This window comes from Eretmochelys imbricata, chromosome 2, assembly GCF_965152235.1.
Source record: "Eretmochelys imbricata isolate rEreImb1 chromosome 2, rEreImb1.hap1, whole genome shotgun sequence".
NCBI lineage: Eukaryota > Metazoa > Chordata > Testudines > Cheloniidae > Eretmochelys > Eretmochelys imbricata.
This window is the reverse complement of record NC_135573.1, coordinates 204139923-204202371: the sequence shown is the minus strand read 5'-3', so window position 1 is coordinate 204202371 and position 62449 is coordinate 204139923. Positions and strand designations below refer to the sequence as shown.

General features: G+C 42.9%; 2 protein-coding genes across 7 annotated transcripts; one reads left to right on the top strand and one right to left on the bottom strand.

Annotated features, from left to right (window-relative positions):
* Positions 1 to 13228: 13228 nt before the first annotated feature.
* On the bottom strand, positions 13229 to 20031 carry DPH3 (diphthamide biosynthesis 3). 2 transcript variants are annotated; one of them, XM_077811308.1, is made up of 3 exons: positions 19900 to 20031; positions 16186 to 16260; positions 13229 to 14823 (listed from the first exon to the last, which is right to left on the bottom strand). In XM_077811308.1, the coding sequence occupies exons 1-3, from the start codon at positions 20005 to 20007 to the stop codon at positions 14761 to 14763; spliced, it is 246 nt and encodes an 81-aa protein (XP_077667434.1). In that variant the 5' UTR covers positions 20008 to 20031; the 3' UTR covers positions 13229 to 14760. The 2 variants fall into 2 exon arrangements, with proteins under 2 accessions (XP_077667434.1, XP_077667435.1); XM_077811309.1 differs by lacking the exon at positions 16186 to 16260 and having other exon boundaries at positions 19900 to 20019.
* Positions 19923 to 61713, top strand: OXNAD1 (oxidoreductase NAD binding domain containing 1). 5 transcript variants are annotated; one of them, XM_077811304.1, is made up of 9 exons: positions 20602 to 20850; positions 22895 to 23062; positions 28843 to 29001; positions 30339 to 30402; positions 35010 to 35116; positions 40718 to 40859; positions 52425 to 52667; positions 60441 to 60549; positions 61306 to 61713. In XM_077811304.1, exons 3-9 carry the CDS (start codon positions 28871 to 28873, stop codon positions 61458 to 61460), a joined length of 951 nt encoding a protein of 316 aa, XP_077667430.1. In that variant the 5' UTR covers positions 20602 to 20850; positions 22895 to 23062; positions 28843 to 28870; the 3' UTR covers positions 61461 to 61713. The 5 variants fall into 5 exon arrangements, with proteins under 5 accessions (XP_077667432.1, XP_077667431.1, XP_077667430.1 ...); XM_077811306.1 differs by lacking the exons at positions 20602 to 20850; positions 22895 to 23062 and adding an exon at positions 19923 to 20068 and having other exon boundaries at positions 28843 to 28922; XM_077811305.1 differs by lacking the exons at positions 20602 to 20850; positions 22895 to 23062 and adding an exon at positions 20514 to 20547.
* The last annotated feature ends 736 nt before the right edge of the window (positions 61714 to 62449 follow it).

Here is a 62449-nt window from a genome sequence, read left to right as displayed (position 1 = left end):
CTGTCACTTGCACAAAACTCACAAGTGTTTGCAATACTGCATTAGGCCCTTTTGGTAGTCTTCACCGTATTCTTCCATTGCATTTGTTGTGCTAATGAGAGAGGGAGTAGGACCTGGCCAACTACCTCTGAATGTGATAGTCACTAATGACCATCAAACAACCGAATAGACCTTGCCCAAGCAGAGCAATGGTGTCGCAGCAACCTAGGTAAAATCAGTCCTCTCCAGATTATCTATGAAGGACAAGAAAATGGAAGATTCCCCAAAGGGAAAGAGGAGATCTGCGTGTTAGTGCACACCTTCAAAAACACAGAGGCTGAGAAGATCAAGGGTGGAGGAAAAAGGGGCATGGCTTTCTGGGCATGAGGGAACCTTTTGATTGGCACTCCAGCCAAAGTTGATGCAGGAGTCAGTGAGGAGACTCCATGATCTGGAGGAGAAGCCTGGGCTGGAGGAGTGAAGTCCAGGAGATGGGACTTGGAATTTTGAAAGGACACTGACCAGATCCCAAGGAACATTCAAAAGTGGTAAAAAAAAACCTAAGTCCTAGACTGGTTTACAGAGGATTTACTATTTTACCTACATCTGTATATCTTTTGTGCTGTCTATGAGTAAAGCATGCTTTGTTTTAGAAATCCATCTGCAACGATTGTGTCTGTTTGCTTCAAATATTACATGTTCCTGAAGGGTTAAACTATAACTAATGTACCCATGAGGGTGGAGCTCTGTGGGAGGGTATGCTTAAGCTACTGGAGTGTATTGGGATGGGTTCAATACTGGTCTTGGGGCTAGGGCAGCTGGAATATTGGGTCCCATGTACAAGAAGAGGTAGCCCGCAGAGTCTATGCCCAGGGAGTGAGCCTAGTGGCCAAAGAAAGGCCTGGAACCTACCCAGTCCCAGAAGAACTTAAAAGCACACATTCAGGGTATGGATCCAAATACAGCAGCCCGGTGTGTCCAGCAAAGGGGAGCCTGACCAGGTCTGTGACGGCACTGCAGCAACTAACCTCTAGAGAGCACATCCTGTGAAACACCCCAAAGGCCACCTCAGGGACTTTTACCTTGCTGAATGACCACACATCTTGGACACTTATAGTGCAGAAACATTTCCTAACATTATGATTATAGAGTAGGTGGATACAGATATTGCATGTAATATTGTTACCTCTTTGCCAAGCAGTAGATGTCAGGCCTTGCAGGTCAGCTTGCCTTTGGAGGAGAAATCAGAGGTGTGGTGTATGAGTACACAAACATACATCAGTCCTGGAACAGAGGTTCTCACAGACAGCCTGCAGGCAATACCTTCTTCCAGGGTTCTCAGCCCACACACCAATGCCCAATTTCCAGGAAGCAACTCTGCCTCAAGAATGGACTGTAGTTCGAGATTAAAGCCAAGAGAAAACACACTTGCTGCTTACCACATCTCCCCAAAAGAAACCCAGGCCCCAAAACCAACACAGCATTTTCTTTCAAGTTTAAAATTTCCTCACAAACTAAGAAAAAGTACTTGTAAGATTATGTGTAACAGCACCATCTAGTGACCTGTTATAACAATATGCATTTTCAAAAATATAATTTCTAACGTTTTTAAAAAGTGATCTATAATTTATATTAGTCACCAGAAAGCTGTATTGTGCCAGGCTTCTGGATGAGGTAGAAAGGTAATCAGGAACTTTGATGATACAGAACAGATGTGAGATGTCAGCATTGATATTCTGTTCTATTCTAGTGTGAACCTGGGTAGTGTACAGTACAACCTGAAGGCTGAATAATTGAATCTCTTTCTAAACAGCTGCAATATTTCTCTGCACGGACTTTGATGTGTACTCTCATGATGTTTACACAAAAGATAAGTTTTTGCTATACATACAAAGAGGAGAAGATAGACTTTCTACTCATTCTTAGGAAAAAAATACAAGGAATATTTTTAAGAGACTGTTTTTAGTAAGCTACGGTAACAGCATTTGGGTAACTGTTCAAAAGGGCCAGGCCTAAGACAAGCTACAGAGACAGCATGCAGACCATGCAGATGCAGTAAGAGCCCATTAATCCTTCTTTCTTCATTTAATCAGAAAGACAAACCTAAAGGGGATTTTCATTCTGCAGTCTTCAGGATGTGCAAGTGGTGATTTGTTCCAGTGAGCTAGAGAACCTCTCCTATTAAAGCTCCCTTTTCAGTTCCACAAGGCTAAGAGTGGAGGAGCCCAGAACTGTTCATTAATTGATATCCAAGAGCAATACAGATTTCTGCCACAGCTAAGAAACCCTGCTGTCTTAGTTTTGGGTTGGCTTGCATTGGACTGTTAGGTAATGAAAAAATGATGGGATTTCCAAGAGCAAGTTACCAAAAGGAACCTTTCACATCATGCTTCAGGCATATATGTGTTTCCTACAATGCTCCATTTGACATTTTCCTCTCCATATAGCATTGAACAATTGGCCAGGTGAATTGGGTGTGTTTGCGGGGTAGAAGCTGTCACTTTCTTCTGAAGCATCAGAAAAGGGGCCAATAGTCTAATGCATTACGGCAAGTTATTACAAGTAACGGTGACTCTAGTCAAAAGAACTCAGATATTTGGAGGTTATTGTCAGTCACAACAATTGTATGACTGCTAAACAAAATTGGTGTGATGTATCACTCTGTAATGACTCATTGCACTGACTATCAAGCAATAATACTGAGGGCCTTCAGAGAGCTCTAAATGTAGATGAGACATCAGTCAGAACAGTGTCACTGTGTTATAAAGCACAGACTTCTGTCTGCAAAAGTGACTTGTAATCTGAGCCCTTCTATCCCTCATGTCCAATCTGCTCTTTCAGCTAACACATGGGCATCCACATTCAATTTAGGAATAGCTGTTACAGGCAGGGAGCTCAGAATCCCCCAATTTGCTGCTGATGTCCTTTATTCTCTGATCCTGGGTAGTTCATCTGTTTGTAAACATCTAAGAGCAATGCTGAGGGATCAGCTAATTTTTCAGTTTTTAGGATTAATATTTCTTGGTGTGAAACTATGCCAGTTTCAAATACAGACTAAGAGCAACATTCTTCTCTTATTTTAATGGGTTTAAATCTGGAGTAATGTAATCAAAGTAGCTTGAATTACTCCAGATTTAGTTACCAAGGATTTATGCAGATATAACTGCAGAGCTTGGCCAAAAGCATCATTTATAAAGTACCGGTACTTTATATCAACTGTTCCTCAGAGAGCTTTACATGCCTAGAGCGCAGAATAGCCCCAGCCTATTAATTAATATTAATAAACTGCCTTTGCAATGCAATTTAGAAACCTGTTTACAATTCTGGCATGATAATTTCATGGTTCCTTGGGATGATTAATCCATCAAACCTGAGCCTCTTTCTCCAGAATACTTTATTTTTGCAGGTGCTCCTGATATAACTGCCTAAATAGTACAAGAACGAACTAGACAAAATGTGCAGACACTTTATTTGGCATGGAAAGAAATCAAGGACACAACCCTGCTACAGTTGCAAAAATCAAAAGAGTATGGGGAATTTGGCCTTTCTAAGTGGAAATTCTACATTTGGGTGGCCTTGCTGCAATCTGTGTGGGACTGGCAGTCATTGTCTCTGAATGAAAAGCTTGGTTTAACCTGGCATACTATCAAACCCTCCCTTTGTAAGAGCTTTCATTTGGCAAATGTACTGCCAGAATTTCTCTGGCTGAGAAAGTGCTATCAAATCCTGTTATGTATAATATCATGAAAGTGGGCCTCTTAGTTTAAAACATTGAGTCAGACTAGGTTCTTCGTGTTTTCTCCAACTGCTGATTTCTTTGAATTGTCCTTTAGCTAGGAAACTCCCAGATTTGAAAAATTAACAGGAAAACAAACAAAAAGGACTTAAAAGGATCAAGGAGTGTTTTATAGGGAAACATATTAAATTATTCCAACAAGGTAATCTTCTGTATCAACCAAAATGAAATGTCTGTGTGCACCTATTCGTACGGCAGTTCTTATTTTTAACTCTGAACAGATGGAATAACAGCTTTCAAGTCAAGGCTGAACATGAGGAAGTCACCCACATATAATTTCTAATGAAGGATAAAGGTATCATGCATAGACAATCAATACATAACACATCTATGCTCCTTCTGTATCTGGGTAGGTGTGCAGCACAGTACACTAAACTGCTCACTAGGCTTTACTAATTAAGGTGAAAATCCTGTGCCCAGTGCCTAGCACAAATAGCTGTGCTGGGGAGAGGAATCTTCCCCTCACAAACCAGAGTAGTTTCCTCAAGCCCTTTTGCAGCCCCCAGGGAAGGAACAACCCATATACCAGCATATCCTCCTGACCTGCCTCTGCCACAAGCTGTTCTCTCTTTGTTGCGGCAGGGTATGGAGCTGTGCACCAGTCCCCATCATGCAGGCCCCCTTGCATGGCAGAACCACATCAATTCTACTGCTAAGCAGTTTTCTGTTGTTGTGGAAGAGGGGTTTCATCTGTCCGAAGGAGTCTCTTCCTGCCCCATTACAGTGAATGGGAATCCTTACTTGTTCAAGGAAGGGCTGCAGGATCTGACCCTATGACTAGCTGCCTGCAAAGTTTGTCAACATTCAGTTGTGTATCGTGTTCTCAACAGAAAAGGTTAGCGCTGAGGCTGAGAAAGCACTTCCATGCCAACCTCATTTTAGGTGCTCTTCCCTGTGGGTCCCAAGAAGCAGCCTTTCCCTGAGTACCTATGCAAAGGGAGGGGAAACTGAGTTATAGTTATCCCCTTGTTCATGGTGCCCCTACACTCTATTACAGTAATTATTAATGACTCATTAACAATCAGACTCGCTATCCTTTTTTCAGGGCAGTCACTAGAATGTAAGCATAACACACTAATAAGCACTGAACAGGTCTGGTTTTCTCCTGTAAGGAGAGGGAGGTGGTACACAAGCCAATACATCACAGTAAGACCCCATTGTATAAGGCACATCACAGGCAGTATCCCCACTCCTTACAATAACAGGCCCACCAATCTCAACCAAAGAATCTGGCAACAGGGCAACCAAATAGCCCTCAGGAAAACCACTGTACCAAACAAAGCTTCTTGGGCAATGGCTTTGAAAGATCGTGGACATTTATGGAGCGTATAACAAGTAATGTAAATGATAATTCCCAACACAAAGAATATGGAAGAAAATGACTTAAAAGATCCAAACAAGTAAAGCCAAAGCAGTGGTGGGGGAAGGCGAGCATAAATTAGATAAGGACAAATCTGCCTCAATGCATCAGCCTTTTATGCAGTTTCCTCCCTCCCTCCCCTGATAACAATGTCAAACAACCCATACTTTTTTCAAAAGCCTGGCTTAGCTGTGCGTACACCATAGCCCAAGAGGCATTAACCCCACTGAGCTGTGCACTCTTGTTGTGAGCACGACAAACACCTCACACCTTAACCTGCAGTATTTCCAGAGCTGAGACAGGAGTCACAATGCGGAACATTGCCATGTCCTTCGAGCAGCCCTGCTGCAAGCCAGAGAATGAAACAATTCCCGGTTGCTGCTGGCAGCCACGCAGCAGTTGAACATATTTCTGGTCCCAGGAAACGAGCACTGACTGGTGGGATTGCATCGTTATGCAGTTATGGGATGACAAGCAGTAGTTGCAGAACTTTCGAATGGCCACTTTCCAGGAAATTTGTGCAGAGGTTTCCCCAGCGCTGAAGCACAGCAACACTAAAATGAGATTTACCCTGACAGCGGAGAAGCGAGTGGTGATAGCTCTGTAGAAACTTGCAACGCCAAACTGCTACTGGTCAGTGGGGAGTCAATTTGGAGTGGGTAAATCCACTGTGGGAGCTGTTATGATCCAAGTTTGCAGGGCCATTAATCGACTTCTACTAAGAAGGATGGTGACTCTGGGAAATATGCAGGACAGAGTGGATGGTTTTGCCGTGATGGGGTTCCCGAACTGTGGTGGGATGCTAGATGACAAACATATCCCTATTTTGGCACCAGACCACTTTGCCAAAGAGTACTTAAACCGAAAGGGATACTTTTCAATGGTGTTGGAAGTGCTGGTGGATCACAGTGGCTGTTTCACCAACATCAATGTGGGATAGTCAGGAAAGGTGCATGATACATGCATCTTTAGGAACACGGGTCTGTTCAGAAAACTGCAATCCAGAACTTTATTTCTAGATCGCAAAATAACCATTGATGACGTACAAATGCCAATAGTGATCCTGGGAGACCCAGCCTACTCCTTGCTCCCATGGCTCATGAAGCCGCACACAGGCCACCTGGACAGCAGTAAGGAACAGTTCAACAATAGACTAAGCAAGTGCAGAACGGTGGTGGAATGTGCCTTTGGATATTTAAAGGGTCGCTGCTGCAATTTGCTTACTATGTTAGACCTCAGAGAAAGCAATATCCCTATTGTTAGCGCTGCCTGCTGTGTGCTCCATAATATGTGAGGCAACGGAAGAGAAGTTTCTGCAGGGGTGGGGTGTGGAAGTGGATAGGCTGGCAGCTAATTTTGAGCAGCCAGATATCAAGGCAATAAGAAGAGCTCAGCAAGAGCTCTGCAACTCTGGGATGCTTTGAAAACCTGTTTCAGTAATGAGCCACAGTAATGTGCGCCGGTTATCTACATTGTGCCTTCCCATACCATTCCTTCCATTGCATCAGTTTCCCTGTACCTCCCCGTCCCCTCCCCCAAACCCCAATGCTTGGAATAAATAAAGAGTAATTAGTCTCAAAATACTGATTTTTATTGTCCATAGAATCACAGAAGATTAGGGTTAGAAGAGACCTCAGGAGGTCATCTAGACCAACACCAACTAAATCCGTGGTGGGCAAACTACGGCCCATGGGATGGATCCAGCCCATCACGGCTTTGGTTCTGGCCTGCGGGACTGCCACCCTTGTGGTGCCATGGGCCCCGCGCCACTCTGGGAAGTGGCCAACACCGCGTCCCTACGGCCCCTGGGGGAGGGAGGGAGGGAGAGGGCTCCATGTGCTGCCCTCACCTGTAGGCACCGCCCCCTGCAGCTCCCATTGGCCAGGAACGGGGAACCGCAGCCAATGGAAGCTTCAGGGGAGGTACCTGCAGGTGAGTACAGTGCATGGAGCCCTCTGCCCCCACTCTCCCAGGGGCCACAGGGACGTGGTGCCAGCCGCTTCCTGGAATGGCATGGAGACAGGGTAGGCAGGGAGCCTGCCATCTGGCACTGCTCCAGGTAAGCAGCGCCAGGCCAGAGCCTGCACCCCGAGCCCCTGCCCTGAGCCCCCTGCTGCACCCCGCATCCCTGCTGTACCCCGCATCCCTCCTGCACCCCAACCCCCTGCCCTGAGCCACCTGCTGCACCCCTCCTGCACCTCAACCCCCTGCCCTGAGCCTCCAACCCCCTGCCCTGTGCCCCATCCTGCACTCCGCACCCCTCCCTGCACCCCTGCTCTGAGCCCCCTCCCGCACTCAGCACCCCCCACTGAAGTGCAAGCCAGAACATAATCGGAATCTCTAGCTATTCAATAAATCGATTTGATTTTCCAGCCATGGTGAGTATGGCCCAGCAGCACAGGCAACAGGCCTTGTGCTGCAACTTGTGGGCAACCCGCATTGGGATCACAGGTGGGCAGGTGAACAGTGCCCCCTTCCCTTAGCAACATGGATGGTGCTTGGAGACCGGGGACCAGCGTTAAATCTCCCAAACTGCAGCCTTTGTCAGCAGCGGCCCTGGGGGGAGGGCACGGGAGGGGCATGAGAGAACACAGGAAACCCAATCCCCGATGCCCCCATCACTGCTTGTAGCAGTCACCCTTGGCTTGTAGATTCTGAGGTCAATGCCAATCCCTGCTACCCACACCACCGGCATGTTAGGGAAATTATGGTTGAGGGACCCGGAAATCACCATGCATTGGGGGATCACATGCTCTACTGTTTGCAGTATGAACACTTGTAATGAAAACTTCCACCATCCCGTCTCGGTGTCCCTATGTGGTATCAGTCTCCTGGGGGTAACAAAGGGGGCAAGGCAGCAGATGCTGCAAGCATCTGGGTACAGACCTGGTCCTTATGCTGCTGTGCTGTGTACCACAATGATGCCAGAAGAGTTAATACTGGAGTGGCATGGGAAAAAGTCCTACCGTGGTGGAAGAAATAAGGCAGCCCTCCCTAGAAACCTTCTGCAAAGGATTGCAGAGTACCTCCATAAAAATTTCCTGGAGATCTCCATGGAGGATTCCTGGAGCACATAAACATCCCTGTGCACATAAACAGTCTTTTCCACAGGGAACTCTCTGTGTAACTGGAGTGCACACTGGGAAGCAGATACCCACAGCACCTCACTTTTTCTTCATATTAAACATAAGATATGAGAGCATGTAACCCCTACGGTTTGATTGGCATTCACACTCACCAAGGATGCCTTCCCCACCATCACCGTCAGCCATGCTGTCCTGCAACCGGCTGGATCCCCTGCTCTCCTCCTGCTCCTCTTTCTTGTCCACAATGTCCTCCTCATTGTTACTTGAGGTGGACCGGGGGTCAGACTCCTGCAAGGTATCCATGCTGCGTTTGGGGGTAGTAATGGAGTTTCCGCCAAGAATCGCATGCAGCTCATTGTAGAAGAGGCACATCTGTGGTGTAGAACCAGAATGACTGTTCGCCTCCCTTGTCTTCTGGTAAGTCTGCTGCAGTTCTTTGATTTTCAAGCAGCACTGCTGCGTGTCCCTGGTGTAGCCCTTTTCCCCCATGCTCCGTTCGATCTTTTCATAGATGTCTACGTTTCTTCGGCTGGATCAGAGCCGTGCTTGCACACACTCTTCTCCTCACAGACCAGTAAGAACCACCACCTCCTGTGTATCCCAGGCTAGAGCGCGTTTGGGACATTGAAGCACTAGGATCAGCTGCATTGCTGAGCTCTCCATGCTGATCAAACAGGAAATGGGAATTCAAAATTTCACGGGGCTTTAAGAGGGGAGTGGATGTTTCCTGTGTACCTGGCTGCTGTGCAGCAGAGTTGAAAATGATCACCAGATCCGTCACAACAGAGCACTGAGAGACACTTCCTGGAAGCCAATTCAGTTGACATACACACTGCTGCGTCTATATTGCCTCTCTGTTGACCGATCAACATCAAATTAAGTGCTATGCCTCTCGTGGAGGTGGAGTAATTAAGCTGACATAACAGGTGAGTTAGGTAGGCAGAAAGGACCAGTGAATGTAGACACATACATTATGAGGTTGATGGAAGGCAGCTTCCATCAACCTAAGTTTGTAGTGTAGACCAGGCCTAAGATAGCCCTACCTCTACCCTAGAGCTTATTGTACCTATGCACTGAAAGTCCCCTAGCCTGACTGTAGCAGCCAAAAAGAGTATAGTAAGGGAGAGAGGCGATCAGTCGAAAGGATTAGATTATGAAGGGCTTTTATTTTATTACCACTATTAAGACCTTAACTTGTATCCTTTGCTACATAGCAGCCAGTGTGGATTGCAGACCCCATAATAAAAACCTTGTTTGTTCTAGTGCCTAGAAAAAAAGGAACAAATTCAATAGTTCTGTGCTAGCCTTGGCTCCATATTTCCTTATTTATGGGAGCTTTGTGTCTCTGTCTTACATTAAACTCAGATATTTAAATAATGTTAAATCTGATTATCAGGCCATGGAAGTTGTGCTCCATAATCCAAGCTGTCATTTAAATTTAAAAAAAAATATATTCTAGACATTTAAATGTGAGGATAACCTTCTTAAAGCAACCAATGCTGAAAATATTTGTTTGTCTGTGAACAGCCTGCAATAAGATCTCTGCCCCTCTCAAGTGGGTGTTAACTTTGAAATCTAATTATGTAAATTTCACGGTCAGCTGTTTAAGTATGAACTATTTCACTCCTGATCATACTAATCTGCAGTTAATGTGTTTATCCAACAAACCCAGAATGCCTCCTATATCTTCCCACATTCAAAAGGCCCCAGCTGTCCACCACTTTCCAAGAGTCATGGTCCCCAACAATTTCTATAAATACTATTTGTCAATACAAAATTCTCCAGTGTATTAAAAACGTAGGGGCAGAGTAACTAGATAATGTTGGGTTTGTATTATTCATTTTCATATTTCAGTCAACAAACACCTAAATTTTAAGCTTATTGGAATCTGCCAAAGAAAGTCCAATCTCCTGCAATGGAGTACTGCAGAATGCAGAGTTCTTGGTGTACAATTTACACAGGTTATCTGTGGAGTATAGAGCCTTCCCTATTATTAGCCTGAAGGGGAAAGTAATATGAGAAGTTATGACCCCACTCCCAGCTGGCTCTCTGTTGGTACAGGATTTCCCCATGCAGGATCAGGGCCTAAGACTGAAGATTTGTAGGAATCTTTTAAGGCATTATCATTTCAATTTTTTTTAACGTGTGAAATAGGATTTTGGTTTTTTTTAAATATATACTAGAAATGTATCTTTTGTGTAAACATTGTGAGGCTACCCACCAAAGTCCACGGTCAAAAATATTGCAACCGTTTAGCCTTATGGTGGACAAAATCAGTTAGGTGTGGAATGGAGGATGTGTCAAAAAATTGTTTGCAGACTTGCCAAAAAATAATAAGGGTGAATCCAAACAATAAACAACACTCTCCATAGCAAGGGGAGAGAAAAAAGGCATCATCATTACCAAGGTGGATTAGAAATTATGTAATACAGCATTGCCAACTCTTGCAATTTTATTGTGAGCCTCACAATATTTGGTGTTTTTCTTAAAGCCCCAGCTCTTGGATTCAGGTGAGTAGGTAAGAAACTCAGCTTTCATTTTTTAAAAAAAGTAAGTTTCTAGTCCCATTGGTTGCAAAGACAAGCTTGAAAATATAATCCTTGAAGGCTCCAACACCAAAAGACAAATACAAAGACCTCAATTGCTATTAAAATCATGATTTTGGGGGGCCTAACATGTAAATTTTGAATTCCTAGAATTAACAACATTGTTAATATAAATTAAAGACCGTCATGAAACTGACCTGGAGAAGAAAATGGAATAATTCTCTTTTTCAATATCCTGAAGTACATAAAACAAAAATAGAAAATATGGGGAAGAGTTATAGGAAAATTAATTAGTTTACAAAGGGCTGGTATCAATGATGAACTATATTTAGCGGTTATTCCCCTTATGCAATTAGTTTCCCTACAATTATCATCCAGTACGTAGGTCTGTATTCTTTTATTACCAGGAGTATAGACGCAAACTTTATCAATGTATTTAAAATGTCATTCACTACAATAGCCTCATAAACAGCAGATCTCTTTTTAAGTCAGGGTCCCAAGAGGGAGAAACTACTGCAGGCTGTTCAGACTCAAGCAGACATTGCAGCATTGGTTTGTACTCCCTTCACAAACTTAAATGGCTAGAATATTTTTTTAAAGGACAGTTTGTATTATGAAGCACAAGGGGTAGATTCTGGGGCAAATTCCACAGCCTGGTAAGGTTTAGCATTATTTTAGTTTCTCAGTTTAATTTAAAACAGACACACAAAATTCCCATAAATAAGGAAACTTGGAGCCAAGGCTGGCACAAAACACAGAGGTAATCTACCAATATCCTTCACATACCAGCTGGGCTATTGCTTCCAGCTCTGTATTTATCATCTCTCTGAAGAAGCATAATTTATCATTTCTTGGTTTACTCCCGGTAAAAATATAAAACCTTGTTACTTTCTTGGAACAACCATGGTGTCTAGAAGCCCTCTCTTCGATTACTTAATGATAATAGTATGTGAAGCAATAGGTATAATGATACAAGCAGTATCATTGACTGCACAGTCCTGTTTGTCACTTTTGACCCACTCCCATGACTACAGATTTAATGTAGCTGGAAAACAGGATTTTTCTCATAAATTTAGTACAAACAAAGGGCCTTTCTTATATTACACTAGTGGGCAGCCAGTCACCAGTAGGGTTACTGTGATTATTGGACCTAAAAATGTACCCTAAGCTCAACTGTGTGAAGTACATAAAAGTTCACAAAATGTAACAACCACCTAAGACTTTTTGCCTGCCTAGGAATTAACCATTGAAAACGGGTCAAGTTGTTTTCAATAAATGAATGTTATGGACAGGTGCAAGAAAACCAAATAGAAAAATTGAATTAGTCCAAATAAAAATGGCCTACTGATATAAGTCAAGGACTGTGGTGAGATATTTAGTAAACAAGCAAATGTGGGAACAAAGTTACCTATGCCAAGTGTGGTTTTACAGAAATAGATTTAATTGGTGTACAAAATAACGAGGATAAAATGTGTCATCCACTGTTACTCCCATTTTGGGGGGGAAAGGGGGTCGAGGGGAGATCTTAAAAAGAGACTATCCCCAGCTCATCTGCCAGCTTGCCAGCATTGCAACTCATCTCAGCTGCCTCAAGTCAGAAAGAGCAGATGAGGCTAAGGGACTTTCTTCTCAAGAGGAAAACCAGCTACCCTTATCCTTGTTTAAGGAACTTTGTTTTCATCTGAGAGTGCTGAAAGTCATTGCATCATCATGACATCCAGTCTTCATATCAGTGGGGAATCTCTAATGGCCCCTTCCCTTGTTGTATTGCTTTCTATCCCCCTTCTTTACTCTCTCATTCTCTGGGCTTTTCACTGAATCCTGAAATCAACTATAGTGCATTCATCCTTCCTTGTTAAGGAGAAAGGATCCAATCAGATGACATCCATGACCAGAGCTTGAACCAGGGTGTAAGCAGCAGATGTCATGTTGACTTGCCAGCTAAAGCATCCACTTGTGATTAACCAGCTGTCCAGTCTTCCAAAAATATCCACAAAAGACATGTTTCACCCATTTATTTTCTATCCTGTTTCTACACTACCTTGTCTCTCTCTGTTAACAACAGGATAAGTGAATGCCCTTCACACATCAGGAAGATTATTAATGATGTTTTTACTCTAAAAGGAAGGAGACTGATAGGGTCTGACTAAGTTTGTTTTGTATAATCACTCAACCACAGTTTCAATATAAAAGTTTGTTTTAATTCCTTATTCTCTTTTTTGTTTAATCAATAAACTGTCAACCTGAATGAATGCTTTTGCATGTCTGCCAGTAACCAAGTAAATCCAAGGTTTCTGTGAAAAATAACTCTGAGCCTATCACTGTTTAATGCTGGACAGTGAAAGAGTTTACGAAGATCTTTAACACCTTAGGCCTTTAAAATCAGTATCAATACAACAGGGCCCACTGTTCTAGGTGCTATACAATCATAATAAATGATGGTCCCTTACAATTAATGATACAGTTTTAAAAACTTTTATTTAAATAAACAAAATAAATATTTGTAAAAAATATACTTTAAATAAATCGAGACCACAGCAGTTTTTAAACGTAGGAATCCAGCACCACCTTGTGGCCATCCAGTGAAACAATTATTTGTTAGAATCATAGTATCATCCAGTTCAGATTCAGAACTTTTAGTTAATGGATACATTTTGGAACCATCTAGGTTTTGCAAAAACAAGGTTTTACTAACTCTCATAATTTTTTCCATGGTTTTGTTCAGATGTAGTTATTCCCCTCTAACACGTACAAACTCACTTATTGCAGGATTGGGTTAACACAGAAAAGCTAGAAATAGTGAAACTGACTTTTTTATATTCAGTGCCCAAGCTGAGCGATATGAGTAGTAAACAAACCATAGAAGTGTTATAAAGTATAAATTTGTAAAGCAGCCTAAGAATAAAGTGCTTTGGAGTGTGTTCTTTCAAGGTTCTCTCTGTCTTAAGAGCACCATTTGCAAACCTGTTCTCATGAAAAGACTCCTGCTGGGAAAGCACTTACTAGACCAGGGTCTACACTGGTAAAGCCTAATATAAATGTTGAGAAGTACAACAGAAACACAGCTTCACTATTCATACATTGACAAACAGCACTGAGAATAACTTGCAGCCTTATTGAGTATTTGATGTAGTAGGGTCAGATGAGTTCATCCAAGTTGTTCAGAAAAAATTGGATCAAATGCTACTCACAGGTACACCTATTCACCCCACTGGGAGTGAAGGTGCATTCATGGGAAGTTACCAGGACTGCATGAGTATTACCAAATGTGGCCCACCGTGTCTCTCTTCACACAATCTAAACAAGGGAATCAGAAGTTATCTAGTTTGTTTTAAGTAAGTTTAGCTTGGTAGCCATAACCACGATTGCTTAAGACTCTAGGACTAAAGATGTGTTTACTTTAATGCAGCAAGCAACAGATATGACAGGTTCAACAAATAAGTTGTACCTACTGAAGGCAGAAACTGCAGCTGTTTGTTTCTAACCAGAACACTTTCTATTGCCCAAACCAGAAAAATTCTTCTACCATTCTAACAGTCCAACTTTTTCCATGTGTGAACCATTTTGTAACATATATAATTAATAGAGCCAACCTTTTCTTAAGCCCCCAACGGTTGATGATCCACGTATTTCATTCTGTGCAGATACAAGGTCCAGAGACTGGAGAATAGCTACTCTTTAGCTAGGTTTAGCATACAAATTTCACAACCTTATATGCAATGGACTGGAAAAAGCTTTTGTTGATTTGCATCCTATCCTGGAGAGCTTCTCAAAGTCTTAAAACATTTTACAATAATTTAAGAATTATATGCTTTCAGGCACAAACCCACTTATGTTTTGGCTACTAGAGACAATTGATAGTAGCCAATCACTGCACTGATATTTGAGGAGCAAACATCTCCAGAAGTACAGAACTCTGCGAGTCTTTTCCACATTGACAGCCAAACATTGGGGTTTTTTTGTTCAAGAAGAGCAGAGTCCATATAGCATTCATCAGCATTTAACCAGTTCCTTGCTTGTAGGTGCTGAGACTACTTCACCACACACAAACTGTTCCTAAAAAAACAAAAATGAATAGTGTTATAACTAATTTCCACTGCCACTCCCACAAGCAGTATAATGTAAGATAATTTTGTTTTATGGCAAAACAGTTTTATTATAGGCACGGTTGAAACTGAAGCCTGAAATTAAACTTTCATATAAAAATATGCAAGAACTGATAACATACAAGTATGTTTAAATAGGCTTGTCACTTAGCTAACTAAAAAACATCATTGCAAATTTGGATTACGGAGGCGCTACAAATAAGGTTGTAACTAGCTTCCTATTATAAGAACCATTTTATCTACCCTCCTACCAAAAAGGAGTTTATTTTAAGGTATGTACTGACTGGGTAAGAGGGAATTGGGGAAAACAATTAACGTGAATTTTGGAAAAAAATTCTAATTCAATATTTATTTTCAAAGTTTGAAAAATAGTATCAACAACAACTAGCACATGTACATGGCATAGAAACTTCACATTTGATTTATGTGAGCTCCTTGACATGATCTAGTCAGCGGACAGGACTGTTTCTGCTAGTTTGAAATATCTATTCACTCTGGGTTTTTGAACATATGCATATATGATTAGATCTCAATGTTTATGAACTTCAAAGCTGTGCTGAAGGACGGCTGGGGCAGTGAAATGTGAAACACATAAGAAAACAAAATTTATTTATAATATATGACTTTATCCTTAGAGAGCCCCTTTAATTTATAAAAAAGCCCAAAAAAATGCATCTACAATTACTCTTTTTTCTCATGGAAGATCTCCCACCATTGCTGGCAGTGGTGGCAGCATAAATGTAAACTGGCTGTTGGCATTACCACTGTTATGCCACATAATTGACTGGAACAGATCTAGCCACATGAGGGAAAGACTGTCTGCAGCCATCTATACTAACTCTCATGCGGGTGGTACCACTGCAACCACACTGGTTGCTGAAATACAGGTAAGAAATTTCCTAGTGTAGGCAGGGCCTGAGTGCAACTTCTCAGGAGACAGTGACCTACCTGGATGAGCCATTTATAGCTACCAGTGGCAGCTGTATGCCTGCAGTCAGATGTCCTGGCTCAGAACATGTCCAGACGAAAACAGTGTGTCAACCAACGTGTTACAATTAACATGTTTTTAAACTAGTGTGGAGGTTTAACATCTTCACAAGTGTTTTACACAGTCACAGCTGACCATAGGGGAGCTTGGGGTCCTCTGGGACAAGCCAGCATGCTGTTAATGTGATAAACCTTGATTGGATTTAAAGATGTACCAGACACCTGTTTGCCTCGATGGTGTTGCCCGCTGCCACAAAGCCACTGAGGAAGACAGACACTTGCGTCCCCATGCTCCCGCTCACCCCTAGGCTGGCCCCATTCTCACCTGGTCATAGATCACCCTCACAATCAAGGAGCAGCTGGGGCAGGTGGCCACATCCTCCCCATTCTCCAAATCCTCCTGCAACAGATCCAGGGACACAGTCATTGCTCCGCAACTGTGCAGCACTGCTGGTGTAAGGTTGCATTCCTCCGCCTGAGCCAATGTGCTGCTTGGCTATTATAAGCTTGCTCATGTGAGCTAGAGTGCTCACTAATATTTGTTACCCTCACTCTGCCCTTACTGAGGATTAGCTGCCTTGCTAGTCACAGGGACTAAAGGGAGCAAATTGGAGGGGAGGGATGGGCAGAATCTGTGTGTGTGTGTGGGGGGGGGGGGAGAGAGAATACACAGGAGGATTAAACAGCTCGAGGAAGGAGAAGGGATGAGAGGCAAAATCAGGGACAGGGTTAAGAACCAAGGTGCCGCACTGCCAGATGGTGGCAGAGGAAAACTCTGAGATAGGGAGGGGGAGAGGTGAAAACATTACCCCAAATGAGAGCCATTTGCAGTGGTTACAAAACTACGGCAGGGGGCTGCTGCTCCCACACCCTCCACTTCAGCACCCACTTCCCAATCTATGTTCTTAAAAATTCAGCACCCAATGCCTAGACAAGGCAGCTTTTCCCATCTGATATGATGTATTGATCTGCTAAAGGAGTGAAATATTTTTACATGTACTCTCCTCCAAAAGTTATAATTGTCACACATGTTTAGTGTTTAAAAGAATCTCATATTAGTTTATATCTCTGCATACAGCCACACAGCAGTTCACAGATTATCCTAGCTGCTGTTCTGATTACCTCGGACTGCCTTTTTCTACATTTACAGTGCATTACAAGTTTCACTCCTTTAAATGATTTTCTTTTAAAATGTTATTTGTTACTCTTAGTACTTCATCATTTACCTTTGTTAACATTGTGCAGATGGATGTTACTTTATTTGCTATTAAAAATATAAACAAACACAGTATCAGTGAAAATACTGATAGTTGCTAGTAGCTTTAGCAATCACATCTCACAACATTTCTAGTATTGTGATATTCGTTTTTAATTCTAAATTTGTGTTTCTGGGTTTTTTTTATTACACAATTTTATTCTTTGGCATCATATGACTTCCAGACTGACTGATTTCCTGGGTTCAGTGTCAAAACTTCTTCAGTTTCCTTTGATCTGCCAATGGGGACTGTCTTTGTCAACTGTTATTTGCCTCCCTATTCAGCACCCTAGTGCTTTTTCCACGTCACCACTTGTGTATAGAACGTGGCTCCAAAATAATCACTAAAGGCCAAATTTTTAAAGGTTGAAAGCACCTAGATACCTTTGAGAATCCCCCTAGTAGCCTAAATACCTTTAAAAATCTGGTCCCAAGGGCACTGTTCTACCTTGTATGAAATCCTTTTCATAGGCAAATTTTTACTGTTATTTTTATATGCAATATACAATAAAATATACAACCCCAAAATGGATTCTTGTGGCTCTCAATCTAACAATCGTGTTATGCACCTGAAAGTCATGCAATTTAAAAGAAAAACATAAAAAAAATTCTTGCTATTTGCCTTTTTGTTTCTGTGCCTTCAGGGGCACTAGCTTCATACTTGTGCTGTTACCTCTCCCAAAGAATCCATATACAGTAAAAGCTGTTTTATCTGGCATGCTAGGGGGCTGGGGCGTGCCAGTAAGTGAAAAACACCAGTTAACTAAGAGGGAGGGAGTTTGGGTGCGGGGCTTGGGCGCAGGAGGGGGCTTAGGGTGCCGGATCTGGAGAGTGCTCACCTTGGGCGGCTCCCTCCAAGCGGTGACCTGTCCCAGCTGCTCCTAGGCGGAGGCACAGCAGCCAACTCTGCACACTGCCCCTGAGCGCTGGCTCCGCAATCCTATTGGCCGGGAACCATGGCCAATGGGAGCTGCATGGGCAACGCCTGCTGGCAGGGGCAGCACGCTGAGCTGCCTGCTGTGCCTCCGCCTAGGAGCAGCCAGGACAGATCGAGGCTTGTGGGGAGCTGCCCAAGATAAGTGCTCCCCGGATCTGGCACCCCGAGCCCCCTCCCCTCTCTCGTACCCAAACTCCCTACCAGAGCCCACACCCCCTCCCTCACTCTGAACCCCTTCTGGCCGTTCTTCTGCCCAGGAGCGGCAGGGACAAGTCGCCATTTCCGGGGAGCCACGCGGAGCCAGGTAAGGAGCCTGCTGACCCCGAGCTAACCAGACTATAAACCGAACTTTCTATGAAGATTAGAAATACCAGCTGATAAAACTTTCCGGTTGGTACAGGGCCGGATAACACAGCTTTTACTTTACCTAAAATGGATGTGCATTCCTATAACATTAAACATGGGTTTGGACCTCCAGGAATGTGACCCCCACCCGTTGTAACTGAAAATTTATTAAAACTCCCATCCTCTAAACACTATGGTGCACAATTTACTCTTCTATTACTTCACTTGTTGCATACATAGATGTTGATTTTTCTAGTAGATTATTTATACTTCTAATTGCATATTTCAATTTCACACCCTTTTATGTATGCTACATATTTTGTTATGATACATTTCAGTGATGTTCTTCATTCTGACATATTGACTGTTCTGTACTGCCAAAAATAAAGGATTCTTAAAAACTGAATGATCCCATTACTCTTTTTCATTGAATTGGGTGGGAGGGCAAACTGCTGATCTCATCTAGTTTGCTTTTTGGTGGAACTAAAGTGCCTTGTCTGACTCTACACTACGTTTTTACAAGGGGATAGGTAATACATGTTTGTTACCGTGGTGGAAAAATACACGTCTTCTTAGCACTGAGGACACAGATTACAATGCTGACTCAGGTGTTAATGAATCATTATTATTCATAGTTGACAACTCTAACACTCAGACGTTCTTGTCAACTGCTGGAAATGGCCCACCTTGATTATCGCTACAAAAAGTCCCTCCCCCCCACCCACTTTCCTGCTGGTAATAGCTCACCTTAAATGATCACTCTGGTTACAGTGCATATGGTAACACCCACTGTTCCTCATGTTCTCTCTGTATATAAATCTCCCCACTGTATTTTCCACTGAATGCATCCAATGAAGTGAGCTGTAGCTCATGAAAGCTTATGCTCAAATAAATTTGTTAGTCTCTAAGGTGCCACAAGTCCTCCTTTTCTTTTTGGGAACACAGACTAACACTATTTCTAAGTCATCAGAGGTATTTGTCTCTGAATGTCTGCAGCCCCACCCCATTTGTACAGGTGTCACAGATAACTAGTTAAAACTAGGGGGATAAAAATTGATGAGGAAAAGGCCTGAGAAACAAAATCAGAGGGCAGCCTGGTCATACGTTTGTGCCAAAATTACTGCAGACTCTCTGTGGCCTACCCTGCAGTGGAAAGAGGCTAAGGAGGACAGACAACACCTTCCTCCCGGGTTTTACGTACAAGAGCCCCGCGGCTAACTCTGCAGAACGCCTGCTCACGAGGCAGGAATAGCCTGACTTTACCCGGGCCACGCCGGCCGCAACCCGCCCTCTGCCCCCAGCAGCGCAACGCGCCGCCCCCGGCCAGCGAGCGAGCGCGGCAGCCGCGGGGCGCACCTGGCTCTCAGTAACGGCTACCGCGGGCAGGCCGAGCCGGCGGCCGTTGGTAACGTTTCCCCAGCACTGGGGCGAGGCCCGGCGCGGACCCCGCGCCCCGACCGGGAGAGGCCGGGCTCTGTGCACTGCCGCCCCGCGCTCCGTACCCGGGTGATGAGGAAGCGGTCCCCGCACGGGCACGGGTAGCTGTATGTCTCGGTCTCCTCATCGTACTCAAAGTCCTCGATCTCCACCTCATCGTGAAACACCGACATGGCCCCACGCCGCCGGCGCCTCTCAACTGCGCATGCGCCGTCCCTTTTCCCCGGCACTCAGGTCAAGTACGCCGCCAGTCCACTTCCGGGCTTGCTCGGCTGTGTGCGCCAATAGCCTGTCAAGCCGGAAGCGCACTGCGCGTGCGCCGGAAACCGTTTTCCGGCCGGCCATCGCTCATGCGCCATTCACGGTCGAGACGGCGGGGTGTTTCTGCCACAGCCCTCCGCCACATACGTCACAGCCAGCGGGGAGCCAATGGGGAGAGAGCAGGGCTTGCCTCAGAGCTAGCGGGGGGGGGGGGGGAAATGGGGCTGCCGCTCCCCTGTGAGCGCAGCTTCAGGGGCGAGAACAGTTATTCCCCCCCAAACCCCCCGCCCTGGGGCACAGCTTCTGATGGGGCAGGCGGTATTTCGCCTGCGCTTCGGACCACGGGTCCGTAGGCGCCAAGGCGAGCGGCGGGGCGTGGCCTTGATCACGTGACTATGGCACTGGCGTCGCGGCAGGCGGGCGCCCCATCACGTGATGCGGATGCGCCGCCGGTAGGGCAGCTGGGGTGCCGGGTGCACGTGCGCGGGCGGGCGGTTGCGGGAGGAAGGGGGAATGAGTGACTGAGTTGCCCGCGTGAGTGTGAGCGCCAAACAGTTACGCAGCGGCCGCGCGGAGAAACAAGTCCCCGACTCCGCCTCTTCTTCAGCCGGGGTGGTGGCTGAGGCTTGGCTGGGCCCCTCTTCTCTGTCTCCGCCCGGGGGGAGGCCCAGGCGGCCGGGACCTGCTGAGGCAACCAGTCACTGGCGCGGGCGGAGAAGCGGAGCAGGGCCTCGCTAGAGAGCGAGGGACGAGAGGTGCGTCGTGCCGCACTGAGCGCCCAGAGCGGCGGCGGCGGGGCCTGGCCTGGCGCGGCGCGGGAGCCAGGGACCCCCCAAATCCGGGCGCTGGGCCCGCGCGCGCCGAGCTGCGTGTGAACGGCGCCCCCCTGCCCGCGACGCTGCCCTGCCTGCGCGGCGTCGCTGAGCCGGGCCCGGGACTCAGCCAGCAGAGCGAGCAGGGAGGCCGGGGGGTACATTGGGCCCAGCTGTCAGCGGGAAGCTAAGGCGGCCGGGTAGGACCCGTGCACTTCCTGCGGGCAGTGCCCTGCTCAGGGGGAAGGGGCGGAGTTAGTTTGGCTTTAGCTTTGGTCGGATGTTTCCTGTGCCGCGGGTTCCACCAAGCGTGACAGAAATATAATACAGGCAAATAGCGATATCGGTTCCAAAAGTGACATTCGTAAGTAGGTGTGAGTGGCTGAAAGCAAATGTTCCCACGTGATGCTACAACCTAATCTAGCGATGTTGGTCCCGTATAATGGGTTGCACACATGTATACACATAGATAAAACCTATTGCTTGTATATGCTCATTAACAGTGACAGCAACCAGTTTTAGGATACCTCTAAAATAAAAGTTTGCAATTATGACTGTTCTATAGAAGCAACAATATGTTTTTAAGGCCCTCTTGTTATGCTATTAAGAAAGAGGAAAAGACGACTGGCAGCTTTTTGTAGGTACAGTAGAATCTCAGTTATGAACACCCTGGGAATGAAGGTTGTTCTGAAATAATTCTGAAATGTTCATAACTGAATAAAACATGGTTCTTTCAAACGTTTACAACTGAAAATTAACTTAATATGGCTTTGAAACTTTAGGGAAGAAAAATACTGCTTGTAACCGTCTTAATTTAAATGGAACAAGTACAGAAACCGTTTCCTTACCCTGTCAATTTTTTTAACCCCCCCCCTTTTTTTCAGAGTAGTTTACGTTTAACACAGTACTGTACAGTATTTGCTTTTGTGTGTGTGTCTGCTGCTGCCTGATTGCCTGCTTCTGGTTCCAAATGTGGTGGTTAACTGGTCAGTTCATAACTTCACCGTTCATAACTGAGGTTCTACTCTATATTGTTTTGTAACAGAACATTAGTGGAGTGAAATTTACAGTAGTGCACTCTGCAAACATATTTTACTGTCATCTTCTAAAATGGCTTGCTGTCCTTGAGAAACTTGATACTGTTTGGAAAAAATATATATACTTACCGTGGTCAAACAGAATTTTAGCCCTGGGTGAGTGGGCCAGGAGCAAAGCATCTCCTGAGTTACTTGCTCCGTTCTTAGAGAGGGAGCAAGCAGACTGGATCCACTGTAGTGCTGTCCTGAGTGGAAGGAGAGGAACAAGGAAGTAGCACCACATCTCTAATAGGATGGAGGGGGAAAGGGAGGAATAGAGTGATTGGAACTGCTGCTGCTTTTCTTGGAGGGAAGGGAGAGGAGTGGAAATGGGAATAAGGAATGGAACAGTTCAGATGAAGAGGTGCTGGGCAAATGAAAGCCCTCGTGCCCATCTAGGAGGGCAGTAGCTCCAAAATAACGTATTTTATAGAGTGCTTATTGTCAAAGCACTTCATAATCTTTTCTTTAAAGATGCACTGCAAAGGCATTCAGTTTGTCTGGTTTGTTTTAAACAGTTGTGGTTTGAATGTGTTTGTTTCCCTTCAGTAGTTTGATAAAGTTGAAGCTAAATCTTCTTTCCACCTTTACTTGACAGTGCTATGGTTCATTAATAGGTAGGGGTGGTTGTCCTTAATTCATTAATGGGAACAGAAAACGTCCAGAAGTAATTTCTAGGGTGGAATTTCTAGCGCAGAATTCATTCACTTAGGGAGAGGAACTCAAAACTCATTTATAGGAGAGTTTGGAATTTATTATAGGGTGATGTGTTGATTACATGGCAATGTAAATTATGTAGGGGTAGCTTTGAGGGAGCATGCTTGGCGGAACAGATTTTTTTCTACTAACTAGTAGGGCTTAGCCTTGGTCTGTGCTACCAACTTATGTTGGTATAACTATGTTGCTCGCAGGTATGGAAAATCCTCATTCCTGAGCCATGCAGTTATACCGACCTAACTCCAGGTGTAGACAGCACTATGTGAGCGGGAGAACATAGCTACTGCCTTTTGCGGAGGTGCCGTACCTATGCCAATGGGAGAAGCTTTCCTGTCGGTGTCACAAAGTGCTACAGAGGCGCTGTAAGTGTGGACAAGCCCTACAGTCATGTTTACACTACCACTTGTGCCGGCAAAACTAATGTTAGAGGTGTGAAATAGAACACCTCCTGAGCGACTTAAGTTTTGCTAGCATAAGTGATAGTGTGCATAGTGCTATGTTGGTGGGAGAGCTTTTCATTGTGGTTTTATTATGTTGACAGGAGAGCTCTCTCCTCTTGACGTAGAGTGGCTACACGAGTGATCAGTACAGCTATGCCTCTGCAAGCTCGCTGGTGTAGACACAGTCTTAGTCTTTAGCTGACTATCGTGTGTGTTAAGGGAATCTTTCAAGCCCTGAGTATTGCAGCTCTTACAGCAAAACTCAGTCTGTTTTTTTGTGTTCACTATAATGACTTACTATTCAGCTCATGTTTTGGCCTTGCCTTCCCCCATTTTTAAAGTCTTAGTTTAAAGATAAAAACCACTCCCCTCTTGAAGGAAATGGCACTGTCAAGCAGGGCTGGCCTTACCATGAGGTGAACTGAGGTGGCCGCCTGAGGTGCCAGACTCTGTGGGAGTGCCACTAGGACCCAGGGTGTAGAAAATTGTGTCTGCTGCTGGTGCATATGTACTCTCTCTGCTCTAGATGCACAGAGATGGTGGAGTGCTGTGCTGGAAGAAGGAGGGCACAAGAGACATAAGAGGCAGGCAGGAGAAAAGGTGAGAGGGAATAACAAAGCAGCAGGAGTTGCAGGGAAAGAGAAGGAGGAGCCTTTTATGTACCTTTCTAGCACCTCCAGGAGCTTGGACTGATTCACACCAGCTTCTCAGGGAGTTTCCTGTTTCCTGCTGCTTCCCTGAACCCACTTGAGGAGAACAGGCAGTCAACTGAAGTAGCAGGAACCAGTTAGGCCCTTAAGACGCTGATATCTTCCCTCACTCAGGCCCTGCTACCAGCCTGCTTATTTGTCCCCTTTAACTGAGTGTTGAGAGCCACTATAGCTGGCACAGAATAGCAGTCATGAGTGAAAGAAGAAAATGTCCCTCTGGGGCAGGATTCAGAAAAAGAAAGAAAGCAAAGGAAGCTTTTCTATCTAAGCAGGAAGGAACTCTCCAGAGATACATAGACACAAATGTTCACGGTGAGCCTTCTGGCCCCAGTGAGGATGTGAGTGGTGAGGAGATGCCTGATCTTCCAGTTAGAGCGCAGGTGACCTGGCAGCTACTGCAGCATCTGTATCTCCATCTCAAATGGATGTAACCATGCAGATTCCTGAAGAAAAGTGTAGATCAGAGAAGAGTGTGGTGGAGGCGCAAGAAACAGCTGCTGCTGAGTTTAGTTCCTTAAGTCTAAATGATCCAGGACTGTGGACCCACTTGAGCAGTAGCCTGAGGGACTTCCTTGTACTGCATGGGCCACAGCAAGTGAAAAACTTCATGTTCCCCAAAGACAATGAAAATAGAAGTTTCCATCCAACACGTTACTGGTGTGAAATCCCTAATGGTGACAGAGTGGAGAGGCCATGGCTTATATACTCAAAAACCCAGAATGCTGCATACTGTTTTTGTTGCAAACTCTTCCAGTCTAATGTTCCAGCCACATTGGGTTCTACAGGAACAAAGGACTGGAAAAATCTGGCTAGAAATCTGGCATGCCATGAGAAGGCAGCAAATCACCAGAGAGCATTCCATAGGTAGAAAGAGCTTGAGATGAGACTAAGGTTAAAGGCCACCATAGATGATCAGCATCAAGAGAAGATTGCATCAGTGTCTCTTTACTGGCAAAATGTTCTGAAAAGGCTCATTGTCATTGTGAGAGTGCTTGCTACCGAAAACCTAGCACTGAGTGGCACTTGAGATCAGCTGTATGTGCCAAACAATGGAAACTTCCTTAAAACTGTGGAGCTGATGGCTGAGTTTGATGCAGTACTCCAGGAGCAATTAAGCGGAGTCACCACCCAAGAAATGTACGCACACCACTACATTGGAAAAACAATTCAAAATGAGATCATACAGTTACTGGCAACAAAAGTCAAACAGAAGATTGTGGCAGATCTGAAGTCAGCAAGATATTACTCGGTTATTCTGGACTGCACACCTGACACGTGCCATATGGAACAAATTACTTTAATGGTGCGTTTTGTAACAACAACAGAATCTACTGAAAATGTCCTTGCAATGGTGACTGTCAGAGAACATTTTCTAGAATTTATTGACATTGATGATACTACAGGAGTTGGTATGACAAATGTGCTTCTTAAAAAGCTGGAAGATACAGGAATTGCGATAGCTGACATGAGAGGTCAGGGCTACGATAATGCTGCCAACATGAGAGGAAAGAGCAGAGGAGTGCAGACACGCATCTGAGAGTTAAACCCTCGAGCTTTTTTTGTCCCATGCAGTTCTCATTCATTGAACTTGGTGGTCAGTGATGCAGCATCAGCTTTTAATGAGGCTGCTGAATTTTTTAATGTAATTCAAAGCATCTATGTATTTTTCTCTGCATCAGCTCATTGATGGCAAATTTTGAAGCAACATTTGGGAACATTCTCTCTGACACTGAAACCACTGAGTGCCACACGATGGGAAAGTCGAGTGGAGGCGATAAAGCCTATCAAACACCAAATTGGGAAGATAGATGATGCCATAGTTACCATTATGGAGGATAATGCTATGACAGGAATTGTTCATGGGAGGACAGTGGCAGAGGGCAATGGAATCAACAGAAACATACGTAACTTCAAATTTCTGTGTGGCTTAGTGTTGTGGCATGACATACTGTTTGAAATAAACGTTGTAAGCAAGAGACTCCAAGGTGTTGACCTTGATATATCTGGAGCAATGGAACAACTGGACAAAACAAAGTCATCCTTACAGTCTTACTGGTCAGATGAGGGATTTCAAAATGTTCTGAAGAGTGCACAGAAGTTGGCAGAGGAACTTCACACTGAAGCTATTTTTCCACCAATTCAAGAATACAAGAGTCACCGAAGAAGAAGACATTTTGATTACGAGGCATGGGATAATCCCATAAGAGACCCCAAACAACAATTAAAAGTTGAATTCTTTAACCAGGTGCTAGATTGTGCAATACAGTCAGCTGAATGTTTCATGCAGCTCAAGGGACACAGCAGTATATTTGGGATGTTGTATTCCAAAACTCCTCACTATACCTGAAGAAGTCCTACACCAGCAATGCAGGGCACTAGTCAGTGTTAACACATAATGACATGCATGATATTGATGCGAGTGATTTAGGTGATACATTTCAGCAGGATCAACTCCAAAGGCTGTTCTGAAATATATGTGCACAAATAAGATGACTACCCTCTTTCCAAATGCTTTTGTTGCGCTGCGCATACTTCTAACACTTCCTGTAACAGCTGCCAGTGGAGAACACAGCTTCTCCAAGCTGAAGTTAATAAAAACACATCTATGCTCCACAATGACACAGGAGAGACTGGTTGGCCTTGCAACCATCTCAATAGAGCATGAGCTGGCCCAGACTGTGGACCTTCAGGAGGAAGCAGTTCAAATCTTTGCAACCAAGAAGGCACAGAAAGCACTACTTTGATTATTCAAACAGATAAAAATGCCAGTGTTTACTATGCAGACAAGAAAAGTTACGTTTGCTGTGCAGGCATTTGAAAATTAAGTGTGTTACTTAAAATTTTTGAACAAGGCATTTGAAGTTGTTAGTTCTCCTTTATTGGGACAGGTAGCAGAGGAGTACCATGAGAGGAGTAGAACAGGAAGAAGGCAGAATTGAGACCTTTCTAAATTTTGGCCCAAGTGAGGGGGCATGGAAGCATCAATTTGAGCTCCCCGCCTCAGGTGCCAAAATGTTGTGGGCCGGCCCTGCTGTCATTTAAAGGTGGAAAGAAGGTTAGCTTCAATGTTATCAAACTACTGAAGGGAAGCAAGCACATTCAAAACACAACTGTTTAAAACAAACCACCCAAACTGAATCCCTAAAAGTAAGTTGCAGTGGGATTCTGAAGTTAGGCCATTTACCAGCAGATGTTGTTATGGTTAGTAGAACTGGTTTTTAAGGATATTGGAGGATTAAACAAGAAGCATCTCTGAAAAAGGACAGTGATGTTACTTGTTTTATAATTTTGTCGATTATGTCAAAAAGCCTTAGATATTCTGATATCCGTTATTAACAGTTGGCTGTTGATTTTCTGAAATGTACTTAGCATCTTTGCTATTGTCGTGATGTCACATGATGTTACAGTTATCTGCCAGTAGCAGGGTTTGAAGTTAAGGGAAAAGCTACCTGCTGTCTATTCCAGTCTTTTCCTATGCTGACGTATTCCAGTCTTTTCCTATGCTTTTCTTTTTGCAAATACAGACTAACATGGCTGCTACTCTGAAACCTGACGTATTACTGTGGCTCTTTGGCAATGTACATTGGTAAATTCTGGCTGCTTCTCAGGCTCAGGTTGGCCCCTGTTCTAAATCATATACTGCAGGAAAAAGTTTTGATAAACCATTGTTCAGTCCTGGTGCCTTATGACAAGACACTTTTATAGAATCCTATATTAAAAAGTTGCAGTGAACTGTGCAGATAAACGCTACAAAGTTATCACTAATTGAGAAATGTTAAAAGTAGCAGCAGCAGCAAACACTTCTTAAATCTGAAATTGGGCATTTTAAATAAATAATAAATGCATTCTATTTCTGAGGGATCTACTTAAGAAAGCTCTGCCTTCGATTTTCACAAGAGTATAAACAGGAGACTTTATTCGGTAACCAGCCAATGCAGTTCTTAGTGAAAGCCTAGGAACATACAGTATAATCAGTCAGGCATACCGGATTGTTGCCATTTTAAAGAATTCACAGTGGAAAAAAAAAATCCTTTCTAAAATCAATACATAAATCCAGTGTATGTCAAAGTAAGATTTTTAAATGTGAATGAGAGATTAAGAATACTTGTAGAGCTGCAGGAGGCTGCAACATCAGTAAAATGCATCCTGAAAATGAGATCAAGAGTTATGGTAATCCAATCTCAAAAAAACCAGAGGCATGTACTAACAGAAAGACATATTGGTTCATTGGGGGCCTAATCCTGAAAGTGAAGCCAAGGGTGTTTCCTAGTTTGTTTTCTTGTACTATTCTTGATCACTTTGCTTTTGTCTGGTCGGTTGGTGCAGCTGCTTGTTCAGATAGTAGGTGGTTTTGAATCTTAAAAGCTATATTCTCACTGTATTATGTAACTGTCTGCACCTTCAGATGAAAATGTACTGCTCAGGCTTTTACAAACATGAGTCTTATTGAGGATATACAAATCACTATAGTGCAATATTATGCTTATTGTATCATCATGCTGTACATTCATCGTTTTTAAAGGTAATTTTTGAATCGTTAGGAAAGATCAGGGTGTGTGCAAGTGTCCTAGGCACTTGCTTTATAAGCTTTCCCTTGCTGTCCAACCAGTATGCCCTCAGTGATGACCTGGAGGGACGACTTGTAAGGGTGAGAAGATAGTTGTCTCCGTGCCTGTTCAATTCTTTGCTATCTTTTGATATTACAATTTTGGTTGTGATTTTTATGCTCTGGGCACCTGCCCCTTGGGAGCAAACTGTGACCAACCCATTCCACATGGACGGCTGACTAAAAAAAAAAAAAAAAAAATTAAATTAATTGATGGATATAAAATATATACTCAAAATTAACTATGTTTTATAGTTTAGGATAAAGGGGAGATGTTTACTGGATATTGGAGGTTTTGAACTGTTTTCAAACCTGATGCCTGTTGATTTAATCAAGTTGAATAATAAGAAACTGTTGAATAATTATTTTAAATTGAATTTTTTCAGGAGCTGGTGATTTTGACCAGGGAACACCATGGCCCACACTACCATTTTTGCTGCTTTTGCTGTTCCTCAGTTACTGAGAGGTACTGCTCGAATTTTCCCCACTCTTTCTGCATTGTTACGGTTGAAGTACTCTGCTTTGTTACACTGCACAATGAATGGGTAGGTTATCAGTCTACAAACACGACTAAATATTTTGTTTTTAAAGAGATTGTGATGATAAATGTCATGAGTGTCAGAGGCTGAAAAAACTTTAAAGAACTATAGAAATACTCTATCAATCACCTGGTTGTATTTTAAAGACATTAGTAAATAAGGCTGGCTGTCAAACAAGAATTCCATTCACAAAAAATGTTGAGGTGTTCAAACTGGGTTTTTGCAATCTTTCAACAATTTTTGTGAAAAAACATGAGAGGGAGACATGAATAACCTAGTGCTTAGGGCACTTACCTGGGTTGTGGGAAACCCTGGTTCAAGTCCTTGCTCTGCCTGACCCAGATGAGTGCCCTAACCACCAGGCTATAGAGTTAGTCTCTGTCTATCTCTGCTATTAGAGTTGTTCCATTTTGTATAACTAGGTAAATATTCATGGGCAAGAGGTTCTACAGCCCAGTGGTTCTCAACCAGGGGTACATGTACCCTGATGGTACTCAGAGGTCTTCCAGGGGGTACATCAACTCATCTAGATATTTGCGTAATTTTACAACAGGCTAAATTAAAAGCACTAGCGAAGTCAGTACAAACTAAAATTGCATACAGACAGTGACTTGTTTATACTTCTCTATTTACTATATGCTGCAATGAAGTATAATGTTTATATTTCAGTTGATTTTATAATTATATGCTCAAAATTAGAAAGTGAGCTATTTCAGTGGTAGTGTGCTGTGACACTTTTGTATTTTTAGGTCTGATTTTGTAAGCAAGTAGTTTTTTAAAGTGAGGTGAAACTTGGGGTACACAAGACAAATCAGACTCCTGAAAGGGGTACAGTAGTCTGGAAAGGTTGAGAGCCACTGGTGGTTAGGGCACTCACCTGGTATGCAGGAGATCCAAGTTCAAGTCTCTGCTCTTAATCAGGCAGAACATGGACTTGAACTTTGGCCTCCCAAATTACCAGTGAGTATTCACCAGGCTTGGTTGTTGTGGTGTGTGTGTGGATCTCTCTTTCTCTAGTTGTGACCAGAATTTTCACCCTGGACCAGAGAAACCTGTGTGATGAAAGTTTTGTCAAAACAAATGTTTCTGTGAAAAGTTTTGTTTTTGGAAAACGAGTATTTTCTGTTGAAAATTTCCCAACCAGCTATTAGCATTCTAAGATTAAATCTGAGGTGAGATTAGTGTCTGACTTCTTTTAATTTTTGTTTAAATTAACATAGTGTAGAATGGCAGATTGATTAAAGTGGTTACATTGTCAATAGAAATTTCTACCTTTTTAAGCGAAGCACTAATACTTTGCAGTTGCAATAATGACGTTAATCTTGATTTGCTTTTTGTTGAAGCACAATGAAATCCAAAAGGAAAACAGATCATCTGGAGAGAACGGCAAATAACTTTCGACAGGAGGTTAGTGTTCTGTTCTACAGAAGGGAAATATTTTTTTTTGTGTTATGAAGAGACTAGATAATCCTATTTGATGGTGATTAGGCTTCTTTTTTTTCTATATGAGATTTTGTGTCATTTGTCATTTTTCTTTTTTGCATTTATATTACGAAGACACTGTTATAAAAGGGCATGTTTTCTTTTGGATGGGTGAAACAAAATGATGTTAAAGAATCAGTGTCTGTCATTCCTTTTTGACATGTTTAATCAGGAATTAGTCGTCCCCTAGTTCAGTTTGGATTGTTTTAGTTAAGGAAATCTTAGGCACTTATTGTTTTGTAGTACCATCATTGATACATAGGCTTTTAAGGAACAATGCGATTTTCCCCTGTTTTTAATTTTATTTTCAAGTGTTTTAAAGGTTACCTGGAAAGGAAGAAAAATAGCTCTTGCCTTCTTATTTTATGATGTATAAAGAAAGGCTGAAAAATTCAGAGATCATTTGGTGAGGGAAGGATTTTTCTTTGCTTGTGTTAGGTTACAAATGTAAGGAATGTCAAGTCTTGTCCTTCATCAGAACCAAAGAACATCTTCAAAAGGTATCTGATACGTACAATAACTCCTCACTTAACGAAACATTAACTGGGACGTCATTATTAGGTCATTGGTCTATTAGAGAACATACTCCTTTTATGTCCTGCAGTGTTCCCTTAGAATGTTGTTTGGCTCCCGCTGCTCCGCCCACCCGGTGCTTCTGCTGGGGAGTGGGGAGAGAGCACGGGGGCTTGCCCCATTCCGCCTTCCCGGCGCTCCTGCTGGAGTCCACTTGCCCTGACTTCACTCCCTGCTGGAATGCCGGGCAGGCGGAGTGGGGCAAGACCCCATGTCCTGACCCTGCTATGCCCCTGCCTCAGCCAAGCTTCACAATCGTCATTGGTGAGTACAGTATTACATGGTTTGTTTAAAGTTATTTAAAATTTATACAGTATATGTACATAATGTCTTTTGTCTGGTGAAAAAAATTTCCCTGGAACCTAACCCTCCCTGTTTACATTAATTCTTATGGGCAAATTGGATTCGCTTAAAGTTGCATTTTTCAAGAACATAACTAGGATGTTAAGTGAGGAGTTACTGTATTGTGAACTTCCGTATACTTTGATTTAAGGGATGAAAGTGCTGTATCTTTAACATACAATTTTTTTCTTTTGTTTGTAATAAATTAGTTTAAATAAGTTAACAAAAGAGTTGTAAATATTCTGAATATAAATAACTTGCTTTCTCCATTAATAAGGTTTCACTACTAAAGTGATTCTACATCCTTTTTTGAATTTCAGTGTGTCTGGGAAGTGGAGGTGTGTTAAGGGATGGGCATTGGTTAGCTTGAAGAGGGTATGAAGAACTCTCAGGGCAAGTAAAGGAAGGATGGTTCAGTGCTGCTACCTCAACTTTCTGGAACATCTGGGAAATTTTTCTCTCATGCTGAATTTATTCTTAGTTGTTACATGTTGTCACTTGATTTCTGACCGGTTAGAAACTGGTCAGTTCAAATCTCCTGTTTAGCTGTATATCCTATGTAATTCGCTTCCCTCTCCACATTACCTTGCTTGGTTTTTGTAATCCTTTGGAAAGATTAGTGTAGGATATTTGTGTTGCAGTAATGTGGATGAGTACACTAACTATCACATACTCAAGGATGTAGCATAAGTAGCAAGTGCAAGAAAGAGGAGCTGAAACTTTGTCCTCCTTCAGTGAAATCCAGATTAAAAGACCCAGACATTCAATTTTTTTTTTCTTCTGCCAAATCTTGATCTGGGCCAGTTGGTTACTTTTATGGATGGTGAGAATCTTTTTTGAAGGTCCTTGATCACCCTACATCAAACTTAGTTTTCTGCACCAACTTACTACTGAATAATAATTAAAATTCCAGTGTTTTGTCAAAAAGGCCAAAGAACAACTGGAGGGGGTGGGGGTGTTGGGGAGGGAAGGGGAGAAGGGATGTCAAAAGTGTATGCACGTTTCCTGCACTAAGACCTTTACATAGGAGAAACATTTAAATAGCCTACCTGACACTTGTCTCGTTAACCAGTGTGACTGCATTTCCTGTTTAATATTGTCTATTAAAGTGGAAAAGAAAAGTACACTACTCTAATTTTGTTTTAAGTTGGCAAGTGTTCTGTTCTTTTACTGGACAGTAGACATGTTCAAATGTTGTTTTATGGAGAAATTCATTTCCTGTCATGTGTTTTAAATCAGAGCAAGACTGGTTAAAGTTTCATTTGTTAAATTATTTGATCTCGTACAGATGAGAAATGGCACAATCATGTGTTATAGGAAACATCAGACTGGGAGAGCTATTGTAGTAGATGGCATTAAACATTTTTAAAATGCTTTACAGCCTAGGACATAGACTGGCCTATTTACTAAACTAGTTATAGTAATTCTGTTTTGCTGAATTTTCAACAATAACTAAAAAGTCTGTGGGGGAAGGAGGATGGACAGGTATCATGCAAGTTAGCTGTTAATATTATAAAACAAGAATTGTATGTTTTGATACACATTGCTGACAGTCTGTTTGTATCCCTGTATTATTGAACATTAGTATGATTGATTGTTTTATCCTGTAGATCGGGGCGGGCAAACTTTTTGGCCTGAGGGCCACATCAGGTTTCTGAGATTGTATGGAGGGCTGGTTAGGGGAGGCTGTGCCTCCCCAGACAGTCAGGTGTGGGCCAGCCCCCGCCCCCATCCAACCCCCCTGTTCCCTGTCTTCTGATGGCCCACCTGGAACCCCTGCCCCATCCAACCCCCCCTCTCCTTCCTGACTGCTGCCCCCATTCAACCCCCCTTGTTCCCCGCCCTCTGACCACCCTGACCCCTATCCACACCCCCGACCACCACTCCAAACTCCCCTGCCCTCTGTCCAACCCTCCTGCCCCCTTACCAGTAAGGGTTCAGCATTCAGAAACATCTTAAGGCTGCCCTCCCTGGGACCCTTTCTACCACCCACTTTGTTTTCCAAGTTTTGCTCTCTGTTGTGAAAAGGTAATAGAAAAAGAGTCTAGCAGATCAGCTCATCTTCTCTAAGAGTTGGCTTGTGCAGTACCCCTCACAGGAGCTGGCAGGGTAGCCTTCTCTCTGCCTTGTAAACAGCTCTCACCTTTTGAGCTGTTCGGCTTCCTTTTAAGCTCCACCTTAATTTGGAGCATGCTCTGCAGCTGCGGCTGGGCTGGATCATCAGAGCACAGAATTGCTCTTTAACCCCTTCAGCACTTGTATGAGGTTTCCCATCACACAGAGAAAAAGTTTGGGAACCACTGGTGGTAGCCCCAAATTCACCAAAGATCACCTAACATCCAATTTAGCAAGCACAGTAATAGTCCCATGAAAACTGATGGAACAAGTACCTTGCTGAGTCAGGGCCATAGTGACTGTTTATAGTAGTTCCATTTTAGAGATTTTTGGATATCTGAAAAGAGTCTTTATTTTGAAGATTACGATTTCCACTGTCATTCAGTTCACACTATTTGTGGTGTGTGAATGTTGTACATTATAGATGTTCAGTAAAAATAGCCAGATGGGGATAATGTTGCACGTTTGTATCTAGATCAGGGATGGGCAAATTTTTTGGCCTGAGGGCCACATTGGGGTTCCGAAACTGTATGGAGGGCCGGGTAGGGAAGGCTGTGCCTCCCCCAGTAGCCTGGCCCCTGCCCCCTATCTGCCCCCTCCCACTTCCTACCCCCTAACTGCCCCCCTCAGAACACCCGACCCATCCAACCGCCCTTGTCCCCTGACCACCCCCTCCCGGGACTCCTGCCACTAACCGCCACTCTCGAAACCCATCCCCTATCCAACCCCCCCAGTCGCCTGTCTTACCCGACCCCTATCCACACCCCCACCCCCTGACAGGCCCCTCAGGACTCTCATGACTATCCAACCACCCCCTGCTCCTTATCCCCCGTCTGCCCCTTATGCAATCCCCCCACTCCCTACCACCTTACCATGCCATTCAGAGCATCAGGACTGGCATCCGTGCCGCCTGGCTGGAGCCAGCCACACTGCTGTGCAGTCTAGAGCACTGGGGCAGGCCGGCGGCTCTCGCAGCCGCACTTCACGGCAGGAGCTCGCAACCCCACCACCCGCAGTGCTGGCTGCACGGCAAGCTGAGGCTGCAGAGAAGGGGGAACAGTAGGGGAGGGGCTGGGGGCAAGCCTCCCTGGCCAGGAGCTCAAGGGCCGAGCAGGAGGGTCCTGTGGGCCGGATGTGGCTGGCTGCCCGCAGTTTGCCCACCTCTGATCTAGATTTATCTTTCTTTTGTTTTAAAAGGTAACCAATAATCTAGAATGTATATAGTTACATTATTTTAATCCAGATTAAACTGAATTTTATACACAGGTTTAGATTAACCCTGATTAAAATTACCAAAAAATCTTGGAGTTGTAGTATACATTTAATGAGGTGTGGTTTTCTGTGTGATTCAGTTATTATTTTGCCACTGTGGTGGATACTTCATAATGTTTTAAAATTATGAAATGCTATAGTTAATGACGCATAACTTCCACGGACGGTCTCGAGCACATTTGCTGAAAATGACACCACTGTAATATAATGATTCATTCTTATTTCTCTAGGTTATATCTCCAGCAAAAGTGTGTGGCATCACCAATGAATCTGAAACAGTTAAAAGACTTCGCTTGGCTGTCACAAATAAGGATTTTACTTTTAAAGCAGGACAGTGGTAAGACTTCTCCCTGATTTTGTGGAGGGAAAATTGCTTACAGAAAACCCAGGATGATGAAGTGATAAAAGGAAGATACTGGGATAATGCATCTCCATTATATTTATATAACATACTATTTTAGTCATAAATGATATATGAAACAGCTGATAAATTCAACCTCATAATTGTAAACTATGTTTTATTAAATACATCCATATTTCATACAAATAGAAAAAAAATAAAAATTAATATTTGCCAGTTTTCATTTTCATTCCTTCAGTGATGACCTGTGGTTTATATCCATTAACTTTTTGCTAAATGAACATCTTTACACACTACTTGTATTCCATTACTCTAGCTGCACAGTGGAGCAGAGACTGAGTGCTGCAAATTTGAAAGTTAATTTTAATTTGGTTTTACAGTTTTCTAATTAAAAAACCCCAAAAAGTAATGTTGATCTTTGTCCCCCTAACGTTAGATCTGCTGGGTTAGTTTGGGTAGGCGTATACTTGAAAACAAACCCAATTCACTGCTTAGGCCATTCTATGGATTAACTGTTGTGACACTTCCCAGGGATACCCAGGGCTTTAAGGCTCCTTCCTACCACCTGTCTTTATCATGAAGAATCCTTGTCTGTGACTTTTGGGGGTCAGCTCCCCAATTCCACTGGCCATGAGCAACACAAGTACTCCCCTCTAAGCCTTACAAGTCCTGTAGTTACTCTACAAGTAGTAATTAGCACACACTAATCCTCTAGCCCTCTAATCATTTCACTGGAGTGACCAGCCCCTCGTTCGCTGGTTGCTTGCAGTATTCACAGATTTGCTTCTTCCAAAGAAACAGTACATCCCAGTTTACCAATTCCACCTCAGATTGCTGCTCTACTGAACATGGAGCTCTTAGATATATTTATGGTGAAATCAGGAATAAGTTTCTTTAACAAAGCATGGAGATTCAAAGTAATAGCAAATAGAAGTATTGGAAACAAAAATGGTTACATATAAAATAAAACCATAACACGCATGCTAGACCCTAAACATAATTAACAAGATATTTCATGTCTTATTAAGCTTTGCTCACCCAAAAATCCTTGCAGCGATTTATAGCTAGGCTGGCTGCGATCCTCCTTTTACGAGATAAGCATGCTGTCAGCTTGCCTTCTCGGTGAAGGACCTGGGGGTTTGCTTGCATCCAATATATAACAGACCCATCCTTTTTATTTATTCATAAACCAGAGCACCCCTCACCTAGGTGTTTGTTGCCTCCTGGGAATTCACTCTCTTCTAGATTTTGCACGCTCTTAGTTAGCGTGTGGCTCAGACGGTAAATAGGCATCCATTGTGAGGTATACAACACACAGATGACCAGACAAGGACATAGGTGTCTGTTACCTCCTGCCTGAATGGAACATTTCTGCGTTATGTCACCTGCCTTAATTCAAGACCTCAAGAATGTAATTTTTAGTATAGATCTATAACTCCTTAAATATTACTTTGTGTACATTTTGCGCTGAGTAGGATGACCAGTGGGTGAACTATTATGCATACATCTGACGGATACCTGTAAAAACCTATGCACCCCCTGTGCCCTCTGGCAGTTGGCACCAAGCAGTCCCTGGGTTACAATTGCTATTTAAACAATGTTACGGTTTTAGGAGTGTTAGAATTTTTCAGGATCAGGAAGAATTTCATGTTTCAACTCAAATACTATTTTGTAGGATAAGTTATAATCTGGACCTCTCACTCTTGACAGTGAGAGACAAGGTGGATGAGGTAATATCTTTTATTGGACCAACTTCTGTTGGTGACAGAGAGAAGCTTTCAGACTTACACAGAGCTCTTCTTCATTTCCCAGATCTGAAGAGGAGCTCTGTGTAAACTCGAAAGCTTCTCTCTATCACCAGCAGAAGGTGGTCCAATAAAAGATATTACCTCACCCACCTTGTCTCTCTGATATCCTGGGAGCAACACTGCAAACAACTCTTCACAGTGGTCCTTTAACTTTTTTTTTTTTTTTAAACTTCCTGTTGGCTTAGTCAAGCTGGAAACTGCTTTTGCTGGAATCAAAGTTTAACTGCTAGGGTGTTAACAGCATGTGCTACCAGTGTAGTCTTAATATCCAGACTTTTACATTTAGAACCAGAAAAACAAGATGTTGATTGCAATAATTTTTGTTTGTGGAGCAATTTGTTGCAGTTTTTGCACATGTGGAGTGACTCATATTAAATTCTTGCTTGCCAGTTCTTCGAAAAACATTTAACCATCAAAAATGGTTTAGCAATTATCACTCTGAAAAATGAAAGCTTTAATTATAATTACTCTTTTCATATTTTTTTCCTTGAAAGTATTCTAAGGCTGTTTTTTGGCATGGCAACTTCTCTGTACTGGAAGCTATAAACTGAGGTCATGTTTTCTGAGGAACAGTGCCAAGAATCAACAATTTCCTGAATAGAAAACCCTAACATGTCAGTGACATGTGATAGTGAGATGCCAGAGCTAAAGTTTGTCTTCACAGCATAAACACAAAAAATGCAGCTTTCATAATCTTGGTTTACATAAGCAAAAAAAGTTGATTTGTTGTCCCAGGATATAATAGACTTTTGTTGTCTATCAAGTTACAAGTAATAATTAAAATGAACAAGAAGAGATTTATTACTGTAATAAGGCATTTTAAATGTGACAGATTGTGCATGCATATGCTTGTTTGTAAGTATCATGAAGGACAAAGGACCAGTAACTTTGAACTCATCTTAATACTTCTAACTTCTTATTCCAGCAACTGTTGGATATTTATCTCTTTTCTGAATCTTTGACTTTAAAAACTTTTAAGAGACAAAGGAGGATATGTGACTGAGACATACCTAAAAGTTTACAAATTCTCTTTCCTCTTTTTAAATGCAGCATCTTCCGTTATCTTGGCTTCCCCTTGTTGGATATATATATATTTCTAGAATTACTCCACTTAAACCATCACCAGTAGTGTATTACTTTGGAAGTCCTCCCATGTCTTCTCATACACTGTTAAAGTAAGGCAAGCCTTCAGAAGCAGCAGTCAGTTTAAGATGATATACTACAACATAGTACGTAGCCTACTAAAACGTCTGCTGTCTGGAGTGAGCTAAGTTTAAAAAATTATGTATTTTTTTTTAAACTACACACTTGCATAAATACTGTTTTAGAAGGTAAAATCTTTACCTAAAAGTCATGCTTTTTAATAATTTTTGAATTTAATGTGATCTCAAACAGGGTTTTAAGAAACTAATAATTTCTGCTGTCCATAACCAGCATACTTACTTTGGCATGATTGTGGACCATGATTTGTGGTTTAAGTGCCCTCCATCCTAGTCTGAGCATTCCAGTTTATTCCTTTCCTGGAGACAGTGGTACAGAGCTTTAGTATCCTCAGTTGAGGTGTTCTTTGGTATAGTAAGTATTACAGCACAGAATTGGATCATCTTTACTCAACTTCCCAGTCTAATTACTTTAGAGCCCGTTTACCAGAAGTGCTCAGTACCGACAGCTCCATTTGAAGGCAATGGGAGCAGCAGGCACTGAGGACATCTGAAATTCAGGCCCTTAATTTCTCTAGATTAGGCAGTCTCCTCAGGCCTCCTGTTCTGTAAAACAATGTTTCTCAGCCTTTTCAGGTTGGCAACCCAAAAAATGACGACCGTACATTTACTATAAAAGAGTAAAAAATGTATTAATGATAAGCCTATGTAACGTGTGTGTGTGTGTTTGAGAGATTGATGAAGAATACTTCTCTCTGAAGGGCAAGGGTGTGCTGTGAGTGGATATGAAAGATTTTCTGTGCTTTAGATAATAAAATTGTCAGTGCCTTACCCCACCTGCCGTTTTATAATCTCTTTTGGGATCACAACCCACCAGTTGAAAACACTGCTCAAAAACACCCATGCAATAGAAGTTGAACCACACTATCGCCATCCTCATTTAACTAGCCAACTTAATAACTCATTGTGCATTATCTGGGACTATTAAAGAAGCTGACAGACATAATTTTGATCAGAACTGAATATTTACTCTATAGCATTTTGTGCGGGGTGTCATCTCAGGCCTTAATTGACTAATCAGTCATTCTCCCATATTTAGCAGTCATTACCACTGTGCTCAGTTCACAAAGGGAGCAGCCCAACTGACTTTAACATAAAGTTTATAATGAGAGTCCAAATTTTGGTGTTTGCAGCAGAGAAGTGGGAATATTATTGATTGCTTGAATATTAAGGCAGCTCTCTTTAGGAGTTTGAAAAGCACCAATAGAAGATTCCAAGTTAAGATTTGACCCTGATTTTCAAAGATGATGGAACACCACAACTCCCATTGACCTTAGTTGATGTTCATCACATCTGAAAATTACCCCTAGTTTTCTGAAGTTATTTAAACTGAACTATGAGTATCTGTCTTTCATTTGTGAGTGCAGCTGGATGAAAATGGAAGACAAAGAATTGTAATGTTGTTGAGCATTGAATTTGACTTTTAGCTGCTCTGAAAGTAACATGACCTTATTTTTCAATACGATGTGAAACACATTTACTAAGACTCCATATTTTTTTAGTAGGCTTCTTATATTTTATGATATATTGTTGTTCCATAGCTTTATTAGCATCATTTGGGAATGATCCACATGCACAGAGAGAACCCCTGATGGCAAAGGCTTGTCTTGTAACTTGCCAGCCACTGATATACCTAGCATTCTATAACATGTTAATTTCTGAACTTTAAGTTCTTAAGCATGTGTTTTAAATTTAGTTTAGACCAACACACATTATAAAAATGCTTCTTGTACATTATCAAAATGTTGTATGTCACTAGAGGGTGCTGCAGTTTAGCATGTGAAGCACTATCACTTATTTTAGTAGCTTTCATTTTTTGACATTTAAAAATAAATAGGTATGTAAAGAATTTTTTTATAGTCCTTTTTCTTACTCTCAGAAGAATGTATGTGTATGCCATTAAAATCTGTTTTCCTAAATTAGTTTTCCAATCCCTTTCCCAGTAAGGTACAATAGTTTGAAAATGAAAGGGAGTATCTGTGGTGCTGAAAATAGTGGGAACTGAGTCCTCTGGCTGGACTATATTGACTTTTTAAATACATAGCTATACTTAAGTAAATGACTAATACTTAAATGACTAATAGTATTGGTAAATGATTAATACTTTTATACATTGCACTTAAGCCTCAAGAACAACCTAGAAATGTGCCAGTATAATACAGATGTAATTTACTTTCTGGCAATCTGGAAATAAAAAGAAATAATCCTGTCCCTTTACATTCATAGGTGAAAAGAATTCTGATTTGATGGCATTACTCAAGCTGTGTGTTCGGATGCCAAATGCTTCTTCTTATTAAGCTAGTAATAACAAGTGGTTACTCAACTTTGTAAAAAAGTTTTGTTCAGTTATTTTGTTATCAAAACATACAAATACAAAAACTGCTAGTGCACTATCTCTGTTGGGTTCTGAACCTTATAGAAATCAAAATGCACACGTTTTGGTAAACACAGAGTAGCTGAGATCAAGCCAACCGCTTTGTGTTGAAGGAAACTCGGCGAACATTCTCTCACATTGTTTTTAAAGTTCCTTTTATTTAATTGTTTCTTAGGGTAGATTTCTTTATCCCTGAAGTTGCCGTAGTTGGTGGATTCTCAATATGTTCCAGCCCTGGTCTACTGGAACAAGAGAGAGTATTGGAACTGGCAGTAAAACATACTGTACATCCTCCTGCTCACTGGATTCACACTCAGGTAAACGATATTTGCAGATGATTACACACTGAACAAGTCATTTTTCACTTAGAACTTGATTCTGTCCCGTTGAAGTCAGTAGCAAAACTCCTATTGACTTCAGTGAGTAGGGTATGGGCCCTTATTAATACACAATTTCTAAGCATCTCATTTAATTGGCCCTAACTTTCATCATGAATAAAATAATCTGCTTTGTAAGAGGCCGTGAAATAACGTAATTCGTGTGTGGTAACCTGAGTCTAAAGTTGTGATCTTCTAACTTGTTGGTGCCTCTCTTCTGAATCTGGCTCTTAGATACAGCTCTGTTATATTACATAGATATATCTAACATCCTGAATTTGTAGAACTTTCCAGCAATCATGTCTAACTGAAGGGTCACAGTTAGTAAGTTTAAATGTTTATACAGTTACAAATGGTTGACAGACAAAAATCTTATGTTATAAAAGGGACCCTTATGTCAGTAATAAATAATTGGTAAAGCAACACAATACTTCAGAGCTGACAAAATCCCAATACTCTGGATTGCACTTTGAGACAATTTAAAGCCTCTTTTTGTTTTTTTTTTTCGTTTTTGGTCATGCTAAGAGTGGTCTGATTCTTTTCTCCCCTGCTGTTTTGTGATGGGTGGTACTTGAGGCCTTGGAGCATTTTTTACATTCTACATTTTACATACATTCTCCTATTTACCACAGTTTAATTGTGGTCACGAGATTTCCTTCCACGCTGTTGCTCTTTCGTTCAGATATCATTCCTCCTACTTACTATCCTATGCCTGTCGTCCATAGTTCTCTAAGTATGGCTCCAAGGTCTAGGCTAACAGAGTCTTCCAAGGTTACAGCAATTGCTGCTCTGTTTATTGACCAGAAGAGTCACAGTAAAAATCAAGCAGTGAGAATCCCCAGGTTGATCCTAACCCAGCAGTTACCATGTGACCTTGCACTGCACTTCTGCTGCTGTTAAATCAGGTTAGTTTCATGCATCACTGGACTTCAAAAGAAATGACTTGTTTTGAAAGGCTATGTAGAAAATGTAGGACCAATGTCACTGGCTACACACTTAATGATAGTATACAGGGATGTTTCCTATTCCTTTGGTGTTGCTCAGTATGTACTACTGAAAGCCTAACTTAATCTTCCATTTCTGAGGCATCTCTGAAGCTGTTATCCCTCCTTAACACTGCTGTTGAATTTTTTAGGTGAATTCACAGGAAAATACTCAGTTCACATGTAAACTAGTTCAAACGCTGATGCTGCAGAAGAATCCTCAGGATATGAGCTGAGTTTTCTATTAAGCAAGTGCTTTATTTCTGTAATGAGGGAAGGGGAAGGAAAAAATTTAATGACCTCTTTGAATCTTGTGACATTTATTTGGTAGAGAAGCCGTGAGATTTAATTAATTAAAGTTAACTTGTAATGCATTTTGAGATTCCAGGATATAGGACACTTCAGAAATGCTAAATATTATTTGTCTTATTTACTTATTGCACCTGATTTTTTCAAATTCATTTTTTCATATTTAACTTTTAATACCTTATTTATAATAGTATATTTCATCTGCACATTTCTAGTACACTTTATAATCTTAACAACTTCTAGAAGATACACTTCTGTGGATGAAGTTGTAGTGTAGTTTTTTTGCTTTTGATCCATCTTCTTTTTCTCTCTGCCTAAGCCATTTCAATGCAATGCTTGCAATTTTAGTAGAATATGCTAATTCTATGCTACAGGGTGATGCTTCCCCGCCAAATCATCCCAGAATTAATAGTCTTCACTAACATGGTGACTCTTAATAATAAGCTTCTTCTCTAATGTGGTTCCATTAGTAGAGATGCCTAGGTGTGTCTTTCTCATCTGTCAGTCAGGTTATTCCATTGGTCCCTGAACTGCACAGGGGGCTGCTGGTGTAAAAAACAGTTGCCTAAGTCAGAGCCATGCCCCACCCTGAGGCCTGACTGTGCTCATTCTACAAGAGGCCAAGGTGGTGAGGGATACAAAGTGGACAGGGATGGGCACTTTTGTCTCTTCCTGTTTTATTTTCTGGGAGAAAGTCTGTCTTCCCCTATTCCAAGTGGTACTTGACCTCTTCTGAGGCCTGGAAGAAAGAAGGTGCCTCTGTGAGGCATGGAAGAATTGAAAGAGCCTGCCAGTGTGTTGGGAAAAGGAGGAGGAACTGGGCTCAGAAATAACACATACGGATTGTCTAATACCACTTGACTGACAGATAAGAGGAATTCACTCATTTGTCCACATTACACAGTGCAATTAGCAAGGAAAGAAACATTTGGGCTTTAGGGTGATGATGGTAGCCACTGAAGATGCAGCACACCAATACGTGATGATATTAGCTGGCATGATATGACTTTCGAAGACCAATCCTTACTGATGATAAATCCGACTCCTCCAACATTTCTAGCATCATCTCCCTTTCCGAGCCTCACAGCGCTTCCATCCTTCCAGTTGACTTCCAACTCCTTCTTTCGTCAGGTTTCGCAGACACCGAGGGTATCGCATCTTATCCTTTTCTTCTGCTCCATCAGATGGTTTAACGTTTCCTCCCTTGCCAGTGACCTACAATTGTAAGAGTACACAGCAAGGGTTGTCCTTTTCCATGTTGGCCTAGCACCTGACATTTTTAGCAACCTCTCATTGCTCAATTTTTCCTCCACCACTGTAAAACAGTTTGATGATGCGCAGGGAATTAAGACCCATTTACTCATGTTGTTTTAGCCGTTAACTTCAAGCCATCCCACTGGCTAGGCGGGCAGGCATGCATACCTCCTCAAGCTTAGCTAGCCTTCAACCTCTAAGGAGAATGAAAAGCGCTCTTTCCTCTGAGAGAGCAATCCCCCTCCCTGGATTGGATAGTCCGAAACCTTTGTAGCATGGTTAGACCTACCAGGGCATATGCCCCGCTACCATAGCTGTCAGACGGCCAGGGTCACAGCTGCACCACGATGAGGTGGTGAGGTAGGATTTTGCAGTGGCTTTTGCATCTTCAGATGGAGTCAAAAGCGACCCTCAAGGTCATCCAGGCCTACAGTTCCACAAGTGCAGGTGAGGACGAAGAAGTGGAAGAATTCTACTGAGAGCTCGAAAGAGCCCTTGCGCAAAAGTCCACTTACGCTGTCACGATGGGAGATTTCAATGCCAAGGTCGGGCGAGGGAAAGCTGGTGAAAAGTTCATAGGGAGATATAGAATCATAGAATCATAGAATATCAGGGTTGGAAGGGACCCCTGAAGGTCATCTAGTCCAACCCCCTGCTCGAAGCAGGACCAATTCCCAGTTAAATCATCCCAGCCAGGGCTTTGTCAAGCCTGACCTTAAAAACTTCCAAGGAAGGAGATTCCACCACCTCCCTAGGCAACGCATTCCAGTGTTTCACCACCCTCTTAGTGAAAAAGTTTTTCCTAATATCCAATCTAAACCTCCCCCACTGCAACTTGAGACCATTACTCCTCGTTCTGTCATCTGCTACCATTGAGAACAGTCTAGAGCCATCCTCTTTGGACCCCCCTTTCAGGTAGTTGAAAGCAGCTATCAAATCCCCCCTCATTCTTCTCTTCTGCAAGCTAAACAATCCCAGCTCCCTCAGCCTCTCCTCATAAGTCATGTGTTCTAGACCCCTAATCATTTTTGTTGCCCTTCGCTGGACTCTCTCCAATTTATCCACATCCTTCTTGTAGTGTGGGGCCCAAAACTGGACACAGTACTCCAGATGAGGCCTCACCAATGTCGAATAGAGGGGGACGATCACGTCCCTCGATCTGCTCGCTATGCCCCTACTTATACATCCCAAAATGCCATTGGCCTTCTTGGCAACAAGGGCACACTGCTGACTCATATCCAGCTTCTCGTCGACTGTCACCCCTAGGTCCTTTTCCGCAGAACTGCTGCCTAGCCATTCGGTCCCTAGTCTGTAGCGGTGCATTGGATTCTTCCGTCCTAAGTGCAGGACCCTGCACTTATCCTTATTGAACCTCATCACATTTCTTTTGGCCCAATCCTCCAATTTGTCTAGGTCCTTCTGTATCCTATCCCTCCCCTCCAGCATATCTACCACTCCTCCCAGTTTAGTATCGTCCGCAAATTTGCTGAGAGTGCAATCCACACCATCCTCCAGATCATTTATGAAGATATTGAACAAAACCGGCCCCAGGACCGACCCCTGGGGCACTCCACTTGACACCGGCTGCCAACTAGACATGGAGCCATTGATCACTACCCGTTGAGCCCGACAATCTAGCCAGCTTTCTACCCACCCTATAGTGCATTCATCCAGCCCATACTTCCTTAACTTGCTGACAAGAATACTGTGGGAGACCGTGTCAAAAGCTTTGCTAAAGTCAAGAAACAATACATCCACTGCTTTCCCTTCATCCACAGAACCAGTAATCTCATGATAAAAGGCGATTAGATTAGTCAGGCATGACCTTCCCTTGGTGAATCCATGCTGGCTGTTCCTGATCACTTTCCTCTCATGCAAGTACTTCAAGATTGATTCTTTGAGGACCTGCTCCATGATTTTTCCAGGGACTGAGGTGAGGCTGACTGGCCTGTAGTTCCCAGGATCCTCCTTCTTCCCTTTTTTAAAGATTGGCACTACATTAGCCTTTTTCCAGTCATCCGGGACTTCCCCAGTTCGCCACGAGTTTTCAAAGGTAATGGCCAATGGCTCTGCAATCACAGCCGCCAATTCCTTCAGCACTCTCGGATGCAACTCGTCCGGCCTCATGGACTTGTGCACGTCCAGCTTTTCTAAATAGTCCCTAACCACCTCTATCTCCACAGAGGGCTGGCCATCTCTTCCCCATTTTGTGATGCCCAGCGTAGCAGTCTGGGAGCTGACCTTGTCAGTGAAAACAGAGGCAAAAAAAGCATTGAGTACATTAGCTTTTTCCACATCCTCTGTCACTAGGTTGCCTCCCTCATTCAGTAAGGGGCCCACACTTTCCTTGGCTTTCTTCTTGTTGCCAACATACCTGAAGAAACCCTTCTTGTTACTCTTGACATCTCTCGCTAGCTGCAGCTCCAGGTGCGATTTGGCCCTCCTGATTTCATTCCTACATGCCCGAGCAATATTTTTATACTCTTCCCTGGTCATATGTCCAACCTTCCACTTCTTGTAAGCTTCTTTTTTATGTTTAAGATCCGCTAGGATTTCACCGTTAAGCCAAGCTGGTCGCCTGCCATATTTACTATTCTTTTGACTCATTGGGATGGTTTGTCCCTGTAACCTCAACAGGGATTCCTTGAAATAGAGCCAGCTCTCCTGGACTCCTTTCCCCTTCAAGTTAGTCCCCCAGGGGATCCTGGCCATCCCTTCCCTGAGGGAGTCGAAGTCTGCTTTCCTGAAGTCCAGGGTCCGTATCCTGCTGCTTACCTTTCTTCCCTGCGTCAGGATCCTGAACTCAACCAACTCATGGTCACTGCCTCCCAGATTCCCATCCACTTTTGCTTCCCCCACTAATTCTACCCGGTTTGTGAGCAGCAGGTCAAGAAAAGCGCCCCCCCTAGTTGGCTCCTCTAGCACTTGCGCCAGGAAATTGTCCCCTACGCTTTCCAAAAACTTCCTGGATTGTCTATGCACCGCAGTATTGCTCTCCCAGCAGATATCAGGAAAATTAAAGTCACCCATGAGAATCAGGGCATGCGATCTAGTAGCTTCCGTGAGCTGCCGGAAGAAAGCCTCATCCACCTCATCCCCCTGGTCCGGTGGTCTATAGCAGACTCCCATCACTACATCACTCTTGTTGCACACACTTCTAAACTTAATCCAGAGACACTCAGGTTTTTCTACAGTTTCGTACCGGAGCTCTGAGCAGTCATACTGCTCCCTTACATACAGTGCTACTCCCCCACCTTTTCTGCCCTGCCTGTCCTTCCTGAACAGTTTATAACCATCCATGACAGTACTCCAGTCATGTGAGTTATCCCACCAAGTCTCTGTGATTCCAATCACATCATAGTTCCTTGACATCACCAGGACCTCCAGTTCTCCCTGCTTGTTTCCAAGGCTTTGTGCATTCGTATATAAACACTTGAGATAACCTGTTGATCGCCCCTCATTCCCAGTATGGGGCAGGAGCCCTCCCCTCACAGACATTTCTGCCTGTGCTTCCTCCCGGTATCCCGCTTTCCCACTTACCTCAGGGCTTTGGTCTCCTTCCCCCGGTGAACCTAGTTTAAAGCCCTCCTCACTAGGTTAGCCAGCCTGCTGGCAAAGATGCTCTTCCCTCTCTTCGTAAGATGGAGCCCGTCTCTGCCCAGCACTCCTCCTTCATGGAACACCATCCCATGGTCAAAGAATCCAAAGCCTTCTCTCCGACACCACCTGCGTAGCCATTCGTTGACTTCCACGATTCGACGGTCCCTACCCAGGCCTTTTCCTTCCACGGGGAGGATGGACGAGAACACCACTTGCGCCTCAAACTCCTTTATCCTTCTTCCCAGAGCCACGTAGTCCGCAGTGATCCGCTCAAGGTCATTCTTGGCAGTATCATTGGTGCCCACGTGGAGAAGCAGGAAGGGGTAGCGATCCGAGGGCTTGATGAGTCTCGGCAGTCTCTCCGTCACATCGCGAATCTTAGCCCCCGGCAAGCAGCAGACTTCTCGGTTTTCCCGGTCAGGGCGGCAGATAGATGACTCAGTCCCCCGGAGGAGAGAGTCCCCGACCACCACCACCCGCCTTCTCCTCTTGGGAGTGGTGGTCGTGGAACCCCCAACCTCAGGACATCGCATCTCATGCCTTCCAACCAGCGGAGTCTCCTTCTGCTTTCTCGCCCCAGACATATCATCTGGTCTACTCTCCGCAACGGTACCTGCGGAGAGAACATGAAAGCGGTTAGTTACCTGTGTCTGTGTTACTGGAACCCGGACATTCCGCTTACCTCTTCTGGAGGTCACATGTTGCCAAGCTTCTTCACTGGCCTCTTGGCTCCTCTGTGCAACCTGCTCTATATCTTTAGAGCTTTGTGCCCCTAGAAGCCTATCCTGAGTTTTGTCTAGAAAATCCTCAGTTTCTCGTATGCAACGCAGGGTCGTTATCTGTTGCTCCAGACCTTCAATCTTCTCGTCCAATATGGAGACCAGCTTGCACTTTGTACAGACAAAGTCGCTTCTGTACTGTGGAAGAAAGACAAACATGGCACATCCAGTGCAGGTCACAACAGCTGAACCCCCCCCTTCCATATCACTTTCCTACTATGAGCTTCCTCAGAGCAGTTTGCAAGACGTAAGCCTCACCGGGCTCACTCCAGGCGAACTCCCAGGCAAACTCCTGCTGTGAGCTGCTCTGCTGTCCCCCGCTGCTCAGCTGGTTCGCCGCCGCTCAGCTGGTTCGCGAAGCTCTGGCTATTTTTAAACAGCCAGGCTTCCCTGACGCAAACAGACAGACACCCTAATGCCCGCCCCCTGCAGGCTAGCAGCCAATCAGACACTCACGCAGGCTCTCACACTGCCCTCCCAGCAAACACACGCTCGGATACTTCCTTAGCAAGCAAACACACACACACTCGGATACTTACCAGTCCCAGGCAAACTCCTGCTGTGGCAGTGGCGAAAGGAATGAAAGAGGAGAGAGCCTGGTAGCGATGGCAGAAACGAAAGAACTGTACGTGTCAAACACCTGGTAAAAAAAGAAGACCACAAGAAGGTGGACATGGATCGCACCAAACGCGAAGAGCAAGAATGAAATTTAGTCAATAAAAGGCGCATCGTTCAAGATGTCTCTGTGGTGCAGCCTTTCAGCACTGGCAGTGACCATCACCTGCTTAGAGCGAAGTTGATTTTTGACAAAGCAGTGGAAAAGCAGGTATAACAGATGGCAAACGGGAAACAGCGGCTGAAGACATTTGATGAAGCAAAGCTAAAGAAAGCGATTTCTGGGTTTGACTGGAGCCAGATGGAAAAATGCGAGGAGAACTATAGTATCTTTGCTGACAAGCTGAGACGTTGCATAAAAGCAGCTGAAATTGAAAAACTGAAGAAGGCGAAGGGAAGACTCTCGAATGAAACAAAAAGCTCGTTGGAGAAGTGGAGAAACGTGAAAAGGAGCTCTGATAATAACCTCAAGTACTCCATCCATTCTGTGCAAGCTTATACGTCGAAAACTGAAGGACAACTTTGAGAACTTCCGGAAAGAAAAGCTCCTCAAAACAGCTGAATCATGCAAGAGCCTCAGGTCATGCAAGCAGGAATTGATGCAATATAGATTGAGCGTAACAGCATTGAAGAGCAAGGACGGAGAGACGGTAATTGACAGAGCAGGGATGGAGGAGGTCTGCAAGGACTTCTCTACAGAACTGTTCAAATCAAGAATCAACGTCCCTCTCCCAATGCTCCAAGAGTCAGAAGAACGCATCCCCCCAGTAATAGTCAGCGAAGTCCGAAGCCCACTACACCAGATGAAGAAGGGAAAAGCTCCAGGCAAAGATGGAATAACGTCAGAAATGATTTCTGCAGGAGGCAAAATGCTTTGGAAGGCCCTCACTTTAAGATTTAGTCAATATATTGGAGAAGGAAAGATAACATCAAACTGGAAGGAGTCGAATACCATCTTGCTGCACAAGAAGGGCGATTAAGAAAGTCTTAAGAACTACTACTCTGTATGCCTGCTCTCTCACATCTACAAGCTCTTTACAAAGAAGAACAGACTCTCACAGAGTCTGGATGAACAACAGCCGAGAGAGCAGGCAGGGTTTTGAAGAAATTTCAGCATGATTGACCATATATTTACCCTTAGGCAGCTCCTAGAAAGAGCGAGGGAATACAGACTCCCGCTGTCCATTGCTTTCGTCGACTATGAAAAGGCCTTTGATAGCGTCGAGTTTAACGCAATATTAAAGGCACTCGCAGAGCAGGGCATTAACATGCAGTACATCAGTTTGTTGAAGGAAGCAAATACTGGATGTACAACAGACATTACTCTCCTCGAAACTCTCCTCCGCATCCCAATCGAGAAAGGCATAAAGCAAGAAGATATGATTTCACCGAAACTATTCACTGCCTGCCTCGAAATGGTTATGAACAAGATCAATTGGAGGAGTGGTGTCAACATAAACAGAAAACGATTATCCCATCTCAGATTAGTGGACGACATCGTACTAATTGCCGAAAGCACCAACCAACTGCAGAGCATGCTACGAGGACTTGACAAGAAAAGCAGTCAGGTCAGCCTGAAAATGAACCGCTGCAAAACGAAATACATGCGATCAGACATCTTACGAAAAGCCCGAATAACGGTAAGAGGAGAAGAAATCGACAAAGTGGTACAGTACATATATTTGGGCCAAGAAGTTAATATGCGCCAAGACCTGAACGGAGATCTCTCACGAAGGATTCAGGCAGGATGGTGTGCGTTTAATTCCATCAAAGACATCCCCAAAGGAAAAAATCGACAAGACCACACGTACAAATATCTTCAGTTCAACAGTGCTGCCAGCCATGCTGTATGGCAGTGAAACGTGGGCACTGACGAAGAGAGAATAGTAGCTGTCTGTAGCTGAAAGGGCAATGGAACAAGCTATGTTGGGAATTTCCCTTCTGGATCACATCCCAAATGAAATGATCAGAGAACACAGAGGTGTGAAAGGTATTGTTGTGGAAAGCAAACATAACAAGATGCAATGGGTGGGCCACACAGCACGGCTCACGAACAATAGGTGGACCACAATCATTGCTGAGTGGTACCTGCGAGAACAGAAAAGACGACCCGGTTGGCTTCCAAGAAGATGGGAAGATTACATTGTTAAACGTTTCGGATGAATGTGGAGAAGAAAGGGAAGAGCGCGAGAAGAATGGCAGATGTGTTGTGATCGGCGCAGTCTTAACGACAGCTGAAAACCAATTGATCCAGGTGATTGTAGTCACTTTATGGACCTCCTGCTTCCTTACAATCCTAGTTGTATGTAACACTCTGCTTCAAAGGATCTTTCCTCATCTTGGTACAGGTAGTCTTTTGGGGCATGGACCTTTACTTAATATATGCCTGTCGCTGATGGAAATCTACTCTTCATAGTAGACGTGACTGACACAATGTCACTTAACTCTAAGCCCAAGATTCGCCTTTTTGATTTTGCTTTACTTATTGGTTTGTAAAGCACTTAAGACAGTAATTTCTCGGTCTGTTGGAGCCTGACAAGTGACTAGCTTAATCTTCAGGTTCACTTCATAAATGGTTTTGTAGTAGTAGCATCCCACCAAAATGACAAATAAGGGTCAGTCTTTTAGCCTCCTGCCTCAACATTTTCTTTTTAGTTTTTTCTCACCTTAACATGAAGTGATTTGGCCTCGTCTGTTTCAATTGCTATTTCCTGATAGTAGAAGCGACTTTCTGGAGGCAGCACTTTTTGTCTGTGACTGATGAATTGCTGTTCCTGGAAGATTTTTTTCCCCTTTTCTTGTATTTTTATCTCTCCTTTTTTTGTTTGTCCCTCTTTCCTGTTCTTCCCCATCTGCGTGGTCTAGAGTGAGAACATACGATTCTGATCAGGAGTTCTGTCTTCTATTCCTGGTACTGCTGCTAACTCGTGACCTTGGACAACTTGCTTAATTTCTCTATCTCCATTTCCCCCTTCATGCAAGGGTGTCAGTCTGAAATTGAAAAAGCTTTCTCATATTCCAAGAGAACATTATCCCAGTGTCAGAGTAGCAGCCGTGTTAGTCTGTATTCACAAAAAGAAAAGGAGTACTTGTGGCACCTTAGAGACTAACAAATTTATTTGAATATCATCTTTTGTGAGCTACAAGTTGTAGCTCACGAAAGCTTATGCTCAAATAAATTTGTTAGCCTCTAAGGTGCCACAAGTCCTCCTTTTCTTTTTATTATCCCAGTGTGATATACTTAAGGCAGTTTCACTTTTCCATGTAATAAACTTTCTTTGCAGAGTTGCTCCCAGAAACTACCTCTATTCATATGTGGCTGGAATTTTGATTTTGAGGGGGAAAGGGTAACGTTTTTACCATGTGATTTTTGTAGTAGTTTAATAAAGCAGATAGAAATATCACTGTAAGAGAAGTTTCTTTTAGGAGGTTCTCTCCTTTTTTTGGAGTGGCAGTGGGGAAGACTGTCCTTTTAGGTCCACAAAACTGCAGCATGACTTCCTCCTGTAGCCTGACTCCTTTCCCCTTAGCGGAGCCTTTCTGAGAATAAGGGCCCTGGACTTAATGGGAATCTCAGACTTTAACCTTGGATCTTCACAACAACACACATTTTCATTGTGAAAAAATCCTAACATAAATCACTCCTTAGTGTGAAATATCCTGCATCAGCCCTCATGGGGGAATGTCATCAGTCCTTCTTTATCAGGAAAGTGCCTTGGCCTGAAGGCAAAAAACAGGCCCCTTCAGGGCACTCAACCAACTGACTTCAGATAACTGGGTTGATTTTGAGTGTGTGTTTTTAAAATACTTGGGCTTCCCCTCACGGGTAAAATATGTAAAAACTAACATTGATTATCTTATTCTGAAGCCCAGCTTGTCTTATGATTTAGTGATGAATGACAACTTGTATTTTGTCCATTGCTTTTAGTTAAAGTTAAAATATTATCTTTTTTTTCTGCCCCTAGTGCTCCCTTGACTCAGTAGTGGCTCTGCGAGTGGGAGGCAATTTCTTCTTTGATCCTCAACCTGCTGACTCCCCTGTAAACCTTGTGCTGATTGCAGGGGGAGTAGGAATCAACCCATTGTTTTCCATACTGCTACATGTAGCAGATTTTCATAGAAATCAAGAGAGTGAAGAAAATGGGTATAAAATGGGAACAGTGAAGCTGTACTATAGTGCAAAAAACACAAATGAACTCTTATTTAAGGTAGGTAAAAGGAAAGAGGTTTTTTTTTAATTGTTTTTTCTTTTTAGAAGGCTTATTGTTCAGTTTGTTCGTATTAATGTAGTGAGAAGGAGTGCTACTCATAGACCAGGCCCCTCTTGCGCTAAGTGCTCTACAAACACAGAACAAAAAAACCTGTCCCTGCCTCAAGAAGCTTGCATATCTTTTTTCCTGCTCCCATTGACTTCTGTGGTGCAGAATCAGGCCCTGTATGTGTAAATGTTCTGCCTTTCCCCCCTTGTTGCTATTTTTATTGAACTTAAATACCTTTGATTTGCTTTCTGTTTGGGAACATCTGACCTTATGATCCAGTGTAATGGTTGCCAAAGAGACAATTGAAAGTTAGTCACAGGGTTGTCAAGTCGATCTATAAAACCAGTTCTACTGGAAAATGTCTTCTGAAAAATTCTTGCTAAAATTACGTACAGGCCCATACATGTTCGTGTATCTTCAAGGTGCCCACATTTGCAAAAATTGCAGAGTCAGGAAGCAACATCAGTACATGCGGGGGAACTTCTAAACTAATATAGGCTTGTGGCATTAACCACAGTTGCAGTTAAAGCACAAACGTTTCCAAAATAAGCCTTTCAAATTTCTAGTCAAAAAGCTATGATTCTTGTACAGATCTAGACAAATTACCTCCTCAAAGACAATTAGCCAATTTTTCAAAAGTTGCATCTTATTTTTGATGCCTCTATTTCTGAGTACTCTTCTTAAGACACTGATTTATCATTCCTGATAATCAGACCTTTGGTATTTAAAGCTGAGTATATGAAACTAGAGACCACTCTTGAAAACACATTGTATAGTTACACTGATAGAATTTCAGAGAAGCTTGATTCAGCTTTTTTCCGATTATGTGATTCACATTCTTGGCTTGTACAATAAGAATTTATCAAACTGATCAAAATTGTTGCTCCAAAACATTTTTGCTCCATGTAAACCATAACTGAATATTGAAGTATTACACCCTGTTGAATATATCTGTACACATCGAATGGCTGAACATATTTATTGGTATTGTTTCAAAAGATTTGGTGAATGTAGTGCTGCTGACTGTTGTTGGATTGATAGCCCCTCAGATTGATGTCCTTTCCCCACAGAACAGCAGCATGTGTTATGCAGCATTATTTTTCAGCATGCAGAAGAGGTACAGGTGAAGTGCAAGTTTGTCAACAGTATCCCGCAAATGTGTGTCAGAATCCTGGTCCAGAGATTAAAGGGTTATTTGGTCTCCCTGTTCATTTGGTTCTTGCCCTCCCAACAGAGGTAGCAGCAGTTCTCCTCTGCTTTTTTGTGACGTGAAGATATGCACTAGGACAGGTGGGAGGGCCACATCTGAGTATAAAAATTGCATGGCGGGCCATGAATACTCACAAAATTGGGGGGTTGGGGTGCAAGAGGGGGTGAGGGCTCCGGCCGTGGGTGCAGGCTCTGGGGTGGGGCAGGGGGTGGGGGTGGGGGGTGGAAGGGCTCCAGCTGGGAGTGCAGGCTCTGGGGTGGGGCTGGGATTGAGGGGTTTGGAGGGCAGGAGGGGGATCAGGACTAAGGCAGGGGGTTGGTCCCGGGATGGAAGAGGGGGCTCGGGTGTAGGCAGGCTCTGGGAGGTGCTTACCTCAAGCAGCTCCTGGAAGCAGCAGCATGTCCCCCCTCTCGCTCCTATGAAGAGGCACGACCAGGCGGATCTGTGTGCTGCTCCATCTGCACGCGCCACCCTCGCAGCTACCAGAAGCAGCGGCATGCCCCCCTACAGCTCCTACGTGGAGGAGTGGCGCCAGCCATGTGGCTCTGCGTGCTTCCCCATCTGCAGGCACCTCCCTTGCAGCTCCCATTCGCCGTGGTTCCTGGCCAGTGGGAGCTGCAGGGGTGGTATTTGAGGCGGGGGCAATGTGTGTAGGAGCTGGAGTGGGGACATGCCACTGCTTCCAAGATCTGCGCAGCAAGACCCTGACCCCACTCCCCGGCAAGAGCTTGACGGCCAGATTAAAAGGCCTGATGGGCTGGATGTGGCCCACGGGTCGTAGTTTGCCCACTCCTGCACTTGGAACTGGAGTAAATTATACATGGGCCGCTAAACAGCTGTCATATAGCCATGGCTTGTTTATTACAGAACTGGGCTGGATTTAGTGACCTCGTGGTGAAAAGTTCTCATTAACAATCTACTCATTGCTATTATTTTTAATGTATCAATACTATTTCAACCAATGGAAGGAAACTTTTTCATAGAGGTATAGTGTATTTTTATCTGTATGCTCTGCCTTACTGATGTACCCTGTATTTTTTTTTTACTGTACTATTGTTGACCTGCTATGTCAGACATGCCAACCCTCCCTTATTTTTGGTAATATCTTGATTTTTTTTTACATGTAATTATGAAATTACTATGTCAGCCTTAAATCTTTCAATTTTTCAAGTGTGCACACGCATATATATATATATATATATATATATATATATATATATTTTTTAAATGTATGCCTGTCACTAACCACCACTCAGGTCCTACGAATATAGCAAATAGTATTGTGGCCGCTGTGGCACATGCCCAGACTGCACAGTGAGGGTCTGATAAGAGGCAAGCCATGATGGTTTAGAATGGGTTGGGGCACTGCTGAATTAACCGCTCAAACCACAGGCTGTGTGTTGGGCTCTAGCTGCCCCATGTATACCCTGCTGGACTATGTTAATGTGCTGTATATACCTAGAGCATGCCAGGAGGGGCCGCCTGCAGCCGTGAGAGCACAACATGCAGCCTGTGCTGTGGCCCTACAGATAGTCACTGCAGCTTGTCTTCCATTAAACCCTTACCAGGGAGTCTGTAGGGGAAGAGAAGCCAGAGGGGTTGGAGGAGGCAATGACAGTAAGAGTAGGAGAGAGGGAACGTGACAGAGGAGAGAGAAGAGGAGGATCATCATCCTGGGAAGGAGGTCCAGGGCGAGGACTGACCAAGATAATTGAGGCTCTAAGTGGCATAGGCAGGCAGCTTTCTGCTTCCCTCTACCTGCCTTTGACCATAGACATGGAAAGGATGGGGGAGGTCCTGGTTTCTTTAGGGGGAAGGGAAGGGAGGTGGGAAGAGGTCCAAGCAACTTCCCTAATTTTTTTCCATAAACATCTCTAAAAGTCTCAGAGCAAAGTTGGTATCTCTGTTATGTCTTGATTATATCTGGATGTAATAAGCTGAATCTATAACATTTTTAAATGTAACCAAATTAAAAATAACAAATTTCACACCCAGAAATGTCAAGAGACTGAGAATTTTCTTGCATAATTTGAAAACACAAAAAGTCACTTTTTTTTTGCATGAAATTTTGCATATGTGAATTTCAAATAGCTGGGTTTGGTCAAATTTATACTCAAGAGTTTTGACAAAATTAAATAGAGATGGTAGCACAGGGCTGGGAATAACGCTTTCTTACATCAATGGGGTGCCAAGGCTAAAAAATATTAGCAATTATGAGGTGCTCCGAATTTGCTAATGCTAGGTGTGTAAGTACCGATATAGATTTTCTTCAAACAACATTTTTTTAAGTTGCTTCTGTTTCCTAACTCGAAAATGTGAAAACACAAGTTAATTGGGGGAAAAAGCTGTTAGTTCTGTGTTTTTGCCAGCCCTAGTTTTGATCAACCATCATGTTGGTGCTACATCTCATAATACTGTGTTCGTTGTTTAGTAGAATAGAGTCCTTGTGATAATACTTTGCTATCATCTCAATGTTTGTGTGACAGTTTAAGAATTGAGTAGTACAGCACTTGGATGTAGGGTCGCTGATAATACTGTTAATGTCCAATCAGCACAGCTTCCATAAGGGAAAATTGTCTCTCTAATGAGTTAGGTTTCTCTGAAGAACTCAGTGGCTTTTGGTCATAAAGGATTGAAGAAAATAAATACTAGGTAAAGGGCAAAGATCTGTGTGGATCTGAAAAATGGCTGATCAGTGTGATCTGCTCCTCTGAATGTGGATAAGTAAATGGGTTGAATGCCTCAGGCTGGGGTCACTACTGGGTTTGGTTTAATATATTAATGACTTGGAGGAAGTAGACAGTGAATGGGTGAAAACTTCAGGTGAAACAATATTTTGGTTTGCAAAGACTGAAGTTTAGGAAATTATCACATTAGGGGATTGAGTAGCAAGATGGCTGAGGTTAACCAAGGTAAAATGCAAGGTGAAGCCTGTTAGTATAACATTGTCTAAAGTGCTCATATCTGCCGGTAGACTCTGACTTCTGTTATTCTCCTGAGTGAAAAAAAGAGAGTCAATCTGTGTTGGTCAGTGAAGGTATCTATCCATTGCATAGCCAAATTAGAATAAAATAATTTCTTGCATATGAAATGAGTAAAATAATGCAGAAGCTGTTGTGACATTTGGCAATGATTTGCCCTCATCTAATGAAATGTCTGCATGTTTGATCACAGCACTTTAATGATATAGTTACAAAGGCAAGGAAGATGGCTATAAGAATGTCAGGGCTACTTGTATCCAGTGATTCTATAGTGGGGTTGTTTAGTGTCTCAGGGACAGGAGTTAGGGACTTAATATATTAAACTATTGCAAAGAACTGATGAGTCCCTCTTCTTAGTTACTAAAACCCTGTTGCATAGTATGAGATGACGCTATGAAATTAAAAGACAGGCTATTTAGATATAAAAGGTAATGTTTCTTACAGTGTCTGTAAGAAAAATAATCTGGAAACTGTATGATGCTTGCAGCAAGTCCTCTGTTTGTCATGCTATTTAGATTACAAGGTCTTTGGGATGCAGACCATCTCTCACAGTGGGTCTGTATAGTGTCTAACAGAAAGGGGCCTCTTATTGGGGCCTATAGACTTCATTGTAATACAAACAATAAGCAATACATTGAGGGGGGGAAGTGGGTAATTACATCATCCTTGTTTCTCAGTTGTGCTAGGCAAGTCAAAATTAATCAAACCTTATGCATCCAGTTGAAAGGTAGATTGTCTGCAGGACACAGTAAAAAATTTTCCTTCTACACGCAGTATTGCATAATTAAGCCAGATGCATCCTGCGGGGCAGAGAAGGTGTTTGCTTCCACTAAAGCATCTAATGTTCTTTGCTGCTGGGGGCAGAACAACACACTTGCATCAATAGCTTCATTCAGTAGAACAATTACTAATGTTCCTGTGTGTTTTATAAATAAATATATACCATTTTTAATGGGGGTTGGGGTGTCCATATGTTCTAGAAAATCTACCTCTGCAATTTTGTGAGAGCATAGCCTTTGTATTTGAACATTTTTGCAAGAGAACAGAGTGTGATAATGAGATGTGACTAGAGATTGCATTGCCACATTTGAATGATTTATTATGCATGTTCTTTCTTCATGATCTCTTGAAATTTAGCATTCAGAATATGTATGAAAATGCTTTGATAAATTGGTACACCAGGATGGGGCACACATGATCATGGCTTGGTGCTCCTTGTTATCATGAGACAACTCCATAGTAAACTCCCCAGGAAACCTTTAGTGCTTCAGCAAGGATACAGAGGACCCTTTAACCCCCAAGAAAAATACTTGTGAAGTAGACCTTCCTTTCTGTCACCTTGTCAAGTTACAATAAATCATTGCTCTGACAGTTACTCTTTTGCATGCTCTTAAGCAACTTCATAGGCAGTTACTGTTGCTTAACTCTTTGAAAATGTAGCTCTATGGTATATTACCCACTATATACATTATGCCATATTAATGTAGTTCCTGCCAGTCTCTGCTTAAATAGCTGTCTCAAGTTTCTTTAAATGTGAACGTGACTGTTCTTCCCTTCCCACCTCCCAGTCACTTATGCGAAGGGAGATCTTTTCCCCAGTGGGGAATCTCATTGTCCAGCTGCCATATCTGTTTTGTACATTAGTTGTCAGTTGGCAGATTCAGCCAGACAGAATAAAGAAAACCACCTCTGGCGCAAGGATGCTGGGGAAGCACTGCCTTTCTCTGCACCAGTTTTTGTCCCTGAGGTTTGTGTAGAATCATGGCCTGCACTCCTTGAGAGTGAATGTATAGGCAATACATGTACAAGTAAGGGGGAAGTCTGTGAATCTGCTTGGGAACCTGCTTAGCCAGGTCCTGATGTCTCCAATCTTTGGGAGAAGATTTGTCTCAAAAGTACCACAGAACACTGCACAGTTCCATATTATTGCTAACTTCCGTTCCAAAGATATGCAGGGAAGTAAAAATGGGTCCGTATGAGGGGTATTGGCAGAGCTGTTTGCAGAATTGTCTGCCTGTATGCCTTATCCTATTTGAAGTCCTCTTACTTTCATGAACACTGAAGTTCACCCCAAAATTAAAAACAAGTCTTCAAAGTGAGTTCAAGAACTTCTCTATATACTTCTCTGTATATACACTGCAGTCAGTCTCGTTCTTATTGACTGGGAGACCCATGACAGTTTGCTCATACTAGTGGGTAAACAAACAAATGATAAAACAATCCAGGATACTATCACAGAATAGTTTGGTTTTACTTCATAATAATCTAGCAAATATACTATAATATACTTTCTTTAAAATGAATTTGTAGAGCACTACCAATGCCTTTTATAGTTATGAAAGCCCTAAGTAGCTTAGAATCTAGATCAGGGGTGGGCAAACTATAGCCCGGGGGCTGGATCTGGACTGCCAGCAGTTTTAAGCCGGCCTTGGAGCTCCCACTGGGGAGTGGGGTCTGGGGCTTGCCGCACTCCAGCCGGGGAGCAGGATTGGAGGGTGCTCCACGCTGCTTCCGGAAACGTAGGAGCCAAAGTGGGGACATAGCTGCTGCTTCTGGGAGCTGCTTGAGGTAAGCACTGCCTGGAGCCTGCACCCCGAGCCTCTCCCCGCACTCCAACCTCCTACCCTAGCCCTGATCCCCCTCTTACCCTCTGAATCCCTCGGTCCCAGCCCGGAGCACCCTCCTACACCCCAAACTCCTCATCCCCAGCCGGAGCCCTCCCGCACCCTGAACTCTTCATTTCTGGCCCCACCCTGGAGTCTGCACCCCCAACCCCAATTTTGTGAGCATTCATGGCCCACCAAACAATTTCTATTCCAAGATGTGGCCCTTGGTCCAAAAGGTTTTCCCACCCCTGATCTAGATAGTAACTGATGAAGTCGTAGTTGTGAGACCTCATTACAGCACTTGTCTAGTACGTTTTCACTGAGGCTTGGCATGAGGCCACTGGGGTTTTGGTGAGAATGATCACATTTGTGGATTACAGAATTGAGAATTAGTGAGTTTCTACTCAGGGTATTAATAGGATTAAAATTTATCCTGTAGATGGTTTTAATTTTTTTAAAAATAGGCCAGTAACATTACCAAGTGAAGGTGGTTCCAGGCTTGGACCTAAAGCACTGAAATGCACAACTTGTTCATTTTAAAGTAAAAACATCAGGTTTCTGGAAGGTGGAGGGAGGAAATGGGGACCACTTTGCCTTTTTTGACAGCTTCACAGCTGCAAGAGGAGAAGCCACAAAAGAGCGGAAATAGTTACAAGATGCAAGTGTGGATTAATTACAAACAGTTGCAGAAATGGAGAAAAACATCAGCAATATAATTGGTTGCATATTCAGATTCCAGATAAAGAAGTCCAAAGTCCTTAAAGTTCTGGCTTGTTAAAACTCAAACCATCAAATTCTTAAATAGAGAGTATGATGTGCAGAATCTTAGTAGATAGTACAATCAACCATGTTCTGGGATTCTGTGTACACATCTGCTTTGATTTAATAGACTCTGTGGTATGACCAAGTATGTTTAACATTCCAGAATAATATCTTTGGTTTGATGAACGAATTTCCTGGAAAGATCACATGCAGTTTCCATGTTACCCAACAGAGTTCACAAATCTGTGAAGAACTTCAGCCGTATATCACTGGTATGTACTTTGTTGATGCCTAGAGATGTTAAAGTAATTGATTCAGTGGGAGTTATGACTTTAGTGTTGTTCAGCCTATACTTTTAGAGAGGTTTGATGTGCATAATATAATGCTTTACAATATCTAAAAAATCATACAAAATGGGTAGGAGCCCAGTGGAGAATGGGAAAATTTGTACATGAGAAACATGAATGATTTAATTTTATGTACTTTTTGGTCCTCTGAATTATCTCAGAAGTGCTTGCACAAGTTCTGTGTTACACTTATGGCTGAATTGCTTCTACTTGCTGTTAATTCTTATTTACATTTCATACCCAGTCCACTCCCCTGTGTGTTCAACACTTATATTTACTTTGCTTAAAGCTGCAATGACAAAGCAGGATAAACCCATGGCCTTTAAGGTGTCCTTGGCATAGAGAGAGAGATCTATTCTCAACGAAACATGGGATATTTTAGTTTTACAGTATTGTGTTACTCTTAATGGTAGTTGAAGAACTAATGTCCTGTAAATTGACACTGTATTTTCTTAAACACTGATCTACGCTTTCAGCTTACTAAGTGGTTTTGGATGCCTCTGTGTGGGTGTGGTTTCCTAACTTGAGCAACCTTAAACAGGCCTGATTTTCAGAGGACCAGTGTCAAAATGCCAGAATCACTACTCCATGTTAGATATTTATACAGTCAAAAGGCAGTGACCTAAAGTTTCTATCTTCATATGAATTTCTGTTCTTAACTACTTATGTTCTCTTTGGTAGAGGGAAGAATATCTGAAAAGGAACTAGAAAAACATGTGTCTAAGGATACTTTATGGTACATCTGTGGTCCACCTCCAATGATAGAATCTATATCCAAACTACTAGAAAACTTTGGTGTTTCTACAGACTGCATTTACTTTGAAAAGTGGTGGTAGCAACAGCTACTTAGCAGAAAATAAAAACTGAAAACTAATCTATGTATTTTGATAAAAAGTGCCTGAAATGCACAGAAGATGGACTCTACTATGACCTCACTGACTGCAAGATTTCACTTTAGGCACATGAAATCTTCTTGTATCTAGTATCAATTCTTAAATTATCCTATAATGCACTCTGATTTGGGTCATTGTTTTATTGCTTTTGAAAAAAAGCATAATATATTTTATATTAAAGACATGAGCCATTTGATTTTTGTATTTCACTCATTTGCTATTGATTGATTTGTGTAATACTTTTGTTAATTAGGCAACTTTTTAAACATTCAAATACTATTTTCATTACAACTATAACTTGCAATTAACTAAATGTGTAAAAATGACCAGATGTAGTCTGTAATGTATTAATTCAGACCCTAATTTTGTAAGCTGAGCAAGGCCAGACTGGGTCACTAGTTGGTGAGGGTCTCATCTCCCAGCTTTGCAGATATTGACAATACCAATATTGGCACAATTCCTAGAGTCCTATTTAGATACTGCAGCCTGATAAGGGTGCTGTTTTCCTGAGACAACTCTTCTTCGAATGAGATTTAAAATAGTTCTTGACCACTTCCAGGTATTAAAGATCTTATAATTATATTCAAAAGACTAGAGCAGTCTCACCTTTTCTTGGGCTAATTCTAAATTACATTCTGCTTACCTAAACTTTCTTTTATTTAATGGGCTAATTTACCCATTCACTTTCTGTTGTACAAGGGAAAAACCCATTTAGAAGGACTTCTGTATGCCACTGCCAACTGTGGTGGTGGTAAGTTAAATGATCATTATACTCTGGTATGAGTATAGTTTGTAATTATGTGAAACGTTTTGAGGCCAACAAAGTGCTAAATAAATTGCATAACACAGTAGAATGTCAGAGTTATGAACTGATCAGTCAACCACACACCTCATTTGGAACCAGAAGAATCAAGCAGCAGCAGAGACAAAAA

Bases quoted from the DNA above. Each gene is read 5' to 3' on its own strand.
- DPH3 (XM_077811308.1), bottom strand. From the start codon at position 20,007: ATGTCGGTGTTTCACGATGAGGTGGAGATCGAGGACTTTGAGTACGAT. The intron at 16,261-19,899 runs GTACGGAGCGCG...GATCTGTTGCAG, and splicing joins ACCGCTTCCTCATCACCCGG to GAGGATTTGGAGAATGGGGA. The intron at 14,824-16,185 runs GTGAGAATGGGG...TTGTTTTTTTAG, and splicing joins TGAGGGTGATCTATGACCAG to GAACAGTTTGTGTGTGGTGA.
- OXNAD1 (XM_077811306.1), top strand. From the start codon at position 20,006: ATGGCCCCACGCCGCCGGCGCCTCTCAACTGCGCATGCGCCGTCCCTT. The intron at 28,923-30,338 runs GTACTGCTCGAA...TTTTTGTTGAAG, and splicing joins TGTTCCTCAGTTACTGAGAG to CACAATGAAATCCAAAAGGA. The intron at 30,403-35,009 runs GTTAGTGTTCTG...TTATTTCTCTAG, and splicing joins CAAATAACTTTCGACAGGAG to GTTATATCTCCAGCAAAAGT.